Below are 72,089 nucleotides of genomic sequence, written 5' to 3' on the forward strand. Positions count from 1 at the left end.
TGGGTCTTGCATATTGGTTCAGTCATCAAATCAATTTCTGTAGGCCTATGTTTTGCGTTTTAATGGCTGAAATTGTACCCATCATTTTCCAATGCTAGTAAAGCAAGCCTGATAAAAGTATAAAACGTCTTAAATTCACCAGAACACAAGAAATTACAGCTACTCTTTTAAAAAGTTTCTGGTGGAGGACCCCCAAACACCCCGCTTGGGGAGTTCCCCCCACCCCCCAAATAAATCTCCTGGATTATCTCCAGTTGCACGAGCACGTACACACACACACACACCCCCCTAATGGAAGGATGTGTGTGGAAATATGGGCCACTTACTTTAGGTCCCAGCAGAGCAGCATGGTTATGCTGACTGTCAGCGAGGTGATCTGTTGTGTAAGTGGCAGGTTGGTGTTACATCACTCTGGATCCAGGACAGAGTGACCCTCTCAGCTCAAGTGTGCAGTGGTGGGATGCAATGGATGAGGTAACAGGAAGAGTGGGGCACCTAAACATTGTGGGCATGCACCTCACTGTTAAAAGGCTTATTTGACATTTTATGCATTATATTCCTACAGTTGCTACAAATTGCTACAAAGCATGCAGTGTTAAGAAAAGGGCAATCAACCTAGGTGGGGTTGGCGAAAGGGCCTTTGTGTCAACTACTGTATGTTATGTGATAAGAAATTGTCTCTGGCTAAAGCTATCAATTGAATTGCCAATTGGAATAAATAATAGTTAACTATAAATAGCATTAGCCTCTTGTGTATGCTATACTGGATTTGGGATTAATAAATGAGAAATGTTTTAAGACTAGACAGATTAGATGGTTTTCTGTTATTTAAGTCTAATTATATTCTGAAAGATTATAAAATATTCAGTGTGCTTACCTCAAAGATGTTGTAGTCTATACTTTGTAGTCTCAACATGCACTGAGAAGTGATATCCGTAAATTCTGAGTAACTCATTTATTTTATTATACCAGATCAGTAAAACTCTTGATATCACAAGTCATTGCTGCTGCAGTTGACACTGAAGTATAATAGACATTGAACACTCTGTCATTCTCATTCCCTTTCAGCACATGAACCACAGTGAGATTCAAGCTGTACAGAGTCTTAAAAAAAGACATTAAGCTTCCCAGTGGTGTGGTGGTCAAATTCAGTGATTGAATGACTTCTTTAAATATTTTGGAATCTTTGGGTAACATTTCCCCTGCTGACTTAGGTCTGGTGCTCGGCGCACACCACATTATGATAATGACAATATATGACATATACATGTAAATGACATTATAGTAATGTCAGTAAGTATGCACATTGTGAATTTCACAAAGATTGAATTATGGCCCAGGCGGTGGCGTAACCGTCTGGGCACCCGACTGGTAATCCAGTCGCAGTGTGCCGCGGGTTCGACTCCCGAGCCCGACACGGCCTTTACTGCATGTCATCCCCCATCTCTCTCCCGTTTCCTGTCAGCCTACTGTCTGTCCCTTCAAAAAAAACAATAAAAGGCGTAAGCCGAAAAATAAATAAATAAATAAATAAAGATTGAATTATAATTGAGCTAAATTGAACAACTCATTTAGCAGCTCTATAGACCAGTGAAGACTGAATCAGTTTCTTGAAATAATGCATTGTTCAATTTAGCGTGACTATTAATTTCGCTGGCCAGTGGCCACTCCTCTTTCTCTCAGTTAGGGTCGGGAGGGGGTCTTCGTTCTACAGTATGTGAGCTCAAACTTTAAATTATTCAAATCATGGTTACTGATGTTGGGCAGGAAGGAGACAGTCCATTTACTAGCCCTCGGGGCTTTGAGAGCGACAGCACTTTATTCTACTCATGCCAGGAACAGAAAGACATAACATATAATGAAATGTGCAGTATCATACAATGTGAAATGTGGACAACAAATGTAATATTTACAATAAAAAGGGTAATGTAATTTGTTATGTATACTTTACAAAAGCCAACATCTATAGAGGGTATGCACATGCATATTGCATAAAGTGAATGGCAAATCGAGTGGCAAAGTTTATTGTCGTTTGGATGAATGGGCTGTCAAGGCCAGAAAGTAGTTTTTCCCACTCAGTAGGCGTTCCCGCATAACTTCCAGGTTAGATGATGAGGTCACGCGCATACCCTCTATTGTATCTGCGTGCTCTATTGATCTACTCCTTAACAGTGTTTACATATATACTTTGTGGTAACATATTTAACAATGGAGTTCCTACTTATATTTATGGTCAAGTGGAGACTCGTGCAGTCAACCTTTGCCTTGCTATCATAACCTGGTCTGTGTTAAACATTGTTTAATTATTCCCTAACAAAGTAACAAAACAATAAACATGGACACGGGAATGCATACAGGACAGCAAATGCAATCTGCATAGCAAAATCTTGAGTTACTTTAACTATGTTAATGAAACTGAGTTACTTTAAAGATGGAATGATTTCCCCCTTCTTCTCTTATCCTTTTTTCAATACAGTAGCAAATGACTGAAAATACTTTTTTGATCAATTCTCTTACAAAGATACTGTATTTTCTCCTTTTTACATGCCCTCTGGTGTTTGCATTATGATAAGAATTTCAAACCAGCTTGAATTGTTTTTTATCGATTTACAATCTATCATTACATGCCTAACCATGGGTAAATAAAGGTATAAAATAACCATTTTAAGTGTGTTATTGAGAAAGACATATTTGTAGAGAGGAAGTGAGTTTCCATTACAGTACATGGTGTCTTTCCTGTCCCTCTCAGAGGACCGTCTAGAGTCTAGACTGCTAATCGAACAGAGAAACTGTATTCTCCATGCGACCAAGAACATTAACGTCAAATTAGTACAAGACGGCAAACATCAGCTGTAACCAAAATCTATTCTGGGGATTGGAATAGCAAAACAAATGAGAAAATGCACAATATATACAACAGCGGCATGAGAGAAGCTGTAGCTGTTCCAGCTTAGGGGACACACATCGACATGGTATTTAGGCTGGCAATTCGAGATAGTTATATATATCGTATTGACTGATAAATCGGGCTGATATTCGCATTTTGCACCATATGGGGACCGGTGAAGGATGCCGATAAAGCAGATTTATTTTATTCCACTAATTGTTATTATGGATATAGAAACATTTAGAGGAAAATAGAATCGCTTGATATCGGCCTTCCTGTGCTCCCAAATATCGGTATCCGCCTTGAAAAACCAATATGGGACGATTCTAGCTGGCATGTGCATACAGTACCTGCAACCGCTCAGACTCACAAAGTGTGTTTAGAGAAGTGTGCGCCTTTATGTTCACCGAACAAATGACTATACAACAGAGGTACTAACGCACACTCCTATCTCCAAGTGCTATTTCCTTGTAGAACAGAGGCCTTTTCTTGTCAGTTTCTTTACAGAGCCTCATTATTAACATACCGTCCTTATTCTCTAGGGACGTATTCCTGGAGCCAGAAGGAACTGGATCTTCTCCCCTCCATCCTGCCAGGGAGCAGTCAATGCTGGATCTGTGCCCAAAATCAGGTTAGACGGTGCATGGGGGCTAAGGTTTCAGCGCCCTGCGCTGGCAGCCAGGAGGCTTGGCTTTCTGTTGGAGACAGACTAACAGGCATGTGGCCACTTTCTGATTCACAGGGAGACTGTAAAAGATAGAGTTCATATCAACCTCTTCTCCTCTGTCTCTGGTGTAAAGACTACGGCTACTCTATTCATTGCTATGCAGAAGCTTGCTAAGCACATTTTTATGGGTTTGCAGCTTCTCGAGGGGATTTCATAAAATTAATTAAAAAATAAAGTTCAAGTACATCCATTTTTTTCCTGCAGGGCTGCAGTTATGTCTCAGCATCTATAGCAATCCTTGTCATACAACTGTGTAATTTAAAAACTGATGTAAAAATAGTTTACTTTTGACCCCGTGCTACATACGGTATGTGGAAAAAGTATACATTTCCAAAGAGCAGTGGTTCATAGTTAAATGCACCACAATGAAAACACGCCATCCTTTCGAGTTAGAATACCAAGAACGAGCTACAAAGGAAACACCTTTCCTTTGAGTGGGAGGCTTTGAAAGGCTTCGGTTCTCATCTTGGTTTCCTGGAGGAAAGACTATTGAAGGGTACTGTGCATTACATATCCTCAGGTACCCCACGGTTCCTCACATGAAAGAGATCCAAATTTGTCCAAATCCTCTAGCTTGAGTCTGCAGAGAATTACATCATTGAAGGGAATTATGTGATCCTCTCCGATGAACATGCTCCGTGCAATGTGAGGGTATGGATAACATTTCATTAAGCATCCCATGCTGGTCCAGTCCATTAGTATATGAACATACAGTAGTCCCTCTATGAGAAGGCTATCCCAAGTCCTTTCAGTCTGTAAGTTTATGTACATAGTTGACAGGGAAGTTCCCCGTCCTGGACATGTCTCCGTCTATGTGACCAACCTGGTGGACACAGGGAACACAAGATTTTGTCTTATTTTTGTTTTATTATAGCCACCTGTACCATATTAAAATACATATATTTCACCAATGTAAAACAAGATGTCCCTCCTTCATTCGATAACATTATGTGCAGTAAATATCTGAAGTTTCACTCACCCACCAGTGGGGGTCATCAGTGGACGTGACCACAATGATCTCATCTTTGAAGAAGGCCAGCTGTTCGGAGCTGACCGCCCTGCAATCCACGAGAGCCTTGACGCGCTTCTGTCGCGGCCTGCTGCCAGAAGAGACCTGGGAAGGACGGGCATGGCATTTGTCAGCGTTATTACGAGCAGGTTAAGATTGCCTGTGAAATCTCATACACTCTTGTTAGTCTCATATAAACAGACATACAGGCATTTGTGAATGAAACGATGTTAAAAGTCACCATCAAGAATTGAGAAATAAATCGATACCAATGTTATATGAACCTAGCTAGTTTCTATCATTATTTGTAATACTCGACTAAAACTATGACTCGTGTGTTCGTCGACTACCTATTTTCACGGACAAATGAAATAAAAACGCTAAAACGGAATAAAAACTAAGCTATGATGACTAAGAGAAAATATACTGACAATTTTAGTAAAAAAATAAATAGACTAAAATCTTATGGAGGGACTAGTGGAGAAGAGATCCAGTAGAACTAAAAGACACATTGTGACGGTGAGCTTGTAGAAATAGGCTATTTGCAGCATGCAACCAAGAGTAAAATCATGCATTTCAAAGTCATCAAGGTCTAAAAAATAAAGAATCTGATACAGCAAAAAAAATAAAGAATTAATTGCTGTCAAAATCAACACTGACTCCAATATCGAATACGAATATATGATGAAACTATAAGTATGTACACTATACAATGCTGTCTACAAAATATGCCATCTAAATTACATATTTTAGCCTTTGCATATGCCTGCAAGGTCGTCGAGGCTAGGGCTAGCACTACAACCGTTAACCACACACAGACTGAATGAAATGAGAAGTAGAGTGTCACCATGGCGTTCCTGCGCGGTCGCGGAGCCGGGGCCAAGAGAGGCGAGGAGGACGGAGCCGCCGGGGCTGGCGCCGGGCTCAGCGACTGTCCCGGGGCCGAGGAGCCAGGGCCGCCCGCCATCAGGCTGCAGTACAGCTCCTCCTGGCTCCCCACGCAGTTAGGAGACGCCACACCGCACTTGGACTGGCCTCCGCCTCCGCTGCTGGTGCGCCGGTACGAAGTGGTCTTCTCTGAACTGGAGAGTCACGGGTAAAATAAGTGACAGGACAATCGCTCTAATTAGAGCTGGTTTGCTCTCATAATAGATAGCTAAACCCATTAACACCTGGAACGCATCTGTGTCACCTTAGTTTTTAACATTTTTAACCATTATTTTAAACATTCGCTATTGAAAAATAGCAGATAGATTGTAGAACTGCTATTTTTTGAAAAATCACGAAAACGTGTGCAAATCTTTGAATAATCTTTCCTAGTGAGCATTTTGCACTCTCTTTGCTTCTGGAGGTCCCTGGAACAAAATATGTTGAGATGGAGGTCGGAGGCCAAATACAAAATAATTCTAGGGGTTCTTGACATGAAAAGGTTTGAGCACCACTGACCACGTGTGTCAGGATTTAGAAGACAATTGTAGAATCTGCTCTCACGGTTAAATGGGTTAAAGTCCAGATCTAAGCAGGGTTATAGGAGGATGGAAAATTGAATGCAAACGAGGATTATGTTAGCACTGTTCTGGGGAAATGTAAAGCTTTATTTACATTTGATTCTCAAATGCAATGAACTATTCAGCTTTAGGTACTGTTGTCCTCTCCTGTACTCTGTCAGGCCACCCGTCAAAATGCTATATTAACCTCCAGCAGAGGGCATGGTCAGCAGTGATTTGATGGCTGCGGTTGTTGTGGTTTAGCAGCAGTGAAGCTCGGTTTGCCCTTACCTGACAGGCCCTATGTGGCTCTGGGAGTGAGACGCCGGGGTGACGCTGCTCTGGGAGTGAGGCGCCGGGGCGACGCTGCTCTGAGAGCCAGAGTTGGCCGTAGGTTGCCCCTCCCAAGACATGGTCTGCCTCTGTCCCCGCACCAACGCCCCCTGTCCGTGCGGCGAGCGAGGCGGCCTCCCGCCGCCCCCCTGACCCCCCGGGTTCTCTATGGTTGGGGAAGGGGGGCTGTGTCTGGTCTGCGTCTGGAAGACAGAAGGGTGGGGTGTCGGGTTGGAGCAGCGGCGTGAAATGGAGTGGCCCTCTTGGGTGGTGACGGAGATCTGTGGGTCTGAGCGACCTGCGGAAGGGGGTGGGGAGAGCACGGGTCATATAAAGTGAGGAGTGACACAGGTTAAGAGAGATTTCAGAGAGGCTTGAGAGATCAGTATAAAGACATCAAAGACAGGAGGTAAATGCTCTTTTTTCCACTTTAACCATGATGGAATCCCTATTTTAGAATTATTTGGCTATTCAAAAATAGCAGATATACAAGCTCATAGCACTATGAGCTTATAGAACTGTTTTTTTTATTTTTAACCTTGAACATTAAAGGAGAATTCCATGCTAGAAGGCTTTCATACCTTTATTTGTAGTTGTTACGTCCCCAACAAAGAGGTCCAGGTGTTATTTTGTGCAAAAGTGCATTCGGAACAATCTGTATCTGATCATGCATGAGTTACTCATCTCCAAGAGGTTGAGAAGGGAAGCCTGTTGGTTGAGAACCCCTGGTGTACATGATGGGATCATCATGTACACCAGGGGTTCTCATCGTTTTTGGCTGGGGACCCCCGGAAATGCTTTGCCCGTGTCTCGCGACCCCCACCCCACCCCCAATACAAATTGACCGCTACAATAACCTTAATAATAGCGAAAATACATCATAAATAAATACTGAAACCAGATATAATAAACCAGTTATAAAGTTTAAGCATGCACTATGTGTACTATGTAAACTCTTAATTTCCATTTTCCAGCCATTCAGTTGCAAAAACAAATAATAATTTGGCGACCATTTGAAACTCACAGGGCTCACCTCTTTGGATGGATTTAGCTGGCAGCGGTGGTGCCATGGAGCCGCCAGTAGGGGCACTGTTGGTTGGCGGGGTTCTGTACAGGAAGTCTAGGTTCTCGTACGTCTGGCAGGGCCTGCTAGCGCCGTTGGCCCCGTTAGCCACACTCCAGCGAGTGGGGGCTCCGTTCGAGGGAAGAGGATGGCGGTGGTTTCTGGGTGATGGGCTCAACTGCACGAGGGGGAGAGAAAGAAAGAAAAGGGTTCAACTCCACCGTTTGACCGTGGCTTCTTCACTGCATTCCTCTTGTGTTTTTGCATCTTTGCCAACCAATACAGAACTTGAGGTGGAAGAACCACCAATACTCAAAGGTGGTAAAGGTGTGATATGTTGGGTAAAAAAAATATATTAATATTATTATATTTACATATTTCTAGCTGAGGGTTCGGAGGATGTTAATTTGACCAAAACGTGTCGCCTCATTAAATACACACACCTGATCACATTTGCATTCCTTTCAATGGCTTTCAGTTGCTGCCTGAACCCAGTGCAAACACTGGTAATAGCATACAAGGCAATAAAGGGCAGGGCACCCCTGTCTGTACTCTGTACCTCCAGGACATGATCCAACCCCACACCCCTTCCTGTTCACTTACACAGCTATTACAGGGAGGCTGTCCAAACCTTCACTAAAATACCCTGGCCAACGCTCCACACATCCCTAGACCTGGCTCCCAAGCTGTGGAATAAACTCCCCCTTGCAGTCAGGACTGCACAATCATTCCCCATTACCAACGCAGTCTGAAGACTCCATCTCACAACCTAAAACTCCTCATTCCTTGTATCTCTTCTTCACCTTTCTTGATAGATGATAGTTATGTACAGTATGCAGATCTACAGTATGTTGGTTACTCGTTCACGATTCGTTTTGCTGGACCAAAAATGCTATTACTTATTCATGATTTGTTTTGCTGGACCAATGCTATTACTGTTATTTATCACTTGTGTAGTTTAGACAAATGCTAAGTATGATGTTTACCAAGTTTCGTTGTTTATTTAAAGCCCTGCATCATTCTCTTTGCACTCTCCTTAAACCATTTATCTTGAAATTTGTTGACTAGGGTTCAAGCCATTTACTCAGATTTCAAACATTCACTACGAGCTTGTAGGTCTGCTTTTTTTGAAAAATCGAAGAATGACTGACATAGCTGAAACATAGCTTTTTCAGAAAACTGACAGGATATAGAAGACATTTTTAGAATCTGATCTCAGGTCAGAATGGGTTAACACTACAACATTTACAGTGCGGTTGTTGACCTCGAGACCTGCACCTGCTTTTGACAGGTGTGCCCGTTCCTTTCTGCTCTTCAGGTTGTGGCTGAGAGTGACAGACAGGGTGTTTTGTTTTGCATGTTTTCCTTTACCCTCTCATCGAGGTCATCCTCGCTCTCGTACAGCTCTTGTGACTGGGTCTCCCACAGGAACTCCACGTGGATCTGAGAGTTGAACTTCCCACTCTGGGCCAGCTCCAGCTGAAACGCAAAGGGAACAAACACAAACACACCAGAGTTGATTTCATCAGCTAAAACTGAGACGAAAAATGTTCGTCGACTACCCTTTTTCGTGGACGAAAACGAAATAAAAACGAAATAAAAACTAAGCTATGATGACAAAAAATATTGACAATTCTGAAAATAGCAGATCTACAAGCTCACGTGTCCTGCTGAAACGCATTGTGAGCTTGTAGATCGGCTATTTTCAGCATACAACAAAGTCAAATACAACTAAAATCAGCCATTACAGCCATCAAAGCCTGCCAAAATACATTTTAGTCGACTAAATTACCTGTAGATTTAGTCTTATGGTATTTAGTTGACTAAAACTAGACCAACACTAAAACATTTCAGATAACCAAAATATGACAAAATCATAAGACTATGACTAAACAAAATCTAAATCACTCACTAGACTCTAGAGTCAAATTTATAATCTGAAATGTCATGGCAAGGAAACACTCAAGGGCTATAATGAAATCGATCAAGCGGCATGCTTCATCGAAGGAGCTCGTTCACAACAGCCAACTGTTTCTGTTTCTGCTCTTGTGTCTATAACACACAGAGGTTAAAGTGAAGAACAAAACAGGATATTACTCAGGCAGGCAGATGGCCGGTAAGAAAATACAAGCCAGTTTACAGATGACACACACTGGGGGCTGATGGAGATAAGACTCCTCGAACGCTGAAGGGGGGGGTTGCTACGCTTCGCTGCATTGGGAGTTAGTTTAAAAAGGTACCATTTCCAGCTATGGGATTTGGATCTTTTTGTCCAGGGGTTTGACTCACTGGTAAGTGTTCTAATGGTGCAACCCGAGTCTTTATTTGAACAACAAAACTACGACTACACTTCCTGAATTAGGACATGAATGAAGTAAGGAAAGAGCGAGGTCCTCACCAGTTCAACACACTGCATGTGTTGCAGCCTCCTGGCGATGTCCACTGCAGTCTCCCCCGCAGAGTTCACTGAGGAAAATATAGAAAATATACTATGCATCAGTGGTGGAAAGTAACTAAGTACATTTACTTAAGTACTGTACTTCAGAGGCAAATATTGTACTTTTACTCCACTACAATTATTTGAAAACTTAATTAGTAACTAGTTACTTTGTAGATTCTGATTAGTATCACACTATTTGAAAATAGCAGATCTACAAGCTCACAATGTGTCGCAAAGCGACAGGGTGACATAATGTTTAACCTGTGTGGAGGGTGACATAATGTTTACCTGTGTGGAGGGTGACATAATGTTTACCTGTGTGGAGGGTGGCATAATGTTTACCTGTGTGGAGGGTGACATAATGTTTACCTGTGTGGAGGGTGACATAATGTTTACCTGTGTGGAGGGTGACATAATGTTTACCTGTGTGGAGGGTGGCATAATGTTTACCTGTGTGGAGGGTGACATAATGTTTACCTGTGTGGAGGGTGACATAATGTTTACCTGTGTGGAGGGTGGCATAATGTTTACCTGTGTGGAGGGTGGCATAATGTTTAACCTGTGTGGAGGGTGACATAATGTTTAACCTGTGTGGAGGGTGGCATAATGTTTACCTGTGTGGAGGGTGACATAATGTTTACCTGTGTGGAGGGTGACATAATGTTTACCTGTGTGGAGGGTGGCATAATGTTTACCTGTGTGGAGGGTGGCATAATGTTTACCTGTGTGGAGGGTGACATAATGTTTACCTGTGTGGAGGGTGACATAATGTTTACCTGTGTGGAGGGTGGCATAATGTTTACCTGTGTGGAGGGTGACATAATGTTTACCTGTGTGGAGGGTGACATAATGTTTACCTGTGTGGAGGGTGGCATAATGTTTACCTGTGTGGAGGGTGACATAATGTTTACCTGTGTGGAGGGTGACATAATGTTTACCTGTGTGGAGGGTGACATAATGTTTACCTGTGTGGAGGGTGGCATAATGTTTACCTGTGTGGAGGGTGGCATAATGTTTAACCTGTGTGGAGGGTGACATAATGTTTACCTGTGTGGAGGGTGGCATAATGTTTACCTGTGTGGAGGGTGACATAATGTTTACCTGTGTGGAGGGTGGCATAATGTTTAACCTGTGTGGAGGGTGACATAATGTTTAACCTGTGTGGAGGGTGACATAATGTGTACCTGTGTGGAGGGTGGCATAATGTTTACCTGTGTGGAGGGTGGCATAATGTTTACCTGTGTGGAGGGTGGCATAATGTTTAACCTGTGTGGAGGGTGACATAATGTTTACCTGTGTGGAGGGTGGCATAATGTTTACCTGTGTGGAGGGTGACATAATGTTTACCTGTGTGGAGGGTGGCATAATGTTTAACCTGTGTGGAGGGTGACATAATGTTTAACCTGTGTGGAGGGTGGCATAATGTTTAACCTGTGTGGAGGGTGACATAATGTGTACCTGTGTGGAGGGTGACATAATGTGTACCTGTGTGGAGGGTGACATAATGTTTAACCTGTGTGGAGGGTGACATAATGTTTACCTGTGTGGAGGGTGACATAATGTGTACCTGTGTGGAGGGTGACATAATGTGTACCTGTGTGGAGGGTGGCATAATGTTTACCTGTGTGGAGGGTGACATAATGTTTACCTGTGTGGAGGGTGGCATAATGTTTACCTGTGTGGAGGGTGGCATAATGTTTACCTGTGTGGAGGGTGACATAATGTTTACCTGTGTGGAGGGTGGCATAATGTTTAACTGTGTGGAGGGTGACATAATGTTTACCTGTGTGGAGGGTGACATAATGTTTACCTGTGTGGAGGGTGGCATAATGTTTACCTGTGTGGAGGGTGACATAATGTTTACCTGTGTGGAGGGTGACATAATGTGTACCTGTGTGGAGGGTGACATAATGTGTACCTGTGTGGAGGGTGACATAATGTTTAACCTGTGTGGAGGGTGACATAATGTTTACCTGTGTGGAGGGTGACATAATGTTTACCTGTGTGGAGGGTGACATAATGTGTACCTGTGTGGAGGGTGGCATAATGTTTACCTGTGTGGAGGGTGACATAATGTTTACCTGTGTGGAGGGTGGCATAATGTTTACCTGTGTGGAGGGTGGCATAATGTTTACCTGTGTGGAGGGTGACATAATGTTTACCTGTGTGGAGGGTGGCATAATGTTTACCTGTGTGGAGGGTGACATAATGTTTACCTGTGTGGAGGGTGACATAATGTTTACCTGTGTGGAGGGTGGCATAATGTTTACCTGTGTGGAGGGTGACATAATGTTTACCTGTGTGGAGGGTGGCATAATGTTTACCTGTGTGGAGGGTGACATAATGTTTACCTGTGTGGAGGGTGACATAATGTTTACCTGTGTGGAGGGTGACATAATGTTTACCTGTGTGGAGGGTGACATAATGTTTACCTGTGTGGAGGGTGGCATAATGTTTACCTGTGTGGAGGGTGACATAATGTTTACCTGTGTGGAGGGTGACATAATGTTTACCTGTGTGGAGGGTGACATAATGTGTACCTGTGTGGAGGGTGACATAATGTTTACCTGTGTGGAGGGTGACATAATGTGTACCTGTGTGGAGGGTGACATAATGTTTACCTGTGTGGAGGGTGACATAATGTGTACCTGTGTGGAGGGTGACATAATGTTTACCTGTGTGGAGGGTGACATAATGTTTACCTGTGTGGAGGGTGACATAATGTTTAACCTGTGTGGAGGGTGACATAATGTTTACCTGTGTGGAGGGTGACATAATGTTTACCTGTGTGGAGGGTGACATAATGTTTACCTGTGTGGAGGGTGACATAATGTGTACCTGTGTGGAGGGTGACATAATGTGTACCTGTGTGGAGGGTGACATAATGTGTACCTGTGTGGAGGGTGACATAATGTTTACCTGTGTGGAGGGTGACATAATGTTTACCTGTGTGGAGGGTGACATAATGTGTACCTGTGTGGAGGGTGACATAATGTGTACCTGTGTGGAGGGTGACAATGTTTACCTGTGTGGAGGGTGACATAATGTTTACCTGTGTGGAGGGTGACATAATGTGTACCTGTGTGGAGGGTGACAATGTTTACCTGTGTGGAGGGTGGCATAATATTTACCTGTGTGGAGGGTGACATAATGTGTACCTGTGTGGAGGGTGACATAATGTGTACCTGTGTGGAGGGTGACATAATGTTTACCTGTGTGGAGGGTGGCCTTTCCTTTGAGGAGCAGTTTGAGAGACTCAGGCTTGTGGTGCAGGACACTGTAGTGAAGAGCTGTATTTCCTTCTGTTGTCCTCTTCTCCAGACAGTTACTGTGAACACATACACGCACACGCACATACTTGGTTACTTTCCCATGACTGACTTACAGTAGATGCAGTATGATAAGTGATCTCCAGAGCATTCAGGTACAGTAAGTGTGAACACTGACCTGTTCTGGATGAGGAAATCCACAAGTGCTAGAGAGCTCCTGTCCTCCAGACGCACAGCGAGGTGCAAAGGCGTCTCTCTAACATCCTGATAGAAGGAGAAAGGTAGAACCAATTTACTTTAAGCTGAATGTGACACCCCCGCCCCCATAAGCATTTCTGCTTGATCGATTGCTTGAAAATCTTAATTCCAAAATCCATTGTGGTCCCGTTGATCTTTGTGTGCATGTGCGTGTGTGCACATGTGTGTGGGGGGGGGGGGGGGTGGGGGGTGTAAGAACACTGATTAAATGTAACTTAGGGTCAGGCCGCTAATGAGCCAGCTCTTAAGGGCTTAAAGCTAGCCATGGACAGTGGTCCTAATGCGTGTGGGTAGATCATGTGATAGACAGTTACAAACAGAGAGAGAATTAAATACTGCTGTGAACTTTCAAAAGTATATACAAGCTAACCTCTGTTAGCTGCTGTGATGTGAAACTATATCTAACAGAATTATTTTTATTTTATAGTTTCACAAGATAGTATTACTCAAAGTGTTAATGTAACAGCTGTGTTTACACCTTTCTTTTATATTCAATATGTAATTGTACATACACTGTTTTATCTTGATTGTTTTGTTTTGAGAGACTGCGCAAAGTGCCTTGGGTTGGATTCAAACCCAGACCAGTTGACTTCTATGCACTCTTACCAGTTGAGCCACCAGTGCACCCACTGAATGTAATATTTAACATGCATTCTGTCTCGTCTATCTGTGGTGGTGGTGGTGGGGGGGGGGGGGTCGCAAGGTAAGGTTGATTCGATTTCCGATTCAGAGGGCTCCGATTCAATTAATTGGGCTTACAATTCCGATTACAATTTGATTACTGATCGATGCATTTGCGATGACAGTACAATTTATTTCCCCCTCACTGTGTGACTTATAAACAAAGTGCTTTTTTCCCCAAAATCGTACAAGATCTAGGTTCAGTGCAAAGCAGCATCAACATTATGAACCTTACAAATAGCCAGTCCAAGAAACATAACAGTTAAAATGAAAATAAAAAAAGAAGAAAAATAAAAGCATTAATTTAAGGTTCATATACATCCAGAAGTCATCCCATGTCTCTTTCATTTAGCTTTCTGCATTTACCCTGCCCAACATATGTTCATATGATATTTTGATCATTTCTTCATTCCATTCTTTAAGCCCAGGTGTTCTGGGGACTTTCCAAAGACGCAACAGTATTCTGACAGCAGTAACAAGTCCAACCTTTATAATAGTGAAATCATTTTTAGATATGCCAGGGACAGCAGTTCTGTCCCCTAATAGACAGAGCTGGGGATCTCTGGGCAACGTCAATCCCACCCATTTCTCAAGGAATTCCAGTACCCTACACCAGAAAGGGTATACTATATGACAGTCCCAAACCATATGCATATATGTGCCAATTTCTTCTTTGCATATCCAACATGTATTATTATGTACATTAACTCACACTTAAAGCTAATTTTCCTTTTACATTTGCTTGTGTGTGCTTATGTCAAACATGGAAGGGGAGGTTTCAATGACCCCATCTCTGAGCTGTGACCTGAAAGCTGAAATAATAAATGAGAGCCAAAACACACACGCACGCACACGCACACGGCTGTCAGCAACGGTACGCAGTACTCGCTCTCCGAGCAGGAAACCGCTGTTGAGAAAATGGTGGAATACGATTAAAGAAAAGATGAAGAGGCGTAAAAGAGAGGAAGTGTAGCGTTTTAACAGAGGAGGGCATAAGAAGATGAGAGGATGAGGAGAGAAAACGAGACGGTAAGATTTGATTAGAGGCCCGCAGAGATGGGAGGGCAGGCTGTCTTACAACCGAGGCCTCTAACTAACTACCCACAATGCACTCTGAACACAAGAGAACAATTAACACATATTTCACATACTGGAACTATCCACATTGGACTGTTCTGTTTTTAGACATTAGAGCCACTGACGTTTGCACACACACACACACACACACACCCCTGTGGGTTCGGTCATATTAATCTGGATTTAAGTGCATGTTGCACACAGCACAAGGGTGCATGTGCATGTGTGTGTGTTCTAGTGTTTTCCAGTCTTGAAAATGCAGGGTGGGCCATCCTGTCTGGAAGAGTTGTCATTCTTGCTCAGAGAGCATTGTTTGGTTTTAATTTAGAGCTTTGAAGAATTACAGTGCCTTTTAACAAGCAGGCGTTACACATATTATATTATGTATACGGTATGTGTGTGCGATCGTTCGGGCGTGCATTCGCGTACGTGTGCGTGTGTGTAGTGTAGTGTGTAGTCTGCTTGCAGGTGCCAATTACCTTAACCTGGCCATCGGGGGGCAGTGTGAGTGACTTGGCCAAGTCCTCTCCCTGGGCATAGAGCTGTAGAAGGGAAGTGAGGTCATGAGCCCTCACGGTGTCATAAACACGGCCAGGTTCTGCATTGTCTCTTCTCAGGACGTACCGGCGGTCAGCGTACTTTGCCACGATGTACTCCTTTCTGGCATTCCTGGAAATGCATTTGTTTCAGTGCCACATTTGTATTTGTGTGAGGTCATTATTTGTATTTGTGAATGGTATTGTTTAGAAGTATTAAATCATAAATAATATTTATACATAGTGTATGAACTGGTCTCCATTTCACCACTCAGGAGTACTCACATGTCACTTTGGGGAAACGGCTTGACGGAGTCATTGGGAAGACCTGCCTCCATGACGTCATTGAACCTGGTGTTGCCGATACTGACTGCCAGCTTAACCATGACAGAGAGAAGGAAATGAAGATGTGTAAAGTAAATGGTGCATTTATATAGCACCTTTATCCAATGCGCTTTACAGAGATTGTGCATTACATTCACCCATTCACACACACCAATGGCAGTTACACCAAGCCTGTACTTAGCAGGCAATTTTCCAAGTGTGTGTGTGTGTGTGTGCGTGTGTCAGTCTAGTCAAGTTTGCTCAGGTGAGTCAGCACTTGCCAGCAATGCAATGTGCACAGAATTGCGCTATTATGGTTTGGCCCTGCTGATGTCACTAATCTAAACTGTCACTCTCTGAGTCTCTGTGTCCATCTGCCTGTCTGACTGATGGGACCGCCATCAGTATGAGGTTTCATCAACATTTCTCGCACCGATAACAGACTGGCAAGAAACACTAATTTATCGTTTGTCGAACAACCGTGAAATTGGGGGGGGAAAGACCCTTGTAAATCCTTTTACGTTGAGCACACACATCATACATCAATCATTATTTATTCTGAATGGAATTTTAATTCACACATGTCATTAATCATGTTACCAAGATTGCCTTTTTTCACCTTCAGAAATATTGCACGAATCAGAGCCCCTTTGTCATTGGACGATGAAAAAACGCTGATCCACACCTTTGTTTTTTCTCGGCTTGATTACTAGAATGAACTTTTTTCTGGACTGCCAAAGAAAACAACTGACAGATTACAAATGAGTTTTAACTAAAACTACGATGAGAGAACATATTACTCCAGTTTTAGCTTCACTGCATTGGCTTCCGGTTGTTTTCAGGATTGATTTTTAAATTATTTTACTTGTTTATAAAGCTCTCAATGGTCTTGCACCTTCCTACCTACATGACTGCCAGCCTAAATATGTCCCAAACTGCCCCCTCAGGTCTTCCACTGCTGGCCTAAAAAATGGCAACTAAAAAACACGGTGAAGCAGCTTTCTGCTTCTACGGGCCGACGGTGTGGAACACACTCCCACTATACCTTCGACAGGCAGCCTCTGTAGACATTTTTAAAGCACAGCTCAAGACCTACTTCTACACCTTCGACAGGCAGCCTCTGTAGACATTTTTAAAGCACAGCTCAAGACCTACTTCTACACTCTTGCTTTTAGTTGATCTTTTAAATTCCTTGTCCTCACTGTATTGCATTATTGCCATTATTTTAATGTTTTATACCTTGCTTTTCTTTTCTTTTCTTCTCCATTGCTCTGTAAAGCACTTGAGCTGCATTTCATGTCATGAAAGGTGCTATAAAAATAAAGTTTTATAATTATCCTTATCTTTGTGTGTGTCTGTCTGTGTGTGTGCGTGCGTGCGACCCGTGCGTGCACGGAATGGGCCCGGAATGCAGTTTTGTGTGTCTTGTGTGTATGAGCACGGAATGTGCTCCACTAATTGGCTGAACATGGAATGTGATGTATGATGATGTATGATGATAAGAGCACCCCGCTCTTCACACAAGTGTGATTTGTAGTGATAATAGTGAATCTCTGCCCCGGCCTGTGTGTGTTTAGTACCAAGATCTCTGAGGTGCTGAGTACATCCAGTGTTAGAGACTTACCAAGAGCTCTGAGGTGCTGAGTACATCCAGTGTTAGAGACTTACCAAGAGCTCTGAGGTGCTGAGTACATCCAGTGTTAGAGACTGGATCCTGGAGTAGTGAACCCCCAGCTCTCTGTGGATGCCAGAACATTCTATACAGGTCAGGATGCCCAGGTTGGTGGACAGCCATGTGGGATCTGAGACACAGAGAGACAGGGAGGAAGACAGGAGGAGAAACAGTCAGAGACAGATAGTGAGAAAACAGGCAGACAAAGGCTAATTGTGTTTTTCACTATTTCTTATTTTTTCGGAATACTGTATTTGTGATTTTATAGGTTATTGTTGTCTATGTTCTATACGCAGAACGACTTCATTCTTAGTTTTTTTGTTAAATGCACAATTTTAACTTTTTTGAGTGGTGCAACCACTCCTATAACCAGCAATGTCCGTGTACCTGTGTGTGTACCTGTGTGTGCAATGTCCGTGTACCTGTGTGTAGTCATGAGCACGAGTGGTGTGCGCATGCGTGAAATTGGAACGGAAGAAATTGGTGTGTGTAGTGCCGTGCATGAAAGCACGAGTGGTGTGCGCATGCGTGAAATTGGAACGGAAGAAATTGGTGTGTGTAGTGCCGTGCATGAAAGCACGAGTGGTGTGCGCATGCGTGAAATTGGAACGGAAGAAATTGGTGTGTGTAGTGCCGTGCATGAACGCGGTATCGCACGTGTGGTGTGTGTGTGCACATGTGTGCATAAATAAACGCGGTATGTGTGCGCATGCGTGCACGCACGTGTGTGTGTGTGTAGTAACATAACGTTAGCACACATTAATGCTGCGCACGTACCGCGGTACGTGTGTGTGTGAGACTGGATACAGAGAAGAAACTGGAATGATACAGAGAAGAAACTGGAATGATACAGAGAAGCAACAATGCTGCGTCGTATCGTGTGTGTGTGTGTAGTGCCTAGCACGTAGCAACACAATGCTGCGTCGTAGCAACACACGTCAATGCTGTGTGCGTGCGGTATCGCACGTGTGTGTGTGTAGTGCCTAATGCCTAGCATGTAGCAACACAATGCTGCGTCGTAGCAACACGCATCAATGCTGCGTGCGTGCATGAACGCGGTGCGTGTGTGTGTGCATGACCGCGGTATGTGTGCGCGTGCGTGCACGCACGTGTGTGTGTGAGACTGGGTCAGTGTGTTCTAACCAGGAGTTTAGTTAGTAATGTTAGGCTGCACTGGGATCAGTTGGTTAAACTATAGTGGACATTGAGTGGTCTTGTACTGCCCTGGGATCAGTTTGTGCAGCCTGCGGCGTGCGTGCATGAACGCGGCGCACGTGCGTGCGCGCGTGCGTGTGTGTGGCTGGATGTATTCCTTCCTTCCTTGTTTTTCATCCAAAGTATGAGAGAATGCAATGTGAAATATGTCCTGTAAGTAGACTTAGCAATAAAGGCTAATTTTACAAATACCTTTAGAAATCGGTAGTTCTCAAAGTAGTTCGTAATTTCCAAGTACTTTCAAGATGTTTAAAAAAAAGAGTCTACAGTACAGTAACTATAACAACTAGAACTGCACTCTGTCGAGTGCATACTTGCTTGTTGCACACTAGTAGGCCATAAATGGCCAACTAGTGCGCAAGCAGAGCGCGCATGTACCAAATTAGTAAAAATAATTTACCAAATTGTGCCTGATCTGCTGGGACCAGAGTACGTGGTGTGTATGTAAGAAATATGGTCATTTCGTCATCATTGGTCCAGCAATCCGGGCACAGATTTGATGTATGACTAGCTCTAAATGATACACACCACGTACTCTGGTCCCAGCAGATCAGGCACAATTTGGTAAATTATTTTTTATTGATTATGTATATAGTATACGTATGACTAGCTCTAAATGATGACGTAAGAAATATATATAGTATATATATAGTATATAGGCATATACTATATATGTACTCTATACTCTATACTGTATAAAGTGTGTAGTTGTAAGTTGATTAGCGGTATTCTGTGATCGGCCTGGTCCAAAAACCGTGACAGCCGTTCCGCCATTTCAGGACCCCCCCAGAAAAACATCAAATCTGTGCCCGTATTGCTGGACCAATGATGACGAAATGACCATATTTCTTACGTCATCATTTAGAGCTAAATGATGACGTAAGAAATATATATAGTATATATATAGTATATAGGCATATACTATATATGTATACATATATACTCTATACTCTATACTGTATAAAGTGTGTAGTTGTAAGTTGATTAGCGGTATTCTGTGATCGGCCTGGTCCAAAAACCGTGACAGCCGTTCCGCCATTTCAGGACCCCCCCAGAAAAACATCAAATCTGTGCCCGTATTGCTGGACCAATGATGACGAAATGACCATATTTCTTACGTCATCATTTAGAGCTAGTCATACACATACGTGTATGACTAGCTCTAAATGATGACGTAAGAAATACGTGTATGACTAGCTCTAAATGATGACGTAAGAAATATGGTCATTTCGTCATAATTGGTCCAGCAATACGGGCACAGATTTGATGTTTTTCTGGGGGGGTCCTGAAATGGCGGAACGGCTGTCACGACAAATGGACCAGGCCGATCACATTACTTGCGCGCTCTGCTTGCGCAAGTAATAAATGTGTAGTTGCACCACTCAGTTCACACGGGTGTGATGTTTTTATTGTATTCATGTTGTGTGGACCCCAGGAAGACCACTTTGTTGGAGCTAATGGGGATCCAATAAAGAATAAGAAGAATAAACACACACACATAAATACTGAATAAAAATACCCAAAACGTCCCATGACTTTCATTCATCTTAATTTGTTTGATTGGCTGACCTGCTGCTCCGCAGTCAGCACAGACCTCGTTGCCAGGCATGTGCCGCAGCTCAGCGATGACAGCTCGCGACAGGTCCTGAAGGCCGCTGTCCTGGAGGTGTAGCTGGTCTCCACCCAACGCCGTGTTCAGAGCCTCTTCCTTACTGTTCTGTAGCACCGACACCCAGCTAAACCACACACACATTAGCACATTTAAATAGATTTCCACTGACAAGATAATGTCACAACGTCAATAATTAAATCTACAGGAGAAAATATTCAGTGTGAATGGCATTTACACACACACACACACACACAGGCTGAAGCGTACAGAAAATAAAGAAGATAGCTGGTTCCTTTCACTTGTAACATTTTGTATTCAATTAAAATTAATAACTTCAAAGTGATATCTCACTAGGGAAGGAGGCACGATGCAACAGCACTGACTCGTCATAACAAGAACAACCAAAAGGACAGGCAATTAATTTTCACCCCAGGCTATAAACAGATCCAAAACAGCCCACCATCATCATCATAGTGCTTAGTCATCAGAGTGTCACTTTCACCCCCCCCCCCCCCCCCCCCCCAAACGTTTACATAAGCTTCATACAGCCCATCTCACACTTAACCTCATGTCCTTCGTTTCTCAAGCCTGTCGCTTCCCCATGTCCTTTCAGCTGTGCCCTCCCACCCCCACCCTCCTGTTCATCCCACTCACCCTTCCTCTTCCTCTGTCTCCACATAGTCTCAGAGCACATCAAAGCATCTGCACGCAGACAGGCCCACACACACAGGGTAGGGCAGGAGATAGAACCCCCCCCCTACAAACACACACACACACACACACACACACACACACACACAATGTTGCACAAACGGACACACACACTCTTGCTTAGCTTTGTGGCCTCCTCCAGAGATGGACCCCGCCCAACACCAGCTGGGCCAGGGGCCTCCTAAAGGATAACTACAACTTCTCCTTCTCTCTCTCTCTCTCTCTCTCTCTCTCTCTCTGTTTGTCCATTGTTTTCTCTCAATGGTGGAAGTGTTCAGATTATGCACACCTTGATCTCATCCCACTGACATTTATGAATGCATCTGTATTAATTTCTTTCTTGTTTTTAACCACTTCATCTCTCCACCAAAAAGAGAGCTGATGAACAAGCTCACGACGTTTCGCATAGCAACATGCTGTGAGCTTGTAGATCTGATATTTTTCAGTGAATGTTCCCCCCCAGAGTATGGATGTTAGGATTTAAGTCGTTAATAGACTAGAGTGTGGCACTTTTCTCCATTTTGCACCTATTAACACGCATGTAAAGACTTGATCAGACAGTCGGCGAAGGAAGGTGAGGAGGGTGGGGAAAAGTGGAGAAAGACAGACTCAAATATACGGTAGCAAATGAAAAGAGAGTTTCAGCACTTACATCATACATTCCTGCTCGTCTTCTGCCTGGAAATGATACGTCCGATTGTCTAAACACACGGTACAAGGAGAAAGGGTAGTAACTAGTACGTATGAACAGACACACTAAATTACAGTGCATTTTCAAAGTGTTTGAAAAATGTTAAATCATTTTGATTTTTTTCTGGGGGACCCTGGCACAAATCATTTTCAGATGGGCTGTCCACGGCCAAATGCATTCATTTGGGAGTCCTTGGCACAAAAAACTACCTGTATAGAATGGGCCTCAGGTCTGGATTGAGCAGTAGTTAGTTGATCTACCGCTCAATCAAGATGGTATCCGCACTTGGACAAGGGAGATATTGGGATTATGATCTTCGGTCAGGGCTACTTGTCAACCAATAAGTGTCCTTTACCCGACACCAGTGTCTATACGGAACGCTTCACAATTTTTTATTAACATACTCTACCATAAACATTTGCTAAAATAATTTATAAACATGAGCTCTGTATTGCAGCTTTAACTGTGAGAAAGAATGAATGAATGTGCTCTAAATGAAGGAGCATTTTACTGTGTATTGAAGAAGCTCCTTATGTAACAGGAGACAGAGAGACTGCAGCGTTGGATAAATCCTCTGTGGGACTAAATGTGGTATATGAACCTGGCAAAAGCCAGAGATTCACACCTGTTTCACATCACTAGATAAAAGTTATTTCCAAACAAAACATAATCTGGTCATAATTTGTAACAATGGTTGGGCCAAGGGAGCTAACATCACGCAGCCAGCTGCTTTGCAAATGACTCTTGCATGAGACTTCACTGGCTCGTAATGCTCATGGCAGGGCTATGGTGGTGGAGGGTGTGTGCGTGTGTGTGTGTGTGTGTGTGTGTGTGTGTGTGTGTGTGTGTGTGTGTGTGTGTTAGTTAGATCAGGAGTTCTCAACCTGTGGGTCAGGGCCTCCACATGATTCTTTTTCAGGGTGAGATCCGCAGATGACAGTGAAGTGACAATTTTAGGACTTTTATGGCCTTTCAAATAGATCAAATAAAAGACCATTACTGCATCAAAAGTATACAAACGAAAACGGTCAAACATTGGCCTTGCATGAGCTTGCCATTTTCAGGATATTTACCTGTGGAACAGAGTCAAACGAACCACTATGATATTAGTGATATGGGGTGAACCTACGTGTGACCAGGTCAAATATCCTTCTCTCCTCCGGGTTAGGGCGCACTTGACAAGTCAGCAGGTTCAACTTGGCTGGTGGTCGATTGATCTGAGTGCACACACACAGACACACAGACAGAGACAAACATTGTGGTCAGCCACAGATTTTGTCCAGTGGTGTGTTCATTTTAGCCAGTGGTGTCCATTGGATTGAACTGTCTACTGTTAGGCCCCGTGTCTGTCCTCACCGTGCTGTGAGAGATCGTCAGGCAGCCATATTTGACCCCACACTTCCTCTTCTGCCACACCTTCCTGATCCTGCAGGAAGACAAGCCATTCACATTAAAAGTGTCACCTCCAAATGCTGTTAAAATGGTGCATTTATATAAATGGTGCATTTATATAAATGGTGCATATATATAGAGCCTTTATCCAAGGCGCTTTACATAGATTGTGCAATACATTCACCAGATTTGTGCTCTGGGTATTCCCTGGGACAGGAGAGTCGTAACCTGCACACCGTGCTTGGCCAAACACTCCTGTTCATACAGTACCGGTACTCTTGTTTATATAACCTAAATTCAATCAGGCAAGATGGCTGAGAATCTTCTGTTTTGTATCAATGAACTGAGGGTTGTTTACCCTTCTCTTGTCTCCATATCACCGTACTGAACCACATCCTCTCATCTTATCTCACCGTCATCTGGCTCTGAGTCAAAATGTATGTGCAAGTGTGTGTGTGTGTGTGTGTGTGTGTGTGTGTGTGTGAGTGAGAGAGAGAGAAGGGGGGGGGGGGGGGGGGTTACGACGTAAACGTTGGCTCCACTCAGCTAGCTAGTCTGCCAGTAAGTTCCAGAGGAGGGGCCCCCTCCTTGAATCTTCAACCCCACCATAATGAAGACCAGCTGGGGTAAATGAAGTCTGAGTTCCCCCTTCTCTCTCTCCAATACCAAGCCCATCTCTCTGCTCCAGTCTCTCCACCCAGGTCTGAACGTAAACGAGGGGAAACTTACTGGAAGTAGAAATCCAGGTCTCCCAAAAGAATGATCCAACACATAACCAGTACTTTACATTCTACAGTCTGTTTCCTTCTGTCTATTTCCATAAATCCAATGCCTGTACCATTTTCTCTATACTGAAGACAGTTGTGACGTTGAGAGAGGTTAGGGAGATGTAAGAGAGAGGTGGAACTAGCATGTGAGCGGAGCGGAGCGAGCGAGGAGAGGAGCGAGGGGATTTTGACGTGAGCGCGGAGCGGGTTTTTAAATGGGTCAGATTGACTTCCGGAGCGAGAACTGTCCTCCGCTCCGAGCCACTCAGTGCACACGGCACGGCACTGTACAAGCTTGGCTAGCAGTTTACATCAATCATTGCCTCTCAAGCAGGCCCGGCACCACGGGGGGGCAACGGGAATATTTGCGCCCTTAAATCAACCTCTTTGCCTTTGTGCCCCCTCAAAATCTCAATTTCCCCCTCAGTCTTTCATCCTGGCGCCGAGCCTGCTCTCAAGCCCATACCCGTAATCTGCTTCACGGACTGTCCATGAGAATAGACAGACATTGCGTGTCGACAGTTTACATATCTGTTCTTTTGGATTTGGACACATGACGATGGGTAGCCTACAAACTTGCGGCATGGTGCTCGCAGTGGTACATTGCCATACTTCGGTTGATACATTTGAACTGGGTCTGTTTTAATTATTCTATGATATTTTAAATAACGAAATCAAGCTAATTTACATCATGCTCCAAAAAAGACTGCATGTTGCTGCAACATGCGGTCTGAAACGAAGGCCTTCAGGTTTAATTAGCCAATTTCAGGAAAACAGCATTTTATTTTTCCCCCCGTCATTTCTTTCTGCTGAGCGGAGCGGGCATCTGAGTGGAGCTCGGAGCGAGCACGGAGCGCTCGATGCGTAAATGAAGGTGAGCGCTGAGCGAGCGGGGAGCAGCGTGGGGGGAGATGAACGTGAGCGCGGAGCGAGCGTAACAAAAGCCGCAGAGAGCGAAGAGCGGAATTATCGGCCGCTCCGCTCACATGCTCTGGGTGGAAGGAGGGGTGCATGTGATTTGATGATGCAGGGGACTTGACTGCTATACCATTTATGTGAATTAAAATAATCCACCCCTCTCCTTCTAACGATGCCTCCATTACCTACCCATCACTCTTCTTGAGCAGGAAGCCAGATTTCTCTGTCCCATATTTCTTATTCCCCTGTGGCTGGTGGATACTGTAGCCGTTGCCAGAGTTCTTCCTGTTCATGTACTCCTGAGAGAAAAGAAAAAGATTAGTCATCACTTCACCCCACCAGTTGGCTAATCCACTGATTGTGAAACATACAGCAGGTGTAAGGAATGACAAACAATCTGATAGACCACTGGTTCCCAAACTTTCTCATGTCAAGGACCCCCAAAAAATGCCAGGGACCCCCATAATAGAAGCTTTTTACGGCTCTAGCAAAGATTCTCAACTCGTTTAATATCAAGGACACCCAGTTTGACATGCATTAGTCTACGGACCCCCATTTAATGGCATTTCCATCTCTGGGACCCCCAACCAAATAGACCTGTTAGGGTCCATTTGGTTCCAGACTATCATTTAGCTGGGGAGTCGGGGACCCCCTGGAACTCCCTCAAGGACCCCTGGGGGTCCCCGGACCCCACTTTGGGAAACCCTGTGATAGACTGATACAATCACTCCCATGAACATTTATTGGAATACCAAGTCACATAAAGTGTCCAGCTCTTCTTCAGCCCGACACTCGACACATCTTATACCAATAAAAATAATAGGAGCATTGTCTAGTGCAGAGATTCTCAACCTGTGGGTCGAGGACCCCCAGGGGTGTCCCGACATGATGTTTGGGGGGGGGGGGGGGGGGGGGGGGGGGGACAAGGACTTTTAAGACATTTTAATACCTCAAAAAGAAAGAAAATAAAAAGACTATTATTGCACCAAAAGTCATCAACAAACTGTACTATACAAACTGGACAAACATAAATTGTCAAATAATATAAGAAAGAGGCAAACGTTTAAAAAATTGCCGATCAACAACACACTCACAATGCCTCGCTTTGTAGATCTGCTCATCTGTGGAACACTAGAACATATAAAGCCTATATTTCAAGACTGCTTATTAGGATGGGGGGGTCCCCAGTTCAAATATTATTTTGGGGGCTCACGGCCTGAAAAGGTTGAGAAAGTGTGCAGACTCAACCCTTCTGTCCACTACCTACCTGGGCATGCTTTTGTAAACTTTCTGCAGGGGCAGTGAACCTATTGTGGCAAATATGATTAGCATTAGAGATAATCATATTAGAGATAACCTAATCTGATCCTTTTCCAGGCTAATTGAGTAGAGTACTACTGTGTCTGTATAGTAAAATATCCTCCAGTCCAGGGTTTCTCAAGAGTTGCATACAAACTCTAATTCAACACGTTGAGTGCAACAAAGGATGTGTGTTTTATACTGTTTATGTAAAAGCATTGAAGTTGTATACTCTGGAGTGGTAATATAAGCATACCTCCTTTCCCTCCACTTGTAACTGCAATCTGAGGGCATCTCTCAAATGAGAGAGCTGTCGCACATCCTCGTCCTGGTCAAGACGTACCTGCAGTAAACACAAAGTACCACACACACACACACACACGCACACGCACGCACACGCACACACACGCACACACGCACACACGCAAGTGGTCAGCTCATTCATTTAAGCTACAGCAACCAGAGTTTGGTTTAATTGGAAACACAAGATGTTTTCAACAGAGGAGAAAACATCTCCAATATTCATTGGATCACAGTAAATGTTTTCCTGATGTGGCCTCTTTGCCTGGGTGTGGAACAGTAATACATCACAACTTTTACTTGATGGGGGCTCAAATAATGCAGAACTGAGGAAAACGAGGGTGTGTGCGTGGTCCCGAGGGGGTTGTCCATGTAAGCAGTAATCTTGCTTGACCAATCTTCCCTGCCTCATGAGGGAAATCATTGGGAACATTAGAGCCTTTTTCCTGGGAACTGCATCATAGATCGTTTATAACTTTTCTAAAATTCCCTTTAGACACTGAGGTTTGACTTGTCTGGGCTAGTATCTGCTCTCCCTAGTAGAACCAGAAAAACGTCTAACTGCCCCGGCATCAAGTATTAGTTTCCACCGCTGTACCCAAATTCAGTGAGAAAGCTTGCTCTGTGCAGGCCTGCAACCTGTCAGTGGTTAGAGAAAGAGCTGTGTGCTAGGGAAAGAATTAAAACGAGGAACGCTTTCAGTTTCATCTTTGAGCAAACGGAGGACGCATTTCTGGGAATTGCCCCTAATGAATGTCTGTGGGTTCAGATCCCCTTCCAGAAATCGCTGGTTCTGGAAGGGTAAATACTTATAGGCTGAGGTTATGGCAGCTGTAAACAGTGAAACGGCGCAATAGCCATTACACAACTGTTGTCTGAAACTGCATGTGACTTACGGTCTCTGTTATCCCTTATTGTGACTGAAGTAGAGATGACTAATTGAGAAAACCTTGTGCCTGTGTGCTTGTGGTGTTCGTTGATAACATCAGCGGGTATATGTGCATGGCTGAGTGTCTTTGTGTATTTATGATAACATCAAACTGAGGCATTGATTCAAAAGGAAAATATAGGCTGACAGCAGCCAGAGTAGACTCTGACCTTCACCTTGTTGCTAGCAATCCGATGACAAATACACTAATAAAGTCCTGAATCCATAACAAAGACAGACATTTTGACAGTGTTTTGTTTCATCTACTATTTTGTGCACCCAAATCCATGTGCATTGCCAAACCCTACTGTTTGGTCAGGGGAGGGGTGTGTGGACATAAATCCTATTTGAACTGTGGACCTCCCACACCGACAGGCACTTGGAATTGTAAGAGGTGAGGCATTACATTTTGTTTGTTTCGGTTCCACAGATAAATATTGTGAAAATAGCCAAACTACAAGCTCACAACGCCTATAGCGTTGCAAGGAGTTGTGAGCTTTTAAGAATAGGGATGCTAGGGTTTAAGTGGTTAATGTAAAAAAAAACAAAATCCAATCACACAGTGATTTGGCGGCCCCCCTGTAGTAACTCTGAGGGACCCCCTGTTGAAGACCCCTGTCTAGACACATCATTTGTAATGCATCAATTTTGTCCAAAGGGACGTGTAACACTCTTCCATGTATCCAGTACGAATGAAGAACAAACCATTTCCATTACATTTTTTGAAGAGAATGACAAATGACAAATGTTGAATACGTCATACTTGTAGACACACACACCAAATGAACCACCAGATCGTATACTTACAGTGTGAACAGAGGTGGCCAGCTTCTCGATGAAGGGGGTCAGGTTCTCTGCGGCTTTCAGGCCCTCCTGGAAGAAACTGAGCACAGGAAAACAACAAGCGCCGAGTCATGACGGTGTATCGGTGTCAAAGACATAACAGTTCACACACCAACCAAATCACCACACACACCCACAGCTGTATGAGCTTCTCATAATGTGTAAAACGCATAGTAGGATTTGGAAAAAAACTTGAACTATGTTAATAATAGCTTGTAAAATGAAGTTTAAGAAAACAAAAACAAATCAAGTCCATGTGCTTTCCATAGCAGGATTTGAAAAGAAAGGCCTTGTATATATATAATATATATAACTTGTGTTTACATTTATCCAGAGCAGGTTGAGTGAGCATACAAGTGCTTTCTCAGAAACGCCCTGCTTCACACTTCAGTCACAGTCACATTCACATCCTACAGTGTACCTGGGAGCTGCCCAGTACAACCAGCACAGCTTTTTACTGGTGGCCTCTGGGGTAATAATTGAAGGGACAGCACTTCCTTAGCAGGGATAAGCTCTTTCTTAATCACCTTCCCCACTTATATTCTTTCAGCTGAGGTTTAGTCTGAACTTACCATTGTTATTTCAACTAGAAACCTTCCAGTTGTGTCACCAGTGTTGAGAGTACCACGTTACTATTACTAAGTAATGCGTAACTGTAACTCCTGTTACTACGTTTTCACAATTCAATTATACAGTTACTGGGCTTGTTACTTTATGTAAAAGCTATACAACAACAGCAAGCACATAGAATTGCAGAGGCATGATCTGCCCTATTCTGCCTCTGATTGGTTAAGTTTAGGCATGAGGGTTTGATAAGGTTTGGCTGCCCCTTGTCCATTACCTGAGTAGAAACGATTAATAGACAGGATACCATTGATATGGTTGACTGTACGCCATTTTCTTTTCAGGTGTTTTCCATGAGCTTTCCATCATCTTATTATAGTATGCAGTGTCACTGAGCAGTATGGGTGGGAGGGTTAAGGGATTTCTTTCTCTTTTTTGTCTTGTTTATTTTTTCTTTCATTTTGTTTCATAAAAAAAGTATTTCATATCATAATGTTTGTAATAATTTATAATCTGTTCAATAAAAACATATTTGACAAAAAAATGTTTAGGCATGAGGAGTTATGGGTAGGTTCAATTGTTGGGCAGGCTTTGCCTTCGCCTATGTTTGGGGAAACAACGCATGCACGCAGGCACGCACGCACACACGTTGCACATAAACACTCGTTCGTCCAAGCGTGAGCTTTCGATCGTCGTGTGTTCCAGTCCATAGGCAGAACTAAACAGACTGATAGCAAGTTATGTTGTTGAAGACATGGTTCATATATATTCAACAGTTGAGTCTATTGTGCAAAATACTACTTAAATGTAATAATAGTCTGGTGTGAATGAGACATGTAATTGTGAATAACATTCAGTGAAACCAACCTGAGCTGAGCTTGGAAGTACTTGATGAGGCTCTGGAGAAGGTCAGGTCCCTGCCGAACCTTCAGCTCTTGGATCTTCAGAAGGTACTGGAATTTTAGAAACGTGCAAAAAAACATGAAGAAGGCGAACTTAAGGCACAAAGTGACCGCTTGTCAGTGCTCATAATGTAGAATTCATCCTAGACTAAACAGCATCTTTGAAAAGTGTTTTATGGTGCCTTTTATTTTGAAAGGGCGTGTGCACCATATTTCACCGGTCCACCGTGTCAGCGATCCCTGAGAGTGTTAGTCCTTCTCAAAATATGGAAAACGTTTTTTTCTTTTTTTGGAGGGGTTGAGGGGGGCAGAATAACAAGGACGAAGAACTAAAGCCTTGTCTGACCCATTACTTTTCCTGCTTTAAATCTTAATGCATGTTTGAAAAAGGTAGGAAAAAGCCTCGGGTGAGCGAGCTGTATGGCTTTATGCTCTGTGGAAGGAATGATGACTACATTGTCCTTGCTCCATAAAACCCCCAGTCTGAATCCATCCATCTGTCTTATGGCCAAGGCACGAGAGAGAGAGAGAGAGAGAGAGAGAGAGAGAGAGACAGACAGACAGACAGAGAGAGAGAGAGAGAGAGAGAGAGAGAGAGAGAGAGAGAGAGAGAGAGAGAGAGAGACACACAGAGAGAGAGACAGAGAGAGAGAGACAGAGAGACAGAGAGAGAGAGAGAGAGAGAGAGAGAGAGAGAGAGAGAGACAGACAGACAGACAGAGAGAGAGAGAGAGACAGACGGACAGAGAGAGAGAGAGAGAGAGACAGACGGACAGAGAGACAGAGAGAGAGAGAAGCAAAGAAAAAGTGTGCCGTAGAGGAGGACTTATAGCAACGCCTGATTTATACTCTGTTGTGCGCCGGTCTACAAGCTAGCCGATCTACTAGCTTGAGTAGATCTACGAGCTTGTAGATCAGCTATTTTCAGTGTGATACACGGCGCGCAACAGAGTATAAATCAGGCATTACTCTGTTCTTTGTCTCGAACAGCTGGTCTCAGTCAGCACTCTGCAGCACTTCTCTCAGGGATCGTAAACTGTATCTGCATGTGGATTGGAGCTTCCCTGAGCTTATGTCAACCGTGCCTGTGTGTACTGTATAAGCACAGCCAATTAATTTGACAGGGGGCTCACCGAGTGGCTTTCAGCGGAAGGTCATGAGAGCGGAGCACGTTACCATCCCTTAAACTCTACCTTCTACCTAGCGTATACGACCGCGTGTGCAGACCTACATGCAGGTCACACTTCACTAGGCTGCTATGCATTTTGAGTTAATTTAAGTTAATAGTGCCAGACAGCTGCTAGGAATCAACCCTGCTCGCGCAGAATGCAGATGATGAGCATGCGTGAAGTTGGTGCTAAGTGCTCTACCAAGACCACCCAAGGAAATCTGAACCCAGTCCACCTCTGGTATTCCATGAAAAGGTGCCTGGGTAAGGTATTTTGACTGGCAGTATTCCCCCCCACCGCCACACCTCACCTCACACATCTGCAGCTGGAAGGTCCGTCTCTCCCTCTCCATGTCCTCTCCTCCGTCTGATCCCTCCGTCCTGATCAGCCCCAGCTGTCTGCCCTTCTCTTTCCTCTCCTTCTCAAGCTTAGCCCTGGATGAGTGGAGGGGTGGATAAAAGGAGGGAGAGAGGGACAGACAGAAACAAAGAAAGACAGAAACAACAAAAGAAAGAAAGAATGAAAGAAAGCAAAAGAAAGAAAGATTTGTTTAAATACATTATTTTCGAGAGTATAAAGCCCAACACACACCGGGTGCGCAGCGACGCGGCACAGGCGTTGCCGCGCAGCAACGCCTGGAAAATAGAACGGTGGCGTATCGGAGCATCAGGAGAGGCGTGAACGCGCGTCGGATGCCGCCGGTGTGCGATAGGTTCATTGAAAATAACGGAGGCGGCTGTTTTGACGCGCAGCGTTCGCAGACGGTGTGTGAGGCCCTTTATACTACATACTGTCAGGCTTTGTAGTTGTACTTTCTGTTTGTACTTGTACTTTAACTGTGGACACTTTCTATTCCTTCACATTATATCCAGAATGATAACGGACCGTGTAGATTGTAGAAGAACCGAGTCTCTCTTACAGCATTACAAAGCAATTTAAGCCACCGCTGTAATGCCAAGATGAAATCAAGACAGCAAAGTGCGAGTGCCTTGGTTGTATTTTATTGAGCTGTAACAGAGAACGGCCAAGGGGAAGAAGCCAGTATCCCATTGACAATACCTGTCTACAATCTAACAACTGTAAATGTGCAGTGATTCCACAGCAGCAATCAAATCTGTTCCGGACTAAACTCTTTCCTCTCCTGAGGAAAGGGGCTTGCAGATCTAGTGTTGTGCTATAATCAAATTTAAAGTAGATTTAAGATACAGCACGTTATAGGTACTCATAACTACGAAGACCATAGTGCCCCACTTACATCTTCATGTCATACTCTTTCCAACTCTTCTCCATCTGTTTCTTCAGCTCCTGAAAAGGATTAGAGCAACAGGGGGAGGGGGGGCATGTGTCAAACATATGGACAGAACCAGAGAAGAGAGCATATGATCCAGACTTCCTCTCGATGGCTATAAACACGGAACCCCAAATGCTTATAATCTAAACTCACAGTGAATGTTCACCTTACATGACACAACAGCACAGAGCTCGGAAAAAGACGACTTGCGGCCGAGCTACACCAGGCTTTTCAGCGCGCATTTGCTCGAATACGCACACATAGGTCCAGTCCTATTTTAAGTGTGCGTATGCGGGGCTCGCGTGTGCACGTAAACGCGCGCAAAAAGCCTGGTGTAGCGTGGCCAAGCAAGGGGTGAGGGGGTGGGTGAGCCACTTGGTAATGATTATAATAAATAAGATAGGGTTGAAGAAAACGCTCATTGTGAAATACTTCCTGATGTGGCACTGAAGGGACCAGCCGTATAGAACGGGATTGGTCTGTAATCTGTGTCTTCCGCCTGACACTCGCACCACAATGACGCAGGCACAGGAAATGTACCAGCAATGTTATATGTATCAGATAAATACAACTTCATATTACGGTTTCTGAAAACATAGTTGTTTGAAAGCCTTTCCGATTTCACAGGAAAGCCAGGCTTTCATTAGACACACATATTAATAAACATTGAGATAGAATTACTTCATGAACTGAAGTTTTGTTGAAGAGATTTATTGCAAGATCTTCATGGACAGAATGCAACCAGTACTGTATGTTGTTGTGACTAAGACAGTCAAGGACAATGTGATATAGAATTAAGTGACAATGCAAGTCTTCCTAGAGTCCTAGACAGTAGATAATTTATGTATAAGGGTGTGAACTGTGAACATACAGCACTATTACTTATGATGTACAGGATTTATTCCGCTATGTGGTTGAACAGGAATTTGAGCTATCTACATTGCACCAGTGGTCCAACAAAGGTCTTTCCCTTGCCCAGCAGACAGTTCGAATAAATACCCAGCTGTCAAATACAACAGTTGTCTTACAGACAGTGACAGTGCAGTAGCTTACAGTAACATTAAAGCCTAATTTATACTCGCACAATGAAACGTTGCGTTGTTAAACCTGGTATTGGCACGATAAACAAAACCATACAGACCTGTTCAACATAGTTTCTTACGCTATGGAAAAATCAAAGGGATTCTCATACGCTCACGTAAAAGGTGAATGAATCCATTCTCTGTGTTTGTGACGTGTGCCTACTTTTACCAACAGCAGTACAACAGCCGCATTGTTCACATTATATAATAATAGACTCACTAGTCTGCTGTCTCTGTGCTCAGGCTTCAAGACACTTTCTAGAGGAAAGGCCATCATGTTGTTGAGGTTCTGCACCTGTGGGTGGGATGACAGACGGGGGGGGGGGGGGGGGCAAAGAGAGGAGAGAGGGACAGAAGTGAGTAAGCAAATATATGTTATGTGTCTAGTTAGAAATAGATATGCATCTGGTTAAATACATTATTTCTGGCATTCCTATTTTGTCCCATGTGATTATAGGTGAAAATCTTGTAAAATGAAAGTTTTAAGATTTTCAAAATTTTCAAAAGTAGCACATTGACAAACTCACAACATATTGTGATGCAACACATTGTGAGCATATAGGGCTTAAGTGGTTAATTACAGAGTGTAGTAGCTACATTACCAGCATGAGTAAGTGAGTAAGTATGCTAACAGTCATTTGGCTTTGGCTGTCTCTACTGTTACCGGAATGGCATAACGTGGTGATTATGTTACGGTGAAGGAGGAAGACAGAGAAATACGCAAAAGCGAACATCATGATGTATAAAGTATAGATCCAGTTCAAGGAGTAATACTGCAGTGTTTGAACAGGAATCTCTCCAGTATAAAGTACAGTACCTACCGAATACTGTTCCACTTCCATGCAATAATGTACATAACCTATAAAAACAGGCTATGACTTTCCCTTTCCTTATCTCCTACGCAAGAACACATTCTTCTCATCTCCCCCGGGACGAATGTTTCTGGGAATTGAGCGTGGCTAACAGTATGAACCCGGTGATTCAGTCCGCGATGAACAAGTGAATCACCAAAAAGAAAACACAGGACATTAATTTGCACCATTGAAGATTTCTTTTTTGGGGTCCCAGTGGAACATTACAGAATCAAGTTTTATGAAGTGTTTATGTACAGTGTTGGAGGATGTTTGGTATTCATTATGCAGTTTGCGAGAGCACTTGAGATGCCATTGAGTCAGCAGTGAAATGTCAGTGAGTCAAGTCATGAAGTGATGATGAAACCACATCTGTATCCTATCCTATTCTTTCCCACTTTGTTTTCATAAGAGCTAGATAATCAGCACACAAGTAAGGCTGTGTCACCATTATATTTAGCATGACGATTATGGTCAGTGGTGCACGATATAATCGGTAGCATATCGAAATCGGTATTGGTCTCAAAATATAGATTATTTTCACAGTAATTGATGACGCAATAATAATGTGGCCGTCAATGACTCGGTCGCTTTTGTTTTGTGTATTTCTAATGATTGAAGGCAGCATAATCCGTATAATATCGGAATCGGTCAGAATCGGTATCGGCAGATATGACCCTGCAAATAATCGGAGATCGGTCATAATTTCATAATCGTGCACCCCTAATTATGGTCACACAAATAATTGCGTTTAGGCGATTATGTAATAATTGTGACAGGCCTACAGTACACACATGCACACGTGGACACATACAGGCACAATCTACCAGCCCAGAATCAAGGCCAAACCATCCTGCACCCGTCGTCTTATCAGTGTGCTCTAGTTAATGGTACACAGGATTTGTCAGCTTGTTGGGAGAGGGGAGTGTGTGCAAAATAATGTTGTTGTTTTTTCTCCAACTCATGGGACAAGGGCAAGGCAGAAGAAAGATGTTTAACATCACACTTCTCTTACTTCTCTACTACCCTGCCTCTGTAGCTTAACTGCTGTGCTGCCTCTTGCGACAGATTTCCCCCCGCAGGATCAATAAAGGTGTATGTAACTAACTAAATCTATCTATCTATCTATCTATCAATCAATCAATCAATCTATCTATGCTAAATTTAAATTTACTTGACAATGATCAAATCTTCGGCAGATGTGTAACAGCAGCACAGCATCCATTATTTCAATCACTATGGCTTTACAAAGTGAATTGGCCCAATAAAGATTTAGGACGTTTTCCAATTTTTCCTGATTGGATTAGCAAGTAATCCAATCGCATTAGTTCAAAAGATTCAAAGGGGTTCGTTTAACACTCACTCGTATAAGTTCAAGCAGCAACATGTTGCCGTGATATGCTCCACAGACTGTGCTAACAATAATAATAAGCAGGTTTTAGCATCAATCTTAAAACTTTGAGTGCAAATAAAAGATGTGCAGGGGATTTTGTTCCAAAAAGGAGAATAAAAACAGCTCTGTTGTCCGAAAGCAGGGTGTTTAGAGATTTAAGGCGTTTGACTTGGCAGATTTGTTTAGTTTTGTCATTGGTCAGGGCTCTGATGGCCTCAGGGGAAAGAAACTCTTGCTGTGTGTCTCTTCGCAGTGACCTCTTAAAGAAAAATAAATATCCAACCACTTCCTTGACCGAGCTGACCATTGTTTTCACCTTGATATTGACTAGAGGAGGAGGAGAGTTAAATCGTCCCTGATTGCTTTGGGCGGCCTCCAACACATGAGGTCAGGACAAGCCTGCTGTTCCGACATTGGGAAATACCAGCTCTCAAAACCCTGAACACACAGAAACACAGGCACATTGCCCAGCACATGAATGCATACCTGCGTGCACAGACACACGAAGACACTTTCATGCACACGTGCATGAAAAGTGCATGCATGAGCCAACACACACACACACACACACACCTTGAATTTACAGTACGAGTCCTTAAATCAACCTGGGTTCCTATTTCGTCGTGCATGCTTCCTTAATACCTGCTCCCTCTCTTCTGCATGGCCATGATTGACAACTGCAAGGGGGTGGGGTGGGGTGGGGGGGGTCTATTTTTGTGTGTGGTGTGTCCCACTTGCATATAAGACGCCTGGGATGAATTATCATCGCTATGGATACTATCAGTGGGAGGGTTCCGGACTGCTCCAAATTTCGGAGAGTCATGAGGCGCCCGTGTGGCAGCTGTTTAAAAAAAAACACTCCCTGTACTTTATACAGACACAAGCCACGCATAAATGCATGCATGCACTTACACGCGCACACACACAGTCTTGATGGATTTGGTGCTCTCCTGCCACTGACAGAAATGCTCCTGTGACCTTTTGGCCTTCCAGCTGTGGCAATCCAATTCATAATTATTCTCTTCTGCGCAATCTTCTGCACGCACGCACGCACACACACACACTTTAATGGCCTCATAACATGGTTAAATCACTGCTGATGGCGATGTGTGCACGGAGCGGCCAGTGTTTTGACGACCGCTCAACACCCAGGTCTCATTTAAGTCAACGGCACAGGATGTGCGTTAACAGAGGAGATGGAGTTCTCGAACCACATCAGATCTATTTTACCATGTAATACTGAACTAATGTATAGGTTGGACAGAGCGCTAGCAGGCTGCTGCATTCCTTCCCTCCCTCCGTGAACAGATGTACGGAGTCAACAGTCTTTGTTTTCCCTCCCTACTACTACCTCCCTTTTCAACAGGTTCTGCAGCATGTGGTTGTGGATCGTGGTGAAGACAGCTCTTTTTAGGAAGCCCACCCCCCAGTTTCCCCATCAGCTTTCCTCCTCTCTCCTCAACAGGTTTTAGGGAACCACGGTTGAACTTTGGTGAAGACAGCTAATTTAACTCCTCTACACCAGTGGTTCCCAAAGTGGGGTCCGGGAACCCCTAGGGGTCCTTGAGGGAGTTTCAGGGGTCCCTGCAGCTAAATGATAATTAGGAACCAAATGGACCCTTATGGGTCTGTAACTCTGAGAGTGTAACAAATGGTACCAAATGGACCCAACGGGACATTTTGGTTCCATTTGTACTCTCAGAGTTAAATTAACATCGATTTTACAATATACATTGGGGTCCCAGAGACAGAAATGCCATTAAATGGGGGTCCGTAGCCAATTCCATATCAAACTGAGGGGCGTTGAAATGAAAATGAAAATGGTCGAGAATCACTGCTAGAGCCGTAAAAATATTGTCTTATGGGGTGTCCCTGGCATATCTTTTCAAATAGGGGTCCGCGGGCTAATTACTGTCAATTTGGGGGTCCTTGACGTGAAAATGATTTGGGAACCACTGCTCTACACTCCTTCCTCATCCTGCCCCTCATGGCCTCCTCCTTTCGTGCACCTCCTCTCCTCAATCTGCTCTCTCTCTCTCTCTCTCTCACCAGGTTCTTGAAGAGTGCCGTGACCTCTCTGGTGAACACGGCCAGGTTGAGGAAGCCTGTGGACACTTCGTTGTTGTCCTGCGTCAGATGGCTGTTCCCCAGGTTCTCCAACACCTCGATGTACTGCTCCTTGTTCTCCACGTGGTCTGAAAACAACACGCACAGTTAAACACACAAGCAAACACACTATAAATCTAGGGTTAATGTAGCATTTAACTCATACTCGCACAGCGGTGTTGCTTGCTGCAAATAACAGATTTTAAAGATTAGAATGCTTTGCATGAAGTATCCCTAAATGGAACTTTACAGCGCTATATGACATACAAAATGCATTATGTTACATATTCCACGATAGAAGTAGAATGAGAACACAGCCTGTCATTCCAGTTCTGTGTCATGAACACTTTAATGAGGTTGCATCTGGCCTGTAGTTAACTCTCGTCATGCCTTATACACCAAGCATATGGACTAAATCAGGAGCAGCCTTCCCACTCGTTCTGGGTTGGGAGACAGGCCGGGCTCATAAGTCAGGGAGACTGATGTTTCTCTAGACCTCCAAAGGTCACTTTCCCCCAGGGTCGTGACCTTTGTGATCTCCTGGTTTGGTAAGTTTATATATCGACTGGCTGAGCTCTGATAAGCACCTCACTGGTTTACGCTGAGCTACATACAGTACACTAACCACTTTAAACACGTCATCCGTGTTTTGGGCATAGCATTATAGGTGTTCAAATGTTCAAAAAGTATAGGGGTAATAATAATAGCATATCTACAAGCTTGTAGATCGCAATGTTCGTCACGAGACACCATTGTAGTACTGTAGAATTATAAAATGTGGCTCAGGCTATTAATTGAACCCTATTTTAAGAGAGATATTAAAACAAATGTTATATTAGTGAGACCTGAAGGCCATGGTTCATATTTGCATGGTGGTTTTCCCCTTCCTTATCATACTCAGGGGATGGGGCCCCCAAAACTACAGGGTGTGAATACAGTCACAACATTTTGAGACAGATGGGTGTTTTGTTAATGAATATCTCCTTTCACAAGCCTCTTACCCACTATGCTATGCCGTGTATAATATTTTGTCCCAGTTTCTTTCTTTTTTTTTATCCTATTGAATCATGCAACAATGTCTCCTTAGTCCCGTTTAGTATACAAATGCTTTCATTGACCCTGGAACTTTTATGGGATAGGCACTGACATTTGACTAACTGTAGATACTAGAGAATACAAGCAGCCAGTGAGAGAGAGCTTACTGTACTATGCATTGGACAAGACTGGCCTGAACTGGGCCTGGCAGTGGAAATATCCACAGCAGACTAAACAGAAAGAAATAGAAAATAAGCAGAATAAAAGAGACAGTCTGTCTCCACTGCTCTGGTCTGGTCTGGAATTCAGGACAATACTATGGCTATGGTAAACGGACTGTATCGGTCAGACACGGGTTTACAAATGTAGTGAATGGAAATAGAGCATTCCAAAATCGTTTATGGCAAAAGAACAGTGAATTATGGGAGAGAACGTGGAAGAATTGTAGGAAAATGTTCTGTTTAGGCAGAAAGGGAGAGAGAGGAGAGAAGAGGAGAAAGGAAAAATAAATGGCACAAAGTCTTAATAAAGAACAGAATTTGTGATGTACTGACAAATAATAACATAACTAGTAGAAATCAAAGTGTAACAGCAAACATCTGTATATCAAGCGGACAAACGACTGAGTCACACAGTGGAGCTCTGATGGATGACCTTAAACTACTAGAAACCACTGGAGAACCACAAGACTGTCACTCTGCCAGAGGAAACACACATGCGCGTGCGCACACACACGCCCGCACCAGCACACACACACCATCTTGGCAGAGGCAAGCAGAGAAGTGGTGGTTAGGAGGATAAGACGGATTTCCACTTCCACGTACGACGGAGGCGTGCGCCGTTAATAGCTGATCTACAACTACAAACTTCACAATGCATGGCATCCGCAACGTGTTGTGCGAGCTTGAAGAGCGTGGCTGTTTTCCGTCGTATGACAAAGTATAAATCAGCCATTAGAAGGAGCGGAGAGTGAAAAAAAAGGGAATATCTACAAGCGTGCATGTGTTTTTGCGTGTGTGTGGTACTGATTGAGGGGTTCAGCAATGGGGGGGGGGGGGGGGGAGCTCCGCTTCAGTCCTCACATTACTGGAAGCGAAGCGCCCCATATGATTCTACTTAAAGGAGGGAAGAGAAGGGAGAGAAAAAAGACACAAGGAGTTAGAGAGACAGTGATGAACAGAACAGTTTTTTTCTTAAATAGTTTTGTAGTTAGTGTATTATCTTCTAACCCTTGTACTAGTAGTACTACTACTGGCCTACACAACTCTGGTGGTTGCCTAATTCTGAGGTGCTTGTTCTCTGACTCATGATTTCTCAAAAACTATGAGTTGAGGGAAATGGGAACCAGTCTTGTGAGGGTAGCTCGCAGAAAAACATGCGTCCCGAAACCCCTTTTCTTTCCAACAAGCATTTAGGAGGCGATCGTGTTCAATCTGTGACTGTTGTTTTGAACGTGATTCTTGTGGATGACGGGAAGGCATGATGATGTAAGATATGCACACATTCTCAGCGAGTGTGCATGCACACACACACACACACACTCTCAGCATGTGTGCATGCACACACACACACACACACACACACACACACACACTTCAACTCCTTGACCTGCGGCTCTGGCGGACTGTTGAACACTGAAGGCTTCATTGTTGTATGTTAAGTGAATGGTTTCATCGGTGGAACACACGTTGGGTGGGGCAGCTCACTCAGCAGACCTGACACAAATCCTACACACACTGTACACAGGTCACTGTACACAGGTAGGTCATACGCCATCTAATTGGAAAACTCCCACCGTGCATTTATATGCAGAATACACACTCATACACAGTAAGCAAGCATGCGAGGAAAACTATACACACACAGTTTTACAGTAAACATGCAACACACACATGCGCGCGCGAAACACACAGACCATACAGACCTCAGTAATCACAATTACTCCTCATCCCACACGCCATGACCACATAACGAGGGGTCTTACTCATAAACAACTCCACCTACATTAACACATTGTGAGTTCATGACGTCATCTGTCCACGGAGGCTAACCCCGAGCATTGAACAGCCTTAACTATTCTAGCCACGCTCAAATCCGCCAAAGGATTCGTTTCATTCCTACAACACAAGCGCCAACAGACATTTTGATGTTGAAATGTCATGCTTTAAATCATGGACTAAAGAAAAGAGGACGCACAGCTCGTAGTCACGATGCTAGAAACTTTAATAAACCAAATGCTTTTAAATCATACCGTAAATCTGGAATTAGTAATGAAGAAGCATGCTGAGAAATAGTTCTTCGTACAGTACATTAGGTAGATGTGCAGTACATTAGGTAGATGTGCAGTACATTAGGTAGATGTAGGGGTGGGTCCCGAACCTCGGGACCAAGTATGTACCGAACCGAACGTGCCCGGGTACCGGGTACCCATTACAATAATTCAATTTCGGTTATCTCTATCGGTTCCCACAAACACGCAGTCACACGATATTTATTTATTTTCTTCCCTTAATAGACGTGCAGGGAACAGAGCTGATCTACAAGCCTACATGGCGTTGCATCAGCGACGCGTTGTGGGCTTGTGGCTTGCAGAGGCGGAGCCATCTCTCTGCATGGAGTTATAGTTGTCGAGGAGTCTAGAGACAGTGACACGCGCTGTGCCTGGCACTGAAGCATTGAAGCAACATCATTATTACAGTTTCTTAAACGTAATTTTCAAGTGAAGTTTATGGGAGGAAACTTTTAGGAGAGGGGACAGGAATCTTGCGCCTTGCCTGAGTCTTCACTGCATACGACGTGCGCAGCATTGAATCAACATGAGACGAGAGAGGAGAGAGAAAGCGTTTGTGCACTCACTTTGAATGCGCGCCCGTGTGTGTGTGTGTGTGTGTGTGCGTGTGTGAGAGAGTGTGTGTGTGATCACAGCGTAGGGTCCAGATGCCCAGTCAGTTTAGAGCTTGCCAGTCTAACTTTGAAGAGAGGTGTCGAAAAAAACAACAAAAGATAGCCTACTTTGGGCAGCCTGTGTGCATGCACATTTCAGTAGCAAACCACAGCATGCAAGCCGCCTTTGTTAGCAATTATCCCCCTATTAGCACGTCGATTGGAAAACCCGTTCACACCTATCGGCCGCAGATGCGCTGCCCCCCCCCCCCCCCCCCCACCCTTCATTAGCGATGCTAATTTGCCAAGTCAATCGTGTGTGTGTCTGTGTGTCTGTGTGTTTGCTCTCAGATATGCTTTTATTTGTTATTGTTAATAAGAGAAGTAGCACCACAACACTATTGCCCTGGGTAAATACAGAATAGATATTATATAGATAGTATATTTAAAATAATAATAATAATGGTATTATCCACAAATGGCTCAATAAAGGAGAGGATGTTATAATATTCATTATACTTTGTCTTAAATTGACATTGAGCTTTTTTGTTAAATAAACATTTGATCTCATACCATTTTGGAACCGAAATAGGGAACCGTTAAGAACCGGAATCGATAAGCAGAACCGGAATCGGTACCGGATTCGCAAAAGTCCAAACGATACCCATCCCTAGGTAGATGTGGTCACATTTGATTTAGCACTGGTTCAGGACCCCCAGGGGTCCTTTGACAGGGTTCTAGGGGGTCGCCCAACTAAATGACTGATGCGTGTCAGTTACTCAGAGCGTGTTTGTACACACTCTTTTTACAGTGTAGATTAGGGTGCCAAATTATTTTTCTTAATTTTATTTTTTAATCAAATGGGGGCTAGGCCTGTCACAACAATTATTATGTTCAGCTATTTCAGGTAATCGCAAATAATCACTTCCATGTTGTCAAATATTTAAAAAGAAACCGAAATAACATATCTACAAGCTTGTGGATCTAGAGCCATTTCAGCTATTTTTTTAATGATTAAAAAAAATCATAAAAGTAAATGTCATTATTTTTCTTTATATATTTAAGTTATTTATATTTGTATTCATATGCTTTAATGTCCAATGCCAAAAACACGTTAATCGCAATTATTGGTGCGACAATTAATTCAACTTAATGTGTTTTGCGACAGCCCTAATGGGGCCTGTGGTCTGGTGTATATCAAGCAGGGGGTCCTTTTAACTTAAAAAGGTTGAGAATGAGTGATGATGTCTGTATTTGTGGCGTGTGTGTTTAAGAGTTACTTACTCAGTCCAGAAGTGTGTATAGCTTTGATCATCTTTTTCATCCTCTGCAGCGTCCCCTGGTCCATTTCCAGAGACTGAAATACAACAAAGAAAACAAAATGTTGAAAAAACAAATGTTGAGAAAACAAACCTTGCATGTCATTGATGCCCTGGGGCAATTTAGGATTCTCACAAAAACACGCTCTGTTGTCCAACAGAGTTTCATTTTGAACCGTGTCTGGCTTACATTTCCTATGGTGTGTGTGTATGTGTATGTGTGTGTGTGTGTGTGTGTGTGTGTGTGTGTGTGTGTGTGTGTGTGTGTGTGTGTGTGTGTGTGTGTGTGTGTGTGTGTGTGTGTGTGTGTGTGTGTGCGTGCACGTGTTTTCAATTAAGAGTTTGTTTTTCTCACGGTATGCGATTCAGGTAAATGAGTGAATCAGCAATTGCCAGCAACGCAATCAGCTCAGTCTTGCACCGTCATGGGTCAGCCCTGCTGATGTCATTAAACTCACTGTCTGAGTCTGTCTGACAGACAGACAGACAGACATAGTAGCGTGATCGAAATGATGATGAAACTGCATATAAACAGACTGGCGACAAAGAGCTTAACAACTTAAAGCTAAGTTTCAACTGACTTTTAGTAGTAATAAATGAACCTTGCCTTGCAAATCCTTTCACATAATTATGCAGAGCACACACATACATAGTGTTTGTTTAAGTCTCTTGCAGTGTCAGATGGGTGGGGTTTGCTCATGACAGGACTGTTCAATTGGCTCCATTGTAGAAGCAGCGCAATCGGGCAGGTCTGTGTGCTTGAAAGTACAGCCCGCCTGATTTTTCTTAAATACAAGCGACTTGTTTCATAGAGTTAGACATAATATAATGGCTCCCCTCCCACATGTCACCAGAAATAACCTTAATTGGCCTGTAATCTAGAGCAGTAGAACAGAGACTCTGCCCTGTGTGCTGCTGCTGCTTGCTTGCCGTTTACACGCCCCGGTCTTTCCCAGTCCAGTCCACTCCCTTAGTGTAAATTCACTAATTAAAGACACTGTGGGTATTGCGTAATGGCGCTCACTTGGTACTGTGTGGACAATGCATATTGGGCACAGTGATTGGAGACACGCAGGCACTGTTTGGTAAGCCAGCTGGCAGACAGAAAATAAACACAGTAAGCTAGTACAGGTTGAGGCAACAGGTTGTGCATGTTGGGAGAGGGAGAGCCATTGGGGCGCATGAAAGTCTGATTAAGTTAGTTGCACGAAGGTGCATAAATTCAGCAGAAGACAGGCAGACAGACGGACAAAATAGATGAATAAAAAAATGAATGCCTATATTCAAATCACAGAGAAGAACAATAAAGCACACACACAGGAACCGGGCCGGCCGAGGTACAAATAATAATGAAAGGTAAGTTCTGCACACTGGATGATGCTCCAAAACGTATAAAGGTTTATATTCAAATCACACATGCTACATACAGCCTTAATGTCCCTGTTGGACAATGCAACGGCTCCACCCAAATATGTGCTGGTGTTGAAACATGAGGGTGCATGCTGTCTGTCTGTCTGTCTGAGCAGACACTCCACTGGCCGTCTCCTCCCTGTTCCACCCTCCACGAGTCATGGAGTTGTGTGTTCAGTCACCTGCTGGCTGCTATCATAGAGCGTGTCTGCCCGGCCAAAACTTCATTTGGGTCCATTTATACACTCCCAAGAGTTACGATAACACTAAGAATGTTGCTGTGTGTTTTTGAATCAGAGAGAGGTGCACCCTAGCTCTGATCCATAGCCCTAATGCTAATTCTGCCCTGCATTAAGGCTATGGAACCGATGGCGTCTAGCTCTCGCATGAAATGCAGAGAGCCCCCCACCACACATATAATATACAGTATACTTTTTGGCCAGAAAATGATTGTTTTCAACGGACGGAAAACATCTTTCCTGTGAGGTTTTTCTCTTGGCAATATCGGTAGAGGGCACAGTGGAGTAACTAAAAGTATTTATTTTCCGTGGAAAAACAATCCCTTTCTGGCCAAAAAGTACATAATTATTATACGTGTGGTGGGGGGCTCAGAGTGCGTCCACTAAGGAAAGTAGGCTTTCTAATTACACAACCCATCTTTGTATTGGTCAGTAGGTAAAACGTTTTTTTAATATTCCCGCTACAGAAGCGAAGCTGGTCTGCATTTCCTGTGAGAGCTAGACACCATTGGTTCCATAGCCTTAATGCAGGGCAGAATTAGCATTAGGGCTATGGACCAGAGCTAGGTGCACCCCAGGGATTCTTTTCCACAAAATGGAAATCGGAATCGGACCCTTATTTTACTCCATACCTGGCATGATGATGGCATGATGGACACTTACAGATAGACCAAATATAACATTCACAAACAGTGCGAACTACTAACGAAACCATTCCTTTTCTTTGTGTGCCACTTATTTCATTCACACTTATCCTTTGATTTTATCATTTTCCCTCTATTTCTGCAACCGTGGTCTTCCATTTAACACATGATCACAGCCACACACTGTTGGTCCAGAGCAGACCACAGGGAGCATATTATGCCTATGAATCTATAAAATGGCTGATTATTAAGTTGCATTACATCCGTCTGTCTGTCTGTCTGTCTGTCTGCGTGACTGTTGCGAGCGTGTGCACATGTGTAGGATTCCAGCAAGTCCCTTCCCAGAGCAGGTATTCCAACTATGTATTTTCCAGTATCATAAACAAAAATAATATTAGACCCATATAAAATACAGTGGGCAAACTCTCGAGAATGGTTATCTATATAAACTCACCAGAGACCACGATGAGGCTTGTATTGGGCTTGTATTCCTGTATTAAAGTAGTTTGTAAATATTGGTAATAGCCTGTTGCGGCTTATTGGGGCTTCTTTCTAAAGTGTAGTTGCTTATTTGGGCTTGTTTCCTAATGTCCTTTATTAAACCAGTGGTTCTCTAACATTTTCATGTCAATGACCCGAAATTAATATGCCCCCCCCCCCCAACATCTAAAGATGTGGACCCTCTTGTAAACAAGTCTAGTGCTTTATTGGTCGTCCACTCAGTTAAAAATGTTTTGTATTGAGTTGTGCCTGAAATGTACTGTAATTCTGCAAACTGTTAATAAATACTTCAATCAATCAAATGCAACAACAAAGAACATTATGTCACACATAAATCAGACTGAAGACAGAAGAGACACACACACACACACACACACACACACACCATGTTGTGAGCTTGTAGATCGGCCACTATACAGTATATCGGCGCATATACATTTAAAAGTGCTCATGTGGCCTATAGTCGCTTCTTTTGGGCTTGTTTTCACAGTCCTGGTTGCTTATTTCTTTCGCAAAACATCTGGCAGCACTGCCTCCGACCTCCCCGTCCACTCATGACCGTCTCAAAGCCAGTCACAGGGCTGGTGAGGTGAGGTCAGGTCAGGCTCCAGTGTAGACCTTCCATCTCTCACAGCCTTTCACACATTTCAGACATGTGACTGTCATTACTCCATGAGCTCCGTTCCACAATGCCATGGATTCATTCTTTTGTGTGGGATAAATCATTAGCTGAAATTCACATTTATAATACTGCATAAATATTTGGTCTGTAAAACAGGCTATCATCAATCTGTCAAATATGCTCAATTGCTTAGACTTTAAAATGTATCATTAGCCTGCTAGTTTAAAGAGAACAGTTGATTGTTGGTCAATCTGATTGAAAACAAAAAGGATGTAACAGTAACAGTATAATGGTGAATCATGATGTTTTGTTCAGCAAAATAAGCAGACAGAAGATCTATTTGTGCAGACACTGTATTTGTATTATGGGGGAAATTCACAGTAACTTCCCTTACAGCTTCCGCATCTGCCATATAAGAAGTCTGGAACCACAGGCAAAGGAGAATTGATTTCAACAAACAAACAGAAAAGACCCACAGACCTCCAACAGCCCTTGAAGCAATGGGTGCTATGCTCTCAAACATACAGTACTGGCTTTCACAGACACACAGACACACAGACACACACACACACACACACACGACAACTAAGTGATATAATATGTTCAGTGTTATGCTGGACAAGCTGATGAATTAAATCACTCCAATGACAGCCCCTGCCATTTGTCCATACAGTATCCCTCCAAACAAGAATAGCATAGAAGGCAATAGACACAATCTGCCCTGCACTGTAGCCTATATCATTTTTCAGTGAATCAGAGAATAATCAACACTCTTTCCAACCTATCTTTAACCCAACAGGCTAAATAAGAGTTTTTGGACACCCACTTCCCCCACATTTTGGTGACTGTGTGTGTGTGTGTGTGTGTGTGTGTGTGTGTGTGTGTGTGTGTGTGTGTGTGTGTGTGTGTGTGTGTGTGTGTGTGTGCGTGTGTGTGTGTGTGTGACGTCAGTGGGGGGGGGGGCATTTAGTCTATAAACAACTAAACAAGTCTGTAAAGTGTGCTCTTGTCAGGAGTTTTCCTTGCATCGTATGTGAGTGAAAGGTGAACGTCTCCTTCCCTCCCTGCTGTGCTAGCCCTGGACCAGGGCTACTTCCCCGCATGAATGTTACTGCAACAGTGCAACCTTCTGTACTGTAAAAAAGCGAAGGACACTTTGCTTTTACACGCTATAAATCTCAAAACGATTTGATCATTCCGTAGATGTTATCAAGCCTGTCACTCATCTAGTTTCACAACTTTCACCCTGCAACTAGTGGGCAGTGGCAGAGTAGTAGGCTAGCTTAGACACATTTCTTTAGACAGGTAAACAACAGACAAAAGGTGCGCTTACCTCCTCCACCGCTGAAACTGTGTTCCGACAATCAGTCATTTTGGACTGAAAGCTGGATGTCCCCGGCGAAGCCAGATCCTCATTTGTCAGAGCAACGAAGTCCGAAATGCTTAATCGCTCCGGCATGTTTCAGGTGAAGCAAGGGGGGTCCGACTCTAATGCAGCGAAAAGTTCCTCAAAAGTTTCATGTGCCCCGTATTCCCATTGAGGACAAGATCGCATATATTCGTCCTTATTATCAAAACGCAAAAGGAAAGGAGGGAATACTAAATTCACATTCCTCGTGGTAAAGTTCCCAAGATGAACCTCAGATGTGTGAAAATGTTCCGTTAAAAGTTGACTGAAGCGGGTCTTGAGTCTTAATCGAGTTCTGTGCTTCTCTTTCTCTCGCGTATCGTATCGCGCAGTGCACTCAACTCGTGGACGTATGAGTGGAGAGGTGCACCAGTGCGCTATTGTGCGCTCTGAGGGAGGGAGCAATGCCATCATCACGTGGGAATGTTTGTACTTTTTGGCACGCTGAACAGACAAGAGAGGGAGTGAGAGCAAGAGATGCATGGAGTCTCTCTGCTCGCTCGCTCTCTCTCTCTCTCTCTCTCTCTCTCTGTCCTCTCATCTATTCAAACCGTAGAGACTGCAAGTGCGGTCTCAATGGAGAATGCCTCATTCACGGACTAAGCTTTTGGACTGGAGGGAGGAATTTCAATGACTGGGTGATGGTTCTTTTCTGGGGCATGGGGGCCAAGCAGAGCATTTGAAAATAAAAGGCTATTTATATTTATTATTTTGCCATGAAAAGTTCTCGAGTCTTCTATTCAGTCTATGTCTATTCCTGCCCTAAATGGTTTTGTTGCGTCAATCAATGGCATGTCTTTGATAATCAGTAGGCTAAGTGAATGAATAAAAAGGTAAGTTCAAAGTTTTATGCATGCAAGACCTTTCATCTCTGTGCCAGACAGAGCCTCGCCATAGCTCCAGGAGATAGATGGTGTGTTAGTAGTGGTGTGTAACATTATCCACCTCATTGGGCCCTGCACCTGGATGGCTGAAAACACAACCAACCTCCACCCTTCTTAAAAATCTCGAAACTCATTGGAGGAGGATCTATGAAGGCCCTCCACAATGACCTGGGCCAGAGAACACCCAACCCCTACTACAAACTACATACCTGCTATTGTCAGACCTGCCACCTCAAACAACACAGTTCTATCATCACTGAGCTTTTGCCCGAGGGGTGAGACTGCTACAATAACATACTTAAAAAGCATATGTGGGTGATTTTAGGAAACTGCTGCAGAGACCAAATACAGTCAAGTAGAGTCAAACACTTTGGTTAAACCGCAAAACCACATATTTTGCCCACATTCGATATACAAAGAGAAGCATTTCTGGATGAGCCGCAGCTCAATCTGAGATGAGCTGGCCATATATCCTGGAGGGGGGGAGGGGGGGGGGTGGCGAATGGAGACACTATCTAGTGAAACGGCCGTCTTGTGTTCTCTCCCACCACAGAAAGTTATTATTTCTGTCCATTGAATGGCAGGGGATGGATGTCATGCCTTCACTATGTGCTCACAGTGGTGCTGTGTTTGCATTCACAATACGATAGACAAACTCCTTTTTGTGTGTAGTTAATCTCTTTTACTCTTTTAAAAAGGCATACACACACACACACACACACACACACACACACACACACACACACAAAGATGCATGCACATAAGAGCATTAATATGTGTTAGATCCTTGTCTTGCAGTATAAGTGAGCATGCACGCACATACACACAAATGCTCACACAGACGCAACTATAACTACACTCATAACACACAATAACAATTTGAGTTTCCTTGTCTTGCAGTGCAAGTTATTTCCTTGTCTTGCGCACGTGCACACACACACACACACACACACACACACACACACACACACACACACACACACACACACACACACAAGGCTTTTATGGAGGAAGCTTAAAGGAGTGGTTAACAACCATGTTTTCCCATATATTATCCTATCCTACCATTTGAGGCACACTTTGCCACAGTCAAACTGCACTGTAGGCAAATCAAATACCACTCATTCTTTCTCCTTGCAAGTCAAGGCAATACTCCCATCAAATATGGAAAGGTTGCAAAACCCTAAACTCCAGTGTTGAAAACATTAGCAAATAGAGAGCTCTTATAAGGGGGTGCATTCCAAACAATGCGGTGAGCATTGTTTGCTGGCCATAATTTCCATGGCCTAATTTTGTTCATTGTTTCCATGGCATGTGTATGTGTGCGATTGAGAGAAAGACACCCACAGAGAGAGAGAGAGAGGGACAGCTCTCATGCTCTCATATGTTTGCTATTAATATGTTTTGCTGTATCTGTTCAATTGAATGCTTTATTTGTTTGTTTTTTGATTGATTGAATACTTTATTAGTCAGAAATGTAAAAATCATGTGGTACAATATGGACACAAACAAGACATGGGGACTTGCTTCCAGTGTGTGTGTGTGTGTGTGTGTGTGTGTGTGTGTGTGTGTGTGTGTGTGTGTGTGTGTGTGTGTGTGTGTGTGTGTGTGTGTGTGTGTGTGTGTACTGTGGACACACGCGCATGTGCTGCACTGCTGTGCACAATGCATGGGCTGATGTACTGCTGAGGCTTGCTGTGTCCCAACAATACCCTCCTTCAATTTCCCAGCAGCCTCCAGGACAAAACCAGGGCTTTTGTGTGAGTGTGTGTGTGTGTGTGTGTGTGTGTGTGTGTGTGTGTGTGTGTGTGTGTGTGTGTGTGCACGAACCAAGAAGAACACAAGGATAGGGACTGGAAGGGACAGGAAAGAATAGAAATGGAAGAATGACAGATAGAAGATATTCAAGAAGTGAATGGTGCAGAGGGGGTGGGGGGTGTATTAAGCACTTCAAACCGCTATTCTTAGTGAAACAGACCTTAGATGCAACTTGGACCTCTTTTATCCAGCTGCACACTAAATCTCTTCGACAAAAATAGCTGATCTACAAGCTCACAACACGTCACATTGCAACCGATTTTCCGCCTCTACACCAAATAATTCTGTGGGAAATAGTCAATCTACAAGCTCTACTGTCCTTGACTCGTCCTTAAATGAGGCACGCACGCACGTGCGCGCACACACACACACACACACACACACACTTTGATTGTGTGTGCAAGTGTGAATGACTCGTTGAATGTTTTCTCACTCGTCCTTATTAGACCCCCCACATGCACACACTCACACATCCTATGTCAAAACACATTTCTTTCTTTCTTTCTTTGGTAACTGGGTTTTATGTCCACTCGATAAGTTTCATTTTCTCTCCCCTTACATAGTAGGCTACAATATGTGTCGCATAGGGCTTACATGGTTATAATTACCAGGCTGCAATTTATCACATACACACATACTGTACGTACACAGGGGAGTAATGAGGTGATGTGTTCCAGTAATGGCTGCCAGCCCAGGACTACCTTCTGCTTCCCAGCAGCCCAGAGGAGCAGCAGAGACCCCGCCACCACAACACACACGCGCATGCACTCACACACGCACACACACAATATAGATCTACTTCTCCCCAGCCTGTTGACTCAGCCCGAGCAGACCTGCTATCAATTTACTGCCTATGTCAAACCAGGGGGCCATTCTTACCGTAAAATATCCCCCTCTTCTGGTCGACATGCATGAGTGACGAGAGAAGGAATTGAAGATTGAGGGAGGGAGGAAGGGAGAGAGAGAGGGAAAAAGACGGAGTAAAGTTTTCTCTGTGGGAAACATCACCAACTGATGTATTAACAGAGTTTTCACATTGGTAAGCAGCAGCTTATGTGATGTAAATAGTAGATGATCCCTGACTAAGCGATCCACCTAGCAACAGTTTCAGACTAATGTGATTGTTGATTAAGTCTGTTCATGCTCTTCAGGTGACAATATACCTGTCCGTCCTCTGTGACTCATCAAATAACTAGTCAATATGACAAGGGTCTGTCTGCTTACATAGAAAGAAATAGGTGTTGGTTTGTGAAAGAGAAACGCTAGACAAACTTGTTTATGATTAATACACTATGAAACTGAGAGGGTACAGCGTGGGATTACATTTATACAGATAGACACAGCCCTGCATTCAAATGTTTGCCATATACCTTTTTCATGACAACAAATCCAACACATTATCGTTCATACAGTACACACTTATTTAGTAACTGTTGTTTATAGTCCCACACCTTTGAGTCCTGCTTATTTACGAGCTGTAGTGTGATTAGCCCAGTGCCAACAAACACCTAAAGTTCTCTGTGTTGTGGTCGTGGAACTACAATCCTCCCAGTCTTTGGCTGGATGTTAAATTTCACAAAGGGCTTTCAGTTAAAAGTGTGAAAAACGGGGATATACTGTTTAGTCAGCATATGTACAAGTGCCTGCGTTCGTGTGTTGTGTAGTGCACACGACACGCACTGTTCGGTGTGCATGTGTGGGATGTCTGACTGGTTTATTACTACTTGTTAAACACACAATCTGTTGTGTTCAGCATGTGTTATTAGAGATTTAGCGCTAATGGACAAATTATGTTGGTTCAGGGGAATACTGATGAATCTGAGCTCGTTGAGAACTCTCACACTGTGCTGCTGGTGGTCTTCATTAAAAAAGCCCACAAGCTGAAATATTGTTTTTGTTTTTAACTTGAGTCCCTTATGCAATATTTATATTTGAGCACTGTTGGCTTTGCATCTCTGATTTAACAGTTTTGCGTTTGAGAAGTGGAAACAAGCAGGCATGTTCTGACACGTGATGCATTTGTCAACTATCACTTTAACAGGGCAGATAATTGTACCCTTTTGTGTATTTGTGGCCTATACTTCAGGTCTGGATTAATAATATGCATACACATGCATTAATGAGATTTTCAAAATCTCCCAACAATGTTTTTGCTCTCCCAGAATGCAGCATTAGCGTTCCTTTGTGACCCACTGACCTTTATGACCTTTATGCTTCCTTTTGTCAAGCCGTTTCCATAGTAACTGCCGCCCACAAAGAATGACAAGACGTTTTTGTCAACCTGTCTGAGTGAGTTTATAGCCTGGTTAGTGTCTTTGTCATGTTACATGTTCTTCTATTCTGTCTATGCCTGAGAACGTCACCTTCCATCGGATCAATGCTCCTCGGCAGCCCGTTATCCATAAACTGACACTGAGACGGGTGGCTCCAATGGGCTGTGGCTTACAAAGAACATACAACCCAACATTTCTGCTTGAGAAAAGATGCAAAGAAGTTGGTCTTTTAAGCCTGATTTACACAGTATAAATGAAAACTGCAGTCTGTATCTTTTATGTAATAACACTATAACAGGGATTCAAACCCCAGTATCCCATATCAAAGGCTAAATTTCTAAGGCTCTCACAAGACCAAATCCCCACTAGCGGAGATAGTGTACTTATGTGCTTCAGGCAGAGCTACTTTTCAGCCAGTATGAGTCTATACTTGACACCAAGGTCACCTCCATCCATTCACTGCAGATTTACAATTACTCCAAATTAACATACTACTACAGATTGATTAAAAGGTAGGGTAAATTAAATAGCCCTATTTTGCGCTAGTAATCATTGAGTGTTTGTTCAGTAACATGGATCTGTTACTGAAAATCACACCTGTGTGAAGTGATTCTCCATTCATTGTCAATGGGCATTTATTTTTGTCTAGGACAAAAATAGCCGATTTGCTCGTCTAGCCTACATATGACGTAAATTATTTATTCATTGTCAATGGGAATTTAATGTTTGTGTAAGACGAAAATCTACAGCTGAATATAGGAGGGGCTAGCGCCCCTCAAAAATACATTTTTAGTTTGGGATACTGATTTTATCCATTCAGGATAGAATTCATACAGGATACAGGATAAACAAGTGTAATTGTAAGAAATGAGCAGACCAAACCGGAACACTATAAAATGTAAGCTGATAAATGGTTATTCTCTGATTGCCGGAAATTGGCGACCCACTAGCTCTGGTCCATAGCTCTAATGCATTAGAGCTATGGACCAGAGCTAGCGACCCACCTGAAAATGTAGATGATGGAAGTGAAAAACACTTCACTTTACCTAGTCTTCCTGGAAATAGAGAAATATTCCACCAAGAGTACTCAAACGTATTCAACCCAAAAAAGGTATTTCTCTCTGGTGAAACCAGAGAGGTAAAAGACTCTGAAAGAAGTTGACACAGGAAACCGTGTAAGCAAAATCAGAACTTTAGTAAAGTCTTCGGTTCAAGAGTTGTTACAAGAAATGACAAAGCAGCAGGAGAGAGCTTCTCCGTGCGGTAAATGTTCAGAACCCCGTTACATCATTTTTCACAAACATATATACTCGAATACAGGTCATAGATACAGAATTCAGTTGTCACATTGCAATAGGTTGACCGGTGATTATCAGAGTACAGCGTCATGAGCGTCCGATTGTGTGAATCCTGTTTTTGACTTTAATCAAGTCTTTGATTATAGGATTCTGTTGTTGACCCGATATCTCATAGGGTGAGAGGGTGTTTTGGTCCTCATCTTTAGAGCAAAGTTTGTTTGTCAGGTCATGCGTCATATTTTTCCATCTGGAGGGATGACAGCTGATAATAGAATTAATAGCAAGCAAATATGGATATAGAATCACACTGGGTGACAGGGCAGTCCTGTCACCAAATACAAGGTCATTTTTAACATTGAAATAAGATGTGAACAAGATACCAAAGAAAAATATCCATCAACTTCCCCATGTGATCACAGATTAGACCATGTTAAAAATCAACACATTTTTTTTTTCAACCGACGAGGCCTCTTCTCAGTTTTACCCCGTAGCATCATCTGTGTGCTAGGCCTTGAAAATGATCCAAAAGTGACCAGTGGGCAGGCAAAAAATAGCTTAACATATAATTAATAATGTACTTCGATAATTAGGACTGTAAATACAGGAGGGTGAACAAGATAGGCAAATGTATCATAAGTGATGAGGCAGAAACATGAATCCACAAACTCCTTCAGATGCACCATCATCATTATACCTGGACATGTGTGTGTGTGGACAGAGAGTCACGGGACCTCCCTGTCAGGACCAACCTGTACTAAACTGGTGTGCATGTGTCTCTCCGTAGATTCGCCTTCAAACCAAACCCTTCGACCTAGAAGAACGTGAAACTGCAATGGGAAAGTTGAAACCCGGAAAAGCAGCAGGGATTGATGACCTACTAGCAGAAATGATACAGCACCTGGGACCTAACGGAAAGACCTGGCTTGTGGGGATGCTGAACACATGCATAGCACAGAAAACCATCCCTTCTGTCTGGAAAAAGGCCAAAGTGGTTGCAATCCCTAAACCTGGCAAAGACCCATTATCCCCAAAGAGCTACCGACCCATTTCCCTCCTCTGCATCACCTACAAGCCTATCCCGTCACACCAAATTGGTCGACACAGCCCTAAATGACACCTGTGGCATCATCATAGGATGCATCAAGACAACACCTGACCCTGTCCCAACACCTGTTTACATTCGAGGGTCGCCGGTCCTCTCGAACGGAACAGTTTAACGTCATGCCCAGGACGAAAAGATATAGAGAACACCAACATGACAAATAACAGCAGGAAGGCATGGGCCACAATCCACCGTCTTGGCAAAGACCACACCACCCATAATTCACAACGGTCACAGCAAACTCTATTGCATCACAACTGGTGTAGTTATTGGATGGAGCCCGCACACCACCAAAAAAAAGAAAAACAACATACTATAGTATGCCCTCCGTGACCATGGACTTTAGCCTTTCGCTTTTCTGCAATTTAACCTTTTTTCAAATCCTCAACAATGATGAAGAATCGCGCACTATAGCGTGCCACTTAATGACCTTGACCAATATCAATGACCTTGAGCAGTATAAATTACCTTCAATAAGACTAGTAAATGACCTTGACCAGTATAAATGACCTTGACAAGTACAAATGACCTTGACCAGTATAAATGACCTTCACCAGTAGAAATGACCGTGACCAGTATATGACTGTGACCAGTATAAATTACCTTCATGAGACTAGTAATTGACCTTGACCAGTATAAATGACCTTTAGAAGACTAGTAAATGATCTTCACCAGTATAAATGACCTTGACCAGTATGCGGTCCGTGACCATGGACTATAGCCTTTTGCTTTTCCTTGATTTTCACCTTTAAAAAATCCTCAACAATGATGAAGAATCGCACACTATAGCGCGCCGCTCAATGACCTGAGACCATGGACCAATGAATGAAATACAACACATTGAGCAGGGCACTGCAGGGAGTTGAACCCCGTTCAGGTAAACCAGAAGTCCGACACCAGTGCCTTAGTTTTTGTGTTGTTGTTCATTTAAAGGTCCAGGTGTGCATACGCATGTGCCCCTGTGTGTGTAGGTGCATGTGTGCATGTGTGTGCACGCTTTAATGACCACTGTTGGACCCAATGGCGATCAAGGACCTCAGGGAGCCACCCATAATTCACAACAGTCACAGCGAACTCTGTTGCATCACAACTGGTGGCCAACAGTCGTAACCAACACCGCCACGACCCACAGGAGAATACCATTGCACAGTGGTATCAGACCAACCACAATCAGCCAGCCCTCAAACCAAACCCTTCGACCTAGAAGAACTCAAAACTGCAATGGGAAAGTTGAAACCCGGAAAAGCAGCAGGGATTGATGACATACTGGCAGAAATTATACAGCACCTGGAACCTAACGCAAAGACCTGGCTCGTGGGGATGCTGAACACATGCATGGCACAGAAAACCATCCCTTCTGTCTGGAGAAAAGCCAAAGTGGTTGCAATCCCCAAACCTGGCAAAGACCCATCATCCTCAAAGAGCTACCGACCCATTTCCCTCCTCTGCATCACCTACAAGAGAGGCTGCTACTCCAACGCCTCATACCACTCATAGACACCAAGCTGACTAAAGACCAAGCTGGTTTCCGTCCCGTCCTGTGCTGGACAGAGCTCAACCTCACCCAACACATTGAGGATGGGTTTGAGGGAAAACAAATAACTGGAGCAGCAACTGGAGGGCGAAGCAAGCACGCAGGCAGCTTGTGCCTGCCTGCGTGCCTGCCTGCCTTCCTCATGTGGAAGCTGCATAGTTGAGTTTGTGTGTGTGTTTCTTTTTCTGTCTTTCTTTCTTAGGACGAAGATCAAGGTAGACGCCGTTGGAAGGCTCAACACAAGCCGATGCCCCTAGAGATCCATCCCAAAGCTTCCCTCAGGGAGTCCAGCAAGCCAGCTAGCCAGCAAGCCCGCCCAGTCAGCCAACGCAGCCAGCCAGCTCCGCCAGTCAGCCAGTGTAGAAAGTCAGGCTGCCAAGCCAGCGCACATCAGCCCTTGCAGTCAACCATTGTAGCCATACCAGCCTTGCTCAGTCAGCTCAGCCAGGCCTCTCTCGAGGCCTGGCTCTCTGTCTGCCTGGCCCGGTCTGCCCCGCCCTGCCTTGCAGCAACAGAACCAGCCTTGCTGGCAAGCCAGCCAGCTCAGAATACGAGCTCAGCAAGCCAGCGCAGCTGGCAAGCACGCAGTTAGTCTAAACCAGTTTCAGACTGGCAGGCCAAGGCAGACAGACAGGAAGACCGAGGCGCCTAGGCAGGCAGACAGGCCAGGAAGGCAACAAAGTGCAGGCAGGGGGACTGTCCGGCCTAAGGCTGCGCTGCAAGGGTTGGAGCCTGGCCAGCTCCTGCTGGTCTAGACTGAGTGGCTGTGGCTGCACAGTAAGGCTGCGGTAACCTAGTCTGGGCTTGCTGCTGCACTGGCTTGCTCAGCTCGCATTCTGAGCTGGCTGGCTTTCCAGAAAGGCTGGTTCTGTTGCTGCAAGGCAGGGCAGGGCAGACCGGGCCAGGCAGACAGAGAGCCAGGCCTCAAGAGAGGCCTGGCTGAGCTGACTGAGCAAGGCTGGTATGGCTGCAATGGCTGACTGCAAGGGCTGATATGCTCTGGCTTGGCAGCCTGACTTTCTACACTGGCTGACTGACGGAGCTGACTGGCTGCGTTGACTGACTGGGCAGGCTTGCTGGCTAGCTGGCTTGCTGTGCTCCCTGAGGGAAGCTTTGGGATGGATCTCTAGGGGCATCGGCTAGTGTTGAGCCTTCCTATGGCGTCTACCTTGATCTCCGTCCTAAGAAAGAAAGACAGAAAAAGAAAGACACACAAACCCAACTATGCAGCTTCCACCTGAGGAACCGAGACGCGAGAAAAGAACTGAGCGTCACTTGGGATGGTCACAAACTCTCCAACCATACCCACCCCATGTATCTTGGAGTTACACTGGACAGGACACTCTTCTTCAAAAAAACACCTGGAGAACACAAAAGCCACGGTCAACACCCACAATAACATCCTGTGAAAACTAGTGAACTCCCAAGTGGGGCGCAGACCCACAAACAATCCGTGCAACTGCCATGGCCCTGTCTTTCTCTACAGCAGAGTATGCCTGCTCAAGCTGGAGCCGATCACGTCACACCAAATTGGTCGACACAGCCCTAAATGACACCTGTCGCATCATCACGGGATGGGTCAAGACAACACCTGTCCCGTCCGTGCCTTTATGCGCTAGCCGGCACCTCCCCCTGCACATCAGACGACTGTGTAACGCTCAAGATGAATGGAAAACACAGGAGATAGACAGTGAAGTCTGGAATGAAATGATAGAGAACACCTCACACACACAGTTTCCTTTCGTGGCCGTTTACATTCGAGGGTCGCCGGTCCTCTCGAACGGAACAGTTTAACGTCATGCCCAGGACGAAAAGATATAGAGAACACCATAATGACAAATAACAGCAGGAAGGCATGGGCCACAATCCACCGTCTTGGCAAAGACCACACCACCCATAATTCACAACGGTCACAGCAAACTCTGTTGCATCACAACTGGTGTAGGTATTGGATGGAGCCCGCACACCACAGGTATAAGAAAGACGTGATGCAGAGGAGGGAAATGGGTCGGTAGCTCTTCGGGGATAATGGGTCTTTGCCAGGTTTAGGGATTGCAACTACTCCAGCCTTTTTCCAAACAGAAGGGATGGTTTTCTGTGCTATGCATGTGTTCAGCATCCCCACAAGCCAGGTCCTTGCGATAGGTCCCAGGTGCTGTATCATTTCTGCCAGTATGCCATCAATCCCTGCTGCTTTTCCGGGTTTCAACTTTCCCATTGCAGTTTCACGTTCTTCTAAGTCGAAGGGTTTGGTTTGAGGGCTGGCTGATTGTGGTTGGTCTGATACCACTGTGCGATGGTATTCTATGTGGGTCGGTGGCGGTGTTGGTTACAACTGTTGGCCACCAGTTGTGACCAAGACCGCCACCGACCCACAGGAGAATACCATCGCACAGTGGTATCAGACCAACCACAATCAGCCAGCCCTCAAACCAAACCCTTCGACCTAGAAGAACTTGAAACTGCAATGGGAAAGTTGAAACCCGGAAAAGCAGCAGGGATTGATGACCTACTGGCAGAAATGTTACAGCACCTGGGACCCAACGCAAAGACCTGGCTTGTGGGGATGCTGAACACATGCATAGCACAGAAAACCATCCCTTCTGTAAGGGAAAAGGCCAAAGTGGTTGCAATCCCTAAACCTGGCAAAGACCCATTATCCACAAAGAGCTACCGACCCATTTCCCTCTGCATCACCTACAAGGCTATATGAGAAGCTGCTACTCCAACGCCTTGTTGCCACTCATAGATACCAAGCTGACTAAAGACCAAGCTGGTTTCCGTCCCAGCCGCTCCTGTGCTGGACAGAGCTCAACCTCACCCAACACATTGAGGATGGGTTTGAGGGGAAACAAATAACTGGAGCAGCATTCAGAGATCTCTCTGCTGCCTACGACACTGTCCAACACCGCACAATGGTCAGGAAAAGCCTCCTCAACAACAGGCGCTTCTATGTCCAGTTAAATGACCAGAGGAGTAAATGGAAAGCCCAAAAGAACGGCCTCCAACAAGGTAGCGTGCTCGCCCCCCTCCTTTTCAATATCTACACAAACGACCAGCCACTACCCAATGCCTAATGCCAGCGTTTCATCTACGCCGACAACCTCTGCATTACGACCCAACAAGCAGACTTCCAGAAGATTGAGTCTGTCCTTGAAAGTGCCCTCCAAGAAATGTCAAGCTACTACAATACAACCACCTGAAACCCAACCTATAGAGAACACCTCACACACACATAATTTCCTTTCGTGGCCGTTTACATTCGAGGGTCGCTGGTCCTCTCGAACGGAACAGTTTAACGTCATGCCCAGGACGAAAATATATAGAGAACACCAACATGTCAAATAACAGCAGGAAGGCATGGGCCACAATCCACCGTCTTGGCAAAAACCACACCACCCATAATTCACAACGGTCACAGCAAACTCTGTTGCATCACAACTGGTGTAGGTATTGGATGGAGCCCGCACACCACAGGTATAAGAAAGACGTTCTTTGTTGAAATACTGACAGCGTTTCGATCCATTTGATCTTCATCAGGTCATGTGTACACAAAACATATACTTTTATACTAAGGGAGTGCCCCCATTAAACAATCAAAATACCACATTTTGGTGCCCCTCCCATCACTGCAGGTGTGACACGTCAACCCTGAGTGAGTAGGTGGGGACCCATACATATTGATGTAAATATTGTCTGTTCAGAAATTGTAGTGCCTCTCATAGAGCTTGTAGGTGATGCAGAGGAGGGAAATGGGTCGGTAGCTCTTCGGGGATAATGGGTCTTTGCCAGGTTTAGGGATTGCAACTACTCCAGCCTTTTTCCAAACAGAAGGGATGGTTTTCTGTGCTATGCATGTGTTCAGCATCCCCACAAGCCAGGTCCTTGCGATAGGTCCCAGGTGCTGTATCATTTCTGCCAGTATGCCATCAATCCCTGCTGCTTTTCCGGGTTTCAACTTTCCCATTGCAGTTTCACGTTCTTCTAAGTCGAAGGGTTTGGTTTGAGGGCTGGCTGATTGTGGTTGGTCTGATACCACTGTGCGATGGTATTCTATGTGGGTCGGTGGCGGTGTTGGTTACAACTGTTGGCCACCAGTTGTGACCAAGACCGCCACCGACCCACAGGAGAATACCATCGCACAGTGGTATCAGACCAACCACAATCAGCCAGCCCTCAAACCAAACCCTTCGACCTAGAAGAACTTGAAACTGCAATGGGAAAGTTGAAACCCGGAAAAGCAGCAGGGATTGATGACCTACTGGCAGAAATGTTACAGCACCTGGGACCCAACGCAAAGACCTGGCTTGTGGGGATGCTGAACACATGCATAGCACAGAAAACCATCCCTTCTGTCTGGGAAAAGGCCAACGTGGTTGCAATCCCTAAACCTGGCATAGACCCATTATCCACAAAGAGCTACCGACCCATTTCCCTCTGCATCACCTACAAGGCTATATGAGAAGCTGCTACTCCAACGCCTTGTTGCCACTCATAGATACCAAGCTGACTAAAGACTAAGCTGGTTTCCGTCCCAGCCGCTCCTGTGCTGGACAGAGCTCAACCTCACCCAACACATTGAGGATGGGTTTGAGGGGAAACAAATAACTGGAGCAGCATTCAGAGATCTCTCTGCTGCCTACGACACTGTCCAACACCGCACAATGGTCAGGAAAAGCCTCCTCAACAACAGGCGCTTCTATGTTCAGTTAAATGACCAGAGGAGTAAATGGAAAGCCGAAAAGAACGGCCTCCCACAAGGTAGCGCGCTCGCCCCCCTCCTTTTCAATATCTAAACAAACGACCAGCCACTTGAAACCCAACCCATCAAAAACCCAACTATGCAGCTTCCACCTGAGGAACCGAGACGCAAAAAAAGAACTGAGCATCACAAACTCTCAAACCATACCCACCCCATGTAACTTGGAGTTACACTGGACAGTTTAACGTCATGCCCAGGACGAAAAGTTATAGAGAACACCAACATGACAAACCCTACACTTAAACCCTCTATATTTAATAAAAAACAATTCTGGACAGGAATCCTGTATTGCAGGGGTGCCCAAAAGGTACATCGTGATCTACCAGTAATCACAAAGGCTGTGCAGGTAGACCATATGGCATGCCCCTGTATATAATCTATCACTTGAATTAAGGTGACTTGACACCAGCTCAAATGTTGCACACAAACATCAGTAGCAAAAGTACAAAGTTATTGTGACAGTAATAATTGCTATAGTGTGTGTTCAGTAACAGGAATATTCCTGTCTCTCTAGCTCTTTAATAAATAGAAAAGGGTTTAATCAGGAGTTGTAGTAGCCACAGGATAATCTAAGCGGTGGATATTGCTCTTGTCTTCATGTCTTTATGTATGTAAATTGTCTTGTTGTTTGTGTCAAATGCGTGTATATGTGTTCTGCATATACTTGGCTGCTGTGTTGCAAAATAATGGGAGTTACTGATACTATGGGAGTGAATGGGAGTGAAAGGGAGGTACTGTTACTATGGGACTGATACTATGGGAGTGCATGGGAGTGCATGGGAGTGAATGGGAGGTATTGTTACTATGGGACTGATACGATGAGAGTGAATGGGACTGAATGGGGTGTACTGTTACTATGTGACTGAATGGGAGTGAATAAAAGTGAATGGGAGTGAATGGGACTGAATGAGAGGTACCGTTACTATGGGACTGTCACTCCCATTCAGAGTGAAAGGGAGTGAATGGGAGGTACTGTTACTATGGGACTGTGTTTAACAAAAAACTGGAGAGACCGGGAGACCTCTGTTACTGAACAAACACTAGCCGCAATTTGCAACTCTAGATTTTTTTACAATCTGTTGAATCTAGAGTTGCAATACCCTCCATCCACTTCCTATTCATGATTTTCGGTTTCTGATCTGCTGGTCTTAAATGACGTTAAACTCACCAACATTGCAGCTGTAGTCCAAGCTTGAATTATCCTCTTTCAATCTGCCGAGCTTGTTTTTCATAAAAATCCCCCGTAGACATGTTATGAGTTACTTTCTGTCCAAAATATTCCAAGAGTGACATTTCCGAGCCGCCATTTGTATTTTTGCAACGTGCCGTAAAACAAGATGTGAGGGGGAGCGCTTGTTTAATAGAATCTTACCTGCGCAGGTAAGACACCCAAAGAAGAGGCAGACACAGTGCGACGCCCCATCACACACAGCCTTCTATTAAACAAGCGTGCCCCCTCACATCTTGTTTTATGGCACGTTGCAAAAATACAAATGGCGGCTCGGAAATGTCACTCTTGGAATATTTTGGACAGAAAGTAACTCATAACATGTCTACGGGGGATTTTTATGAAAAACAAGCTCGGCAGATTGAAAGAGGATAATTCAAGCTTGGACTACAGCTGCAATGTTGGTGAGTTTAACGTCATTTAAGACCAGCAGATCAGAAACCGAAAATCATGAATAGGAAGTGGATGGAGGGTATTGCAAATCTAGATTCAACAGATTGTAAAAAAATCTAGAGTTGCAAATTGCGGCTAAACAAACACTATAGCAATGATTTTGTCACAATATAGAGCTATTTAACACTGTTACTGAACACACACTATAGCAATGATTACTGTCACACTATAGAGCTATTTAACACTGTTACTGAACACACACTATAGCAATGATTACTGTCACACTATAGAGCTATTTAACACTGTTACTGAACACACACTATAGCAATGATTACTGTCACACTATAGAGCTATTTAACACTGTTACTGAACACACTATAGCAATGATTACTGTCACACTATAGAGCTATTTAACACTGTTACTGAACACACACTATAGCAATGATTACTGTCACACTATAGAGCTATGTAACACTGTTACTGAACACACACTCTATAGCAATCATTACTGTCACAATACAGAGCAATTTAATTTAGGTAACCAAATTGACCCCAATAGTAGATCTTTACACTCTCAATAGTTCAATTGTTGTTAAGCATCTGCTTAATTTCCAAAAAACTACACAATTAGAGAATGTAGAAGATTGCTACTTTTGATCCTTGGATTTTATAATGCTGATTGTAGCATAGCGATAGTGGTTAGTGACTGAGCTTTGTTAACATGAGTGCCCGGGATCGTTTCCCACCAATTTCAAAGAATGTTTGTTGCTTCGTGCCAATTTTCACAGAATGTTTGTCCTTTTACCTACCAGACAATACTCTTCTCACCTCTAGTCGATTATTTATTCAGCGTTTGAGCCACGGACCAACATTTGAGGCCATCTAGTCTCTCAGACCCATTTGAGCCACTGACCACCATTGTGAGAGTCTATTAATGTGAAATGGTGGTCCGTGGCTCAAACATGTTATCACTTTTGAAGTTACTTGTTGTGTTTAGATATGTAAATACTACTCTTTAAAGCCGTGTTTCGGTAGTCGAGTGGGTACTGTCGACGGTTAGTAAACATTGAGGCCGGGCATAGTTGTTTATAAACCTTCGACACTAACCATTCGGCTACTGAAACACTGTTTTACAGTTTCGTACAAACATCATATATAAACATCATAACAAGTAACTTCAAGTGATAGACGTTTGAACACACAAACAACAACAGCGTTAAGTATTAAATAACATTTATCACTTACTTGCTCCGAAGACCGATGGTGACGTGGCACGTTCCAAACAAACACTGACCAAACCTACCTCCACGCGTCTCTTCCGTATTTGAGGGCGGCGGCACTTCCTTCCGGTGTGAGGCCACGCCCGCGAGATTTAACCGCGAATCTATTGTAGTCATTATTGTAGTCATATTGCCCCTACGTTACATCCGGGTCCCTTGGTCCCATCCGCTTCTAATGCAAAATAGCTACATATGAACGCGTGAATGTTTTTTTTTTTTTTTTTACAATAACGTTATTTGTCAGAAAGGAAGCCATTGAGGGTTAAAATGGGTCTTAATGCTTCCAACTCATATAACTGTCACCAACAACACTTTTAATGATATTACATGAAGCAGACAGCCCTGTGATGAAACCTTTAGCATTACACTGTGGTTAATACGTTTTTATTCACAATGGAATGTTATTGTACTCTTAATATATCATGGTGTAGCACAGCACAGTAGATTCATATTTCAATCGATCTGGGATGTTAAAATTGTGCAAAACTCTGTTCAATGAATGGCCTCTTCTGCTACATTAAAATTACTAAACATTAAACGTTACTTATACCTGTTATTGAGACTCCTATAGAGCATGTTGACATGGATAGCTTGGTTAGTAGTATCTCTGTTAGTTAATGCAGTTTGATTGATTCAATTAATAGCCTATTTTATTAGACAAAAATGTAGAACAGTAGTGTCATAGAGTGGAAAATGCCATTTGGTTTAATGTCACAGAATGCAGGGCCACGTAGAGCAGCATGATAAATGGTTAACTTTATAGTGTGTTCAAAAATGGCAGATCTGCAAGTTCAGTGTCTTGAATGAGATGTGAGTTTGCATATCTGCTATTGTCCAGCATAGGACCGTTGCACAGTGAAGTATAGACAAGGCTTTAGGATTTATAAGTCGTTTTTAGAATAGAATAGAATATTCACTCCAGTGAATAGCATTTATCCATTTAGATAACTTTTTGATGTTATTTAATTACTTATTTTTACACAGAAACATAATGTGTGTCTTTACAATAACTGTAATGTAATAATAATACTAATAATGTAATGTAATAATTATTAATTAAATAACCTTATTTTATTCTGAAGGCAACCGGATGTCTTAAATTAGCTAGCTCTCAGACAGGAAGTTCTAAATTAGCTCAAAAGACGGAGCCCCAGATTAGCTTTAGGTGATTTTGGTTCCGGTTAATTTTGGCTATAGGCCTATCCTGCGGCAGAGAAGTTGCAGCGCCGGAGTCAATGGTGGCGGTTAAAAGTATCAATTGCAATGCAGTGAATGCACTTTAGAAATAATCTTAGAAAGACTTAATACTCTTAAGTCCGGAATTAAATTATTACTATTCGTATCATAAAGTACAAAAAGTAGAAAGTATGCATTATGCAGAATGTTCCATTTCACAAGTTTTCAAATGTATAAAAAATAAAATCTTAAATAAAATAGCTGATATCGATCAGCTATTTTCAAACTCACAATGAGTCATATGTGACCTTGCGTGTGTGTGTGTCAGTGTGTGTGTGTGGGGGGGGGGGGGGTAGAAAATTAGAGAAATTTGGAAATACTCTAGTAAAGTACTAAAAAATACCTCAAAATTGTACTGGAGTAAATGTACTCCACCACTGCATTCTGGATCATGTGGAGGGCATTCAGTGAGCAGGTATGTGCAGATGTGCTTTGCACATACCTCTTCGGCAACAACAGAACCCAAATGTAAATCATGGCTTTGATATTTATTAAATCAATTCAAACAGACCACACAACATAACAAAATATTAAGTGCTGCATGTCATTAAAACACAGTAAAATCATATGTACAATGGTCTATCAAATTTCCAATTATTTTCAGAAAAGTAGGTATAAATAAAAAACATTCTGTACAGAGAAAAACAAAACACTACAACATTTCTGAATTCACATTCTCTAATCTACATTTTGAAAACACACATGTAGATACACACCCAAATTCCCAAACCTTCAAATACACACACACGTCACACACACACCATTTCAAGTTTTGGTAGGACAGGACACATAGCTTATCTCCCACAGTGTGTGGGGGAAGCAAAGAAAATAAAAACAAAACAAACATCACACTTCAGTAAGGAATTCAGGTAGCCAAATGTCTAGAATGTCCAGATAGTTTTAATGACAAGTCACAACTTTGACTTTGGGGGCACTTATTTTGACTTAAAAAAAAGAGGTAAAACTACCAAATGTAGAGTAAAAAAAGTTGACGTTTTAAAGTAGTCATTGTTTCTGTATCTGTGCATTGGCAAAACACAAACTGCCATTGAATAAAAAGTCCTCCCCTAAAACAAGGAGAGAAAATTACACCAATTAACATTAATTACATCACTTAACTCATGAGTCATGACCTAGCAACAACCCAGATGTTGCATATCCATATAGTATTTATCTACTAACCAAAAAGTAATTTGATGTTATCAATTAAAAATAAGCTATCGAAGTTGATGTCATCAATTAAAAATAAGCTATCATATCTTTATCATTGATAGAGATTGTTGCGGTTCAATCGGTAGCCATTTTGTTCATAAGAAGACCTATTTGCTTTGGCTATTGGTCCAGCATAGACGATGAGAAGATTTGGAAACATGTTGCAAACACTAACTATAACTGCCTTACAAAAGACTTAAAGCAAAATAGAACGACACTGATTAGGTAGAGAACATACACCTTCAAAATCAGATCTACCTGCATTTTTCACATAGATAAAAGTTAATGGTAAGATTCTCAAATTATTTACAATTGATCAAATAAGTCCATATTGACAGCAATATTTGATAGAAATAATCTTGCTGAAGTATCTGTGATGAGATACATGAAGATAAGGTTTCTTAACACCCACTCTGTGTGGCTCTGGGTGTTGGGTTTTAGCTTAGTCTCATCCAGTGACTGAATCCTGTTGAACTGAAAGACAGTTAAAACAGTACAAGGCTGCCCCCTACGGGTCAAAGAGTGGAACAAACATTTAAGACTTTGGAATTGAGACAAAAAAATAAAATATTCCTGAGATATCTCACACTGTAAACACCGCCTCAAATGCCCACAATTCATTTACCAGGTGATGTGATATGCATAATAAACCCCCATGTTTGTATGACATTACAAACTATTCCTTGGTCAGCATATTTATGGCAGTTTGACAGAAACAAATCTACCAGCTCAGAAACAGCGCGTCCTACTGGTGGTACAGTGTGAGTGTACCACACCAGTGTCCATCACAGACCAACCCTGTATCCCAGTTCTGTCCTCTTTAAAAAATTATGTAAAAAATGTTTTGCATTATAAAAATAAACCAAGAGGAGTAAATCCCCTTTTATAATCATTGACATCGAACAGGCATGGCTAAAGCAAATAGTAATGGCTTCATAGTGTAATGTTTCCCACCCCAACGAGGCATTCCAGACAATTTGACCTCCTCTTTTCCTCCACTTGCGGCCCCTTCTTCCCACACCTTGTGTCTTTTATCTCAACTCCGGAGCAGATCTCCCAGGTCATAGGTGTCAAAAAAGTCAGACACCCCCTCCCCGTCCTCCAAGCTCCAGAGGTAGTCGTCATGGTCCAGGGGTGGAGAGAAGCTGACGAAGGGGGTGTTGGGATCTGGGATGAAGGCAGTGCCTGGGAGCTGGTCCTCCGTGATCTGGAGCAGGCTGGGGGGCAGGCCCAGAAGACCCTCCACGTCCAGCAGGGGAGAACTGGAGGCGGCCGGGGTGGCGGGAGGGGCCGGGTCTGCTTTAGACAGGTTAACTGTGTGAAGAGTAGCAGGAGAGGAGAGAAGAGAACCCAGGATGAAATCGAGCACACAATAGTCTACAGTGGAAGGATTCAAGAGGACAGACGACTTGATGAAAAATAAAAACTTCTACAAAAAATAGATTTCAACTTTTTTTTAAACTGTTTTCGTATTGTAACAGTTGTGAGGGAGAACTAAGAAAAAGCACATTAATGATCAAACATGCTAATAAAAGCCGATGGTTAAATTTGATTTGATTTATTTATTAGAGCCCAATTAGCTTACTGTACAATTACAGCAGCTACTCTTCCTGGGGTCTAAAAAACCCAGACATATTTCATATCATTACATACACCATTCATACAATGCAACAGTACAACAAAAAACACTAACTCATAACCTGTCTGTTACATTTGATAGCTCCACAGTACAATTTAATCTTCAACATTGATGTCAAAATAAATATTATAGTGGGATGTATAGCTCTGTATATTCTATCAGTAAAAGCAGGGGTGTAGATCTACCAGTAGATCACAACGGCATAATATAATTTTGGCATCTGCCACTTGAATGACTTAATTGATTTGACATTAAAAAAATTTGTTGCACACAAATGTCAGTAGCATTACAAAAATATATGCAAAAATGCCAATATGGTGTCATTCAAAACGGCAATACTGTTGCGCAAAGACCTGCGTCGGCTCTAGCGACCTTCGCAACATCGTGCCTTAGCGTGTTAAAACGGATCTTTTTAACCAATTAAAGCATAGTAAATGATGAATACTTGGTGATGTACTAAATGCTTGCCTTAGCTAGCTTAGCTTAGCCCCCGGGGAGTGCAACCCAAACTTCTGAGTAGGATCGGTCAGTGCGGGCATTCAGCACACCTGTGGTGCAGCGCACTATTTTTTCAAACGACAATGCACTGAATAAACGAACCACAAGAGGGCACACCAGTGCACTCAGTGCGAATTTCCGAACCCACCTTCTATCTCCTGCTGGCTTGAGCCACTCTGGTGAACCACAACTCACTTATTGTGATATATTAATAGACCTGCCTTTATGAAAATACAACTCCACAATGAGTTTTGTGAATAGTTACAGCAAAATTATATTAGCCAATAATAGGTTGCAATATATACGTTTTTTTGTTTAACTGAAAACTGTGAATGGGAAGCGTTTCCAAACAAGCCTATCCTACGCCATCAGCGGATAAAAAGCGGTCCACGTATTATGCAGTTCTCAATTATGCAGTACATTGACCAGTACATTTTAAAAGGCAGAAACTATGTAGTTGCCTTTTGGTCACCCTTTGGTTTCATGTGGTGCCTTTTTTTTAAGAGGATAGTACTCTAAAATGTCCAATATTATACCTTTATTTTTTATTCACCAGCATTATTTGTCAACAGAGTCTCTGGCACATTCCAGCATGATGTCACATAAAGCCCAGCTTACCCTCCATAGGCTCCTCTTTGACACTGTACACTTCTTTGACACTGTACTCTTCTTTGATATGGCACTCTTCTTTGATAGTGTAGTTCGGGGGGCCCATGGTGGGTGTAGAAGGGGGACCCAGGGACTGAGGTAGGGGTTGTGGAAATTCCTTTTTGGGAGTGTTGGAGCTTTTGATGGGGCTGGCATCCTCCAGAGCCTCCTCTGGACACAGGTACACTTCGATGGGACCATTCTTACTCTTTAGATAGATCTGTAACGATCCTTGCTGACCCTAGTGATGAGGGTAGAAAGAGAGGATAGTTGTTCAAGTTAAAAGTCAACATTTACAACTGCATAGCATCGGAGAGGCCTAAATGTAACCAAAATGGCTTTTTTTGTGCCAATTTTCATTCTCCCAATTTAGTCGATTCCCTATGCCCCACGTTATTCCCATGTATTCTAGTCCCTTGTCACTGCTAACACCTAGACTAACGCTAACCCTTTCACGAACACGTCCAATTGTGTCCATTGGAACACTTAATGCTTATTAAATCTAAATTTAAATTGAAAATTAAAGAAATCTGAAACTATAACAACCACCTCAGGAACTTTACCCCTGTGCCACCCTCAGCGCACCTGGAAACCAAAATGTGAACTCACCCCTGTTGCCTCCGGCACCTCCAGCTTGGTGTCTGCAGGGGCCTTGACGGCAATGACCGTTTGATCCTGGAGAGTGGCTATGGAGCGTATGTCATGGTAGGTCACATAGCCCAATGTACAGTGGAGTTAAGGGTTATAACATTTATGAGATACAGATCATGTATCATGTAATATGTAAATCTGCATAACTAGTGCTGGTGACAGATCTCACAAAACCAGCTTGAGAAAATGTAAATGTCATTGATAAAAAGGTTGTTTCAACTTGTCTAGTACAATCTCACATGTTCGGTAGATAAAGCAGTGCGTCCCAAACCTTTTAGCCTGTGACCCAAAAGAGAAATGTGATGTGTCCCCGGGAACCAAACAACTGAAAATAGAAGATACACGCTCACATTGTGTTGCTCCGCAACGCGTTGTGAGCTTGTAGAACAGCTATTTTCACTTCCACTTAAAATGTGGAGAAAAAAAAGAAGATATTTACCTGTGACCCACAAAAATCTGTCAAATCAAAATATAAAGGATATCTTTGGCTGTCTTTGTACTCTGTGAGGTGTTTGAGCTGTACAGAGCTAGACTGGATCAGTTCATCCAGCGCTGCCTCTGCTCTCTCCAGGTCCCCTAGCTCCTTCCTCAGTGCACGGGCCTTCGGCCCTCCTGCTGCACCACCCTCAAATACACCTCCAACCCTGGGAGCACACACACACACACACAGCATGAGAAGTGTAAGCCAGGCGTGGTTCAACGATAAACAGTCATACAGTGTTGTCAGACTAGTATCACACCATGGTGATATCCTGTAAGTGGGAGTCTAAACTAAAAAAACATTGTTAAACAGTGGTCTAGGACTGGGCTCCCCAACCTGGACCATTCGCTGGTGGTTTCCGAATTAGTTGTATTTGAGAATTATTAATGTCACAACAGCCACACACAGTCCTATGTATCACGCTGCTATCGCTCACTACTGGTAGCTTACTTAACAAAACAAAAGGCAGTAGTTTAGTTTTACAACCCAGTGAAACCCATTGTGCATGCCCCCCCAGTCTGTCCAGAATGTCAATGAGGTGCTAAATGTTACTGCACAACCAAAACAACCCTCCCAAGTCAAAGACTACAATCTGACTCAAAACAGTTGTACCGTATTGCCTATTCCATTCCAGCCTATACTGTAGTACTCACATCCACTGGATGTTGTTCTTCGACTTCTTGCGAATGAGCTGAACCCCTTCCAGGACATTTGTGATGTCATAGATGCGTCTTTTCTGGACCTCGAGGACCTCTGTGGCCCAGTTGAGGTCCAGGACGCCATCGGGAGACTCGGCGATCAGGCCCACAAACTTCTTGGTCAGCAGGCCCAGAGAGGTGTCATACCGCGTCCTCTCCCCAGGAGACTTGGGAGCTGAGGGCAACACAAATGAGACAAACAGGCACATGAGATGAGATTTTTGACCAGGGAACAGGATAGGTGGGCACCAAGGAAGAGTGGGCACCTCAGTGAGGAAACAAACGACTCAGAACACAATAGTTCCGCAATAGAGAATTTTCTAAACTACTGCGCTGAAACGGACACAGAGGCAGTTATAGTGGACTCCCGCAGATAATAATGCAGCTAGTAATTAATTGATTTGATCAATTCTTGTTTACTCAAGTATACTTACTTCTGGGACTTGCTATCCTGTTGGCGGCACTGCCTTTGCCTTTTGGGGTGCGGAACTCTGGCAGGTAAAGAGGGTCTTCTAGGTCGAGCTTCCTCTTAGCCTGGAGAAAAAGAGTAGATTTATATTATTAACCCTCAAATCTCAAATACTCAAAAACAGTTG

The 72,089-nt window shown here is 43.6% G+C and overlaps 2 protein-coding genes across 4 annotated transcripts in view; both read right to left on the minus strand.

Annotated features, from left to right (window-relative positions):
• Positions 1–1,545: 1,545 nt before the first annotated feature.
• Positions 1,546–48,191, minus strand: asap3 (ArfGAP with SH3 domain, ankyrin repeat and PH domain 3). 3 transcript variants are annotated; one of them, XM_083791264.1, is made up of 26 exons: positions 47,784–48,191; positions 43,000–43,072; positions 37,741–37,886; positions 33,668–33,742; positions 32,330–32,379; positions 31,385–31,508; positions 29,871–29,956; positions 28,404–28,479; positions 26,625–26,711; positions 25,259–25,368; positions 23,349–23,418; positions 23,122–23,209; positions 21,954–22,002; positions 20,548–20,714; positions 17,760–17,893; positions 16,053–16,144; positions 15,711–15,900; positions 13,394–13,479; positions 13,159–13,274; positions 9,905–9,972; positions 8,878–8,985; positions 7,477–7,684; positions 6,402–6,741; positions 5,471–5,705; positions 4,594–4,728; positions 1,546–4,437 (listed from the first exon to the last, which is right to left on the minus strand). In XM_083791264.1, the coding sequence occupies exons 1-26, from the start codon at positions 47,907–47,909 to the stop codon at positions 4,363–4,365; spliced, it is 3,114 nt and encodes a 1,037-aa protein (XP_083647390.1). In that variant the 5' UTR covers positions 47,910–48,191; the 3' UTR covers positions 1,546–4,362. The 3 variants fall into 3 exon arrangements, with proteins under 3 accessions (XP_083647390.1, XP_083647391.1, XP_083647389.1); XM_083791265.1 differs by having other exon boundaries at positions 4,598–4,728; positions 7,468–7,684; XM_083791263.1 differs by having other exon boundaries at positions 7,468–7,684.
• Positions 48,192–66,247: 18,056 nt separating this feature from the next.
• e2f2 (E2F transcription factor 2) overlaps positions 66,248–72,089 on the minus strand; it is a 15,555-nt gene continuing 9,713 nt past the window's right edge. The window contains exons 2-7 of the mRNA XM_083791901.1: positions 71,928–72,027; positions 71,449–71,668; positions 70,797–70,958; positions 70,273–70,387; positions 69,634–69,904; positions 66,248–68,192 (exon numbers count right to left, since the gene is read on the minus strand). Coding sequence (XP_083648027.1) covers positions 67,915–68,192; positions 69,634–69,904; positions 70,273–70,387; positions 70,797–70,958; positions 71,449–71,668; positions 71,928–72,027 — 1,146 coding nt within the window. The 3' untranslated portion in view covers positions 66,248–67,914. The remainder of the gene's footprint in view (positions 68,193–69,633; positions 69,905–70,272; positions 70,388–70,796; positions 70,959–71,448; positions 71,669–71,927; positions 72,028–72,089) is intronic.

The sequence above is a fragment of the Protomyctophum parallelum genome (genome assembly GCF_964188405.1).
Source record: "Protomyctophum parallelum genome assembly, chromosome: 20".
Lineage (NCBI taxonomy): Eukaryota > Metazoa > Chordata > Actinopteri > Myctophiformes > Myctophidae > Protomyctophum > Protomyctophum parallelum.

Bases quoted from the DNA above. Each gene is read 5' to 3' on its own strand.
- asap3 (XM_083791263.1), bottom strand. From the start codon at position 47,909: ATGCCGGAGCGATTAAGCATTTCGGACTTCGTTGCTCTGACAAATGAG. The intron at 43,073-47,783 runs GTAAGCGCACCT...GTTGTATTTCAG, and splicing joins CAGTTTCAGCGGTGGAGGAG to TCTCTGGAAATGGACCAGGG. The intron at 13,480-15,710 runs GTAATTGGCACC...TCCTTCTATCAG, and splicing joins CCCCCGATGGCCAGGTTAAG to GATGTTAGAGAGACGCCTTT.